The sequence below is a fragment of the Oryctolagus cuniculus genome, chromosome 15 (genome assembly GCF_964237555.1).
Source record: "Oryctolagus cuniculus chromosome 15, mOryCun1.1, whole genome shotgun sequence".
Lineage (NCBI taxonomy): Eukaryota > Metazoa > Chordata > Mammalia > Lagomorpha > Leporidae > Oryctolagus > Oryctolagus cuniculus.
The window spans coordinates 85,850,461-85,918,734 of NC_091446.1; the positions used below are offsets into that span (position 1 = coordinate 85,850,461).

Here is a 68,274-nt window from a genome sequence, read left to right on the forward strand (position 1 = left end):
ACAGTCAGGGCTATGCTGATCAAGTCACCGTTTCTCATAGTGTCCATTTCACTTCAGGAGGTTTCCTTTTTGGTGTTCAGTCAGTTGTCACCGATCAGGGAGAACATATGGTATTTGTCCCTTTGGGACTGGCTTACTTCACTCAGCATGATGTGTTCCAGATTCCTCCATTTTGTTGCAAATGACTGGATTTCGTTGTTTCTTACTGCGATATAGTATTCTAAAGAATACATATCCCATAATTTCTTTATCCAGTCTACCGTTGATGGGCATTTAGGTTGGTTCCAGGTCTTGGCTATTGTGAATTGTGCTGCGATAAACATTAGGGTGCAGACCGCTTTTTTGTTTGCCAATTTAAACTCCTTTGGGTAAATTCCAAGGAGTGGGATGGCTGGGTCGAATGGTAGGGTTATATTCAGGTTTCTGAGGAATCTCCAGACTGACTTCCATAGTGGCTTGACCAGTTTGCATTCCCACCAACAGTGGGTTAGTGTCCCTTTCTCCCCACATCCTCGCCAGCATCTGTTGTTGGTAGATTTCTGAATGTGAGCCATTCTAAACGGGGTGAGGTGAAACCTCATTGTGGTTTTGATTTGCATTTCCCTGATTGCTAGTGTCCTTGAGCATTTTTTCATGTGCCTGTTGGCCATTTGGATTTCCTCTTTTGAAAAATGTCTATTGAGGTCCTTGGCCCATCTCTTAAGTGGGTTGTTGGTTTTGTTTTTGTGGAGTTTCTTGATCTCTTTGTAGATTCTGGTTATTAACCCTTTATCTGTTGCATAGTTTGCAAATATTTTTTCCCATTCTGTCGGTTGTCTCTTCACTCTCCTGACTGTTTCTTTTGCAGTACAGAAACGTCTCAATTTGAGGCAATCCCAATAGTTAATTTTGGCTTTGACTGCCTGTGCCTCCCGGGTCTTTTCCAGAAATTCTTTGCCTGTGCCAATATCTTGAAGGGTTTCTCCAATGTTCTCTAATAACTTAATGGTGTCAGGACGTAGATTTAGGTCTTTAATCCACGTTGAGTGGATTTTTGTGTAAGGTGTAAGGTAGGGGTCTTGCTTCATGCTTCTGCACATGGAAATCCAGTTTTCCCAGCACCATTTATTGAATAGACCGTCCTTGCTCCAGGAATTGGTTTTAGATCCTTGGTCAAATATAAGTTGGCTGTAGATGTTTGGATTGATTTCTGGTGTTTCAATTCTGTTCCATTGGTCTATCCATCTGTTTCTGTACCAGTACCATGCTGTTTTGATTACAACTGCCCTGTAGTATGTCCTGAAATCTGGTATTGTGATGCCTCCGGCTTTGTTTTTGTTGTACAAGATTGCTTTAGCTATTCGAGGTCTCTTGTGCCTCCATATGAATTTCAGCATCATTTTTTCTAGATCTGAGAAGAATGTCTTTGGTATCTTGATTGGTATTGCATTGAATCTATAAATTGCTTTTGGGAGAATGGACATTTTGATGATGTTGATTCTTCCAATCCATGAGCATGGAAGATTTTTCCATTTTTTGGTATCCTCTTCTATTTCTTTCTTTAAGATTTTGTAGTTCTCATCATAGAGATCTTTAACGTCCTTGGTTAGGTTTATTCCAAGGTATTTGATTGTTTTTGTAGCTATTGTGAATGGGATTGATCTTAGCAGTTCTTTCTCAGTCATGGCATTGCTTGTGTATACAAAGGCTGTTGATTTTTGTGCATTGATTTTATATCCTGCCACTTTGCCAAACTGCTCTATGAGTTCCAATAGTCTCTTAGTGGAGTTCTTTGGATCCTCTAATAAAGGATCATATCGTCTGCAAAGAGGGATAGTTTGACTTCTTCCTTCTCAATTTGTATTCCTTTGATTTCTTTTTCTTGTTTGATGGCTCTGGCTAAAACTTCCAGAACTATGTTAAATAACAGTGGTGAGAGTGGGCATCCCTGCCTGGTGCCAGATTTCAGTGGAAATGCTTCCAACTTTTCCCCATTCAATAGGATGCTGGCTGTGGGTTTTTTATAAATTGCTTTGATTATATTGAGGAATGTTCCTTCTATACCCAATTTGCTTAGAGTTTTCATCATGAAAGGGTGTTGAATTTTATCAAATGCTTTCTCTGCATCAATTGAGATAATCATATGGTTTTTCTTTTGCAGTCTGTTAATGTGGTGAATCACATTGATTGATTTGCGAATGTTGAACTATCCCTGCATACCAGGGATGAATCCCACTTGGTCTGGGTGGATGATTTTCCTGATGTGTTGTTGTACTCTATTGGCCAGAATTTTATTGAGGATTTTTGCGTCTATTCATCAGGGATATTGGTCTGTAATTCTCTTTCAGTGCTGCATCTTTCTCTGGCTTAGGGATTAAGGTGATGCTGGCTTCATAGAAAGAATTTGGGAGGATTCCCTCTTTTTCGATTGTTCTGAATAGTTTGAGAAGAAATGGGATTAGTTCTTCTTTAAATGTCTGGTAGAATTCAGCAGTGAATCCATCTGGTCCTGGGCTTTTCTTTGTTGGGAGGGCCCTTATTACTGTTTCAATTTCTGTCTCAGTTATGGGTCTATTTAGGTTTTCTATGTCTTCATGGTTCAATTTTGGTAGATTACATGTGTCCAGGAATCTATCCATTTCTGGTAGATTTCCCTGTTTGCTGGCATACAGGTCCTTGTAGTAATTTCTGATGATTCTTTTTATTTCTGTGGTGTCTGTTGTTACGTTTCCTTTTTCATCTCTGATTTTAATGATTTGGGTCTTTTCTCTTCTTTTTTTAGTTAGTTGGGCCAATGGGGTGTCAATTTTATTTATTTTTTCAAAAAACCAGCTTCTCGCTTGGCTGATTTTTTGTAGTGTTTTTTTTGGATTCAATCCTGTTAATTTCTTCTCTGGTTTTAATTATTTCTCTTCTCCTACTAGATTTGGGTTTGGCTTGCTGCAGTTTTTCTAGGTCCTTGAGATGCGCTGAAAGCTCATTTATTTGGTACCTTTCCAATTTCTTGATATAGGCACCTATTGCTATAAATTTGCCTCTCAATACTGCTTTTGCTGTATCCCATAAGTTTTGATATGTTGTGTTGTTGTCTTCGTTTACTTCCAGAAAGTTTTTGATTTCTCTTTTGATTTCTTGAGTGACCCAGTGTTCATTCAGGAGCATGTTGTTCAGTCTCCATGTGTTTGCATACTTTCTGGGGTTTCCTGAGTTGCTAATTTCCAGCTTCATTCCGCTGTGGTCTGAGAAGCTGCATGGTATGATTCTAATTCTTTTAAATTTGCTGAGACTTGCTTTATGGCCTAGTATGTGGTCAATCCTAGAGAAGGTTCCATGCGCTGCTGAGAAGAATGTGAAGTCTGTAGATGTAGAGTTGAATGTTCTGTAGATATCTGTTAGATCCATTTGGGCAATAGTGTCAATTAAATCTGCTGTTTCCTTGTTGATCTTCTGTCCGGATGATCTGTCTATTTCTGAGAGTGGAGTATTGAAGTCCCCCAGTACTATTGTATTGGAATCTAAATCTCCCTTTAAGTCCCTTAACATATCTTTTAAATAGACCGGTGCCCTGTAATTAGGTGCATATACATTTATAATAGTTACATCTTCCTGTTGAATTGAACCCTTAATCATTATATAGTGTCCCTCTTTGTCTCTCTTAACAGTTTTTGTATTAAAGTTTATTTTGTCTGATATTAATATGGCTACACCTGCTTTTTTTTGGTTTCTGTTGGCATGGAATATCTTTTTCCAACCTTTCACTTTCAGTCTGCATGCCTCTTTGTTAGAGAGATGTGTTTCTTGTAGGCAACAAATAGTTGGGTTGTGTTCTTTGAGCCAGTCAGCCAAACGATGTCTTTTAACTGAAGAATTCAGACCATTAATGTTCAATGTGACTATTGATAGGTAGTGACTTTGCCCTGCCATTTTCCCGGAGATATTTTCTAGTATATGCTTTGAGCTTCCCATGCTCTTTTACTGGTAGGTGTTCTTCCTTTACCTTCTTTCATATTGATGGGCGTGTTTCTGTGTTTCTGAGTGTAGCACATCTTTAAGTATCTTTTGCAGGGCCGGACGAGTGGCCACAAAGTCTTTCAATTTCTGTTTGCTATGAAAGGTCTTTATTTCACCTTCACTCACAAATGAGAGCTTGGTAGGATATAATATTCTGGGCTGGCAATTTTTCTCTCTTAGCACCTGTGCTATGTTTCGCCATTCCCTCCTAGCCTGTAGTGTTTCTGATGAGAAGTCTGCTGTGAGTCTGATTGGAGATCCTCTGAGAGTAATCTGACGTTTCTCTCTTGCACATTTTAGGATCTTTTCTTTATGTTTCACTGTGGTAAGTTTAATTACTACGTGTCGTGGTGAGGATCTCTTTTGGTCATGTTTATTGGGGGTTCTATGAGCTTCCTGTACTAGGATGTCTCTGTCCTTCTCCAAACCTGGAAAGTTCTCTGCTAGTATCTCACTAAAAAGGCCTTCTAATCCTTTCTCTCTCTCCATGCCTTCAGGAACTCCTAGAACTCGAATGTTGGTTTTTTTAATAGTATCCTGTAGATTCCCAACAATATTTTTTAGATTTCTAATTTCCTCTTCTTTTCTTTGGTTTGACTGTATGTTTTCCTGTGCTCTATCTTCTAAGTCCGATATTCTCTCTTCTGCTTCACCCATTCTGTTTTTAAGGCTTTCTAATGTGTTTGTCATTTGATCTATTGAGCTCTTCATTTCATTTTGATTTCTCTTCACTATCACACTTTCCTGTTCTACTAGTTTCTGAGTTTGATTTTGATTCTTCCTTAAAATTTCATTTTCACAAGAGAGATTTTCAATCCTGTCCAATAAGGATTTCTGTAGTTCAAGGATTTGCTTTTGAAAACTTCTAATTGTGCTTATCATAAATTTTTTGAAATCCGTATCTTGCATTTCTTCTATCTCATCATCTTCATAATCTTGGTTTGGGGTGTTTTGTTTATTTGGAGGCATCATAGTGTCATCATTGATCTTGTTCGCTCGATTTCTGTGTTTGTTGCTTGGCATAGTTAATTCATCTTTTGTCACTGTGCGTTTTTTTTATTTTTTTTTTTATTTTATACTATGTCCGTGTTAAGTGGACTGCCTGCTGTTGGAGGAGCCTTGGAGGCTTGAGATGGGTGCGGCCTGAGAGCTCTGCTTGGTTCTTCCTGGCTAAGGGTGTCCAAAGGTGACAGCCTCAGGTTATGCATGGTAAATCTCTCTCTTTTTATTTATTTATTTATTTATTTATTTATTTATTTATTTTATTTATTCACGGGGTAAGTAACACTGCATGGCATGGCTTCTCCCCAGAGTCTGTTTAGGCTCCTCTGGACTCCCACTGGGTTGCCTAGGCTACTGAATTGTAGTGACTCAGTTCCTTAGCTCTCCCCTGTTGTTATGTAAATCCAGAGAGGGGGCCTGCTCTTTGTCTCTTGCGAATTCTTCAAGCCTTGAGAGAGAAACCCCCAAGCTCTTTTTTTTTTTTTCCTTCTTTCCGGTAGTGAGTTTGTTGCACTTTCCGGCCCCCCTCTAGATTCTGACCCCCGTTTCCCCGCCAATGTCTCGGGTTATTGAGCTCACCTCCCCTTCCAGCGCCGATGTGTGGACTCCGAGCCCTGGACGTCGGAACTCTCCCCGCTGTTGTCTGTGTTTTTTCATGCACTCCCCTTCCCGCACTGGCACGCAGACCCTGCGGCTTCCACGGCACCTGCGGCTCGGCTTTCGCGCGGTGGGTGACCTTGTTCTCCCAGTAGGTCTTCCGATTCACAGCCACTCGATCTAGAAGAGTTTACTCTGCAATATTTTCCTGGTTCTTTTTTCTGAGGCTACTGTAACTCCCCTTTTATTAAACTAAATTTACCCGGACTATCGGTGCGCGCCCTTACTATTCCGCCATCTTGGCTCCGCCCTCTCTCATAGGTATAGCTTTTGAAATATAATGGTTCTTCCCCCCATACCCACCCTCTCACCCCACTCCCATCCCACCTCCTACTCCCTCTCCCATACCATTCTTCATTAAGATTATTATTATTTTTTTTTTGGACAGGCAGAGTTAGTGAGAGAAAGAGACAGAGAGAAAGGTGGTCCTTTTTCCGTTGGTTCACCCCCCCAATGGCTGCTGCGGCTGGCGCGCTGTGCCAATCTGAAGCCAGGAGCCAAGTGCTTCTCCTGGTCTCCCGAGTGGGTGCAGGGCCCAAGGATTTGGGCCATCCTCTACTGCACTCCCAGGCCACAGCAGAGAGCTTGACCGGAAGAGGAGCAACCGGGACAGAAGCCGGAGCCCCAACCAGGACTAGAACCCGAGGTGCCGGCACCGCAGGCAGAGGATTAGCCTATTCAGCTGTGGCACTGGCCCAAGATTCATTTTTAGTTCTCTTTATATACAGAAGATCAACTCTATACTAAGTAGATTTCAACAATTTGCACCCACACAAAGTATAAAGTACTGTTTGAAGACTACTTTCACTGTTAATTCTCATAATACAACACATTAAGGACAGAGGTCCTACATGGGGAGTAAGTGCACAGTGACTCCTGTTGTTGATTTAACAATTGACATTCTTATTTATGACATTAGTGATCACCCGAGGCACTTTTTTTTTTTTTTGTACAGGCAGAGTGGACAGTGAGAGAGAGAGACAGAGAGAAAGGTCTTCCTTTGCTGTTGGTTCACCCTCCAATGGCCGCCACACTGCAGCCGGTGCACCGCGCTGATCCGATGGCAGGAGCCAGGTGCTTATCCTGGTCTCCCATGGGTGCAGGGCCCAAGGACTTGGCCCATCCTCCACTGTACTCCATGGCCACAGCAGAGAGCTGGCCTGGAAGAGGGGCAACTGGGACAGAACCCGGTATGCTGGCACCGCAAGGCGGAGGATTAGTCTAGTGAGCCGCGGCGCTGGCCACCCAAGGCTCTTGTCATGAACTGCCAAGGTAATGGAAGCCTTTCAAGTCCACAAACTCTGACATTATTTAGACAGGGCCATAATCAAAGTGGAAGTTATCCCCTCCCTTCAGAAAAAGGTACCTCCTTCTTTGATGGTCCCTTCTTTCCACTGGGATCTCACTCACAGAGATCTTTCATGGAGGCCATTGTTTGCTACAGTGTCTTGGCTTTCCATGCTGAAATGCTTTCATGGGCTTTTTAGCCAGATTCGAATACCTTAAGGGCTGATTCTGAGGCCAGAGTGCTGTTTAGGGCATCTGACATTCTATGAGGCTGCTGTGCAGCCTGCCTAGTGGAAGCCTTATAATTCAGAAGGGAGTGGGATGAGATTTTCACAGTACTGAAGGAAAGCAATTGCCAGACAAAAATACTGTACTCAGCAAAGTTATCCTTCTGAAATAAAGGAGGAATAAAGACATTCCCAGACTCTGCTCCACTGCCTCCATCAAGTTTTGAATTTATTACCAACAGACCATCCTTACACGAAATGATAAAGGGAGTTATTCAAACACTAGTGAGTAAGAAGAAAATATCAGAAGGTATAAAATTCACTGGTAAGAGTAACCATACAGACAGCAGTTGGATGGATTGCTCTACTACTATAAAAATGGTGTGTAATCCACTTATACCTTTTTTTTTCATTTTTTAAGATTTTATTTATTTGAAAGGCAGAGTTACAGAGATAGAGTGAAAGGTCTTCCATCCAGGGGTTTACTTCCCAAGTGGTCACAATAGCCAGAGCTAGGCTTATTCAAAGATAGGAGCCAGGAGCTTCTTCTGGGGTCCCAGGTGAGTGCAGGGGCCCAAGTACATAGGCTGTCCTCTACTGCTTTCCCAGGACATTAGCAGAGAGCTGGATCAGAAAAGGAGCAGCTGAGATATGAACCCACTGCCATATGGGATGCCACCACCACAGGCAGAGGCTTAGCCTACTATGCTGGCCCCAACCACTCATATATGAAATATAAAGACTTTTTAAAAAAGATTTTATTTACTTATATGAGAGGTAGAGTTACAGACAGTGAGAGGGAGAGACAGAGAGAAAGGTCTTAGGTCCATTGGTTCACTCCCCAAATGGCTGCAGTGGCTGGAGATGTGCCAATCTGAAGCCAGGAACCAGGTGCTTCTTCCTGGTCTCCCATGTGGGTGCAGGGATTACAGGACTTGGGCCACCTTCTGCTGCTTTCCCAGGCCACAGCAAAGAGCTGGATAGGAAGAGGAGCAGCCGGAACTAAAACTGGCGCTGGATCAGAAGTGGTGCAGCTGGGACTCAAACTGGTGCCTATATGGGATGCCAGGGTTGCAGGCAGTGACTTTATCTGCCATGACACAACACTGGCCCTAACAGAAGGCTGAGTCTGATTAGGGTCCTTTGAGCTTCCTGTATCTGGATATCCATATCTCTTTCAAGACTTGGGACATTTTTAGCTATAATTGATTCTCAGTGCATTTTTCTTCTCTACTCCCTTCAGATATCCCTTTGTGATCATCCACTTTTTATTACTGTAAAATAACTGAGAGGAGCTTTTCTGAGAAAGAAGTTTATTTCAGTTCACAGTTGGAGATTATAGTTCAGGATTGGGTGGTCCCATCATCCAGCATCTGGTGGAAACCTGTCCTGGCAGGAGAGACCAGGAAGAAGAGCAAGAGAGAGTACCTAGGCCAAACTAGAATTTTAAAAAAATCAACCTTATTGAGAACCACCTCCAAGTATCCCAAACACCTGCCATCAGACCTACTTCCTAGTTGTCACAATTAGATCAAGTCCTCACCCCTAATCCATCAACCATTAAGACATTTGCATGAGTTTTGGAGAGACAAATCCTGCCGTACCCATAGCACCCTATATTCTGAATATTTTCACTGATGTCTGCACACTTTATTTGCAGAGTAGCTTCCACTGGAAAATACTTTTTGTTTAGATGGAATGTTGGGTATCAGTTGGGTCATGGCTTTGACTTTGGTTTTAGTGAACTCAGAAGTGTCAGCTGTAATCAAAGTGTCTATGAGTGCCACAATTGTCTAATCTGCAGAAGTTCATGCAGGTAGCAGTTGACTTTGAAGTCAATGCTGTCTTTAAAAGGTGTCTGTCTTCTGGTCCCAGACTTGGGTGTCAATGACACTAGGGTTTGTGATGCTTATAGCCACATTCTTGGTGCTGTGGGACACATAGGGGGCTGTCCCCTTATCCTTTCAGACACGTTTGAGGGACTCTGTGCCTTGTGACACCAACAGTCATAGCCCTGACACTATGTGATGTGGATGGAACCTTCCCTAGTTCCTGCTGGGTCAGTGTGGGTGATGCTGGTGCTTATAGCATTCTAGAACAGATACAGCATACAGCTTTCTAGAACAGATGTAAGAACAGTGAAGTCCATAGACTTCTGTGGTTAGTGCTGCCAATCTATGGAGATGATGAGGGCTGCTGAGCTTTCCCCAGCACAGTAGAGTTTCCCTGACCAGGAGCCAGGGTAGGAGTTTCAATGTACTTTTTTCCTCTCTTTGTTCTGGTTTTCTGATTCTCTGTGCTGTTTTGAGTTTTATCACATTGTTTACTGAAGTTTTCCCTCAGTCAATCTCTTGGCAACCTGGATCTTTGTTGTTCTGGTTCTTATACTACAGGGCAGTTATAATCAAAACAACCTGGTACTGCCACAAAAATAGGCATGTTAGGTCAATGGAACAGAATAGAAATCCCAGAAATTAATCCATGCACAACAACCATCTAATAATTCACAAACAAGCTAAAATTAATCCTTGGAGAAAGGACAGTATCTCCAACAAATGGTGTAGGGAAAATTGGATCTACATGTGTGGAAGCATAAAACAAGACCCCATACCTTACACTTTACACAAAAATGAACTCACAATGGATCAAGGATCTAAATCTACAACTGGATACCATCAAATTACTAGAGGAAAACATCAGGGGAAAACCTGCATGACATCGGCATAGGCAAAGACTTCTTGGAAAAGACAGTAGAAGCACAGGGAATAAAATAAAAATAGACAAATGAGATTACATCAAGTAAGAAGTTTCTGCACTGGAAAGGAAACAACAACATGAAGTGGCAACCGATGGAATGGAGAAAATATTTTCAAACTATGCAAATGATAAAAGATTAATATCTAGGATATATAAAGAGCTCAATAAACTCAACAAATCAAAACAAACAATCCAGTTATTCTGGGCTAAGGATGTGAACAGGCATTTTTGAAAGGATGAAATTCAAATGGCCAACAGACACATGAAAAAATGCTCAGGATCACTAGAGATCAGGGAAATGTAAATAAAAAACACAATGAGGTTTCACCTCACCCCAATTAGAATGGCCATCATCCAAAAACTAAAAAATAAATTCTAGTGAGGGTGTAGGGAAAAAGGTACCCTATTCCACTGTTGGTGGGAGTGTAACCTGTACAACCATTATGGAAGACATTGTGGAGATTCTTCAGAAATCTGAAAATAATCTACCATATGAATGAATCATTCCACTCCTGGGAATTTACCCAAATGAAATGAAATTAGCATATGAAAGAGTTATCTATAACCTCATGATTATTGCAGCCTAGTTCACCATAGTTTAGATAAGGAATCAACCCAGATGTCCTTCAGCTGATGAGTGGATAAAGAAAATGTGGCATACATACTGTGGAATACTACTCAGCTATAAAAATGAATAAAATGCTGTCTTTTGCAACAAAATGGATGCAACTGGAAATCATTAGTTAAATCAGTCCCCAAAAAACAAATATCATATTTTCCCCTGATCTGTGGTAACTGATAAAAATGTAAAATATTACAACCTGCATAAAATTATTCCTGTGCATGCATAAACTGTTGAGGAGAAATGGCTTAAAGTCTAAATGAACTTTATTATTTTCTAACCACACAGGAAATACTTAGATGTTACATTGTCATTGGTTCTATTCATTGAAAGAAATCACACATGACTAATTGCTAAAAAATTCCCAGTATATTGGTGAAATGGTTACTTTTCCATTCAATTTTTGTTTACAGCCATTATCTATATTCTCACTAAACTAAGGTCTTTTTGTTTTGTACTTGTTAAACTTCTTCAGTCATGTACTAGGCTGTTTTACTGCAGTGAAAATTTAAAATGTTGTCTCGGAAACTAAAAAAAAAAAAAAAGTTAGAAGAGAGGAGGATCAGAGGGAGGGAGGAAGGGAATATCATTATGTTCTTAGACTTGTATCTGCAAACCATTTGGATCTGTTAAAAATTAATTAAAAAATTTAAAAAGATGGCAGGAGTGAAAATTAGAAAATATTACCATGTCAAGGAGAATGAGCCACTTTAGATTGTCCCCTCTCCTGCTGCTCCACAGGTGGTTTTGTCAGGACTGTGTTGTCTATTCTTTAAGTTATTGCTTTATGCTGTCACAAATGTAGAATGCATTGTCTTGCAGATAAGGACAAAAACCCCTTTGGACCACCACCACCAACCTAGCCTCTTCTACAGATGTAATCGCTGGTACAAGTATTTTAGTTTTTCCCTTGCATTTTATCCATTATACATGAACCTACAGAAAATACATAGAACTATTCTCTCAGAGACTACATGAATTTAAATTATGTCACACTTTAAGAAAATTTTACATAAATCATATTATTCTCAGAAATTCAAATAGTGCAATCCCCCCAACTTTTTGAATGACTTAGCAATCACAGATTTCAAAGCCTTGCTAACAGTGGGTTATGACTCATGTTTATATGAAACTATTTGGTGACCTGATAACTCTGTTAACTTTATGTCAAGAGCATTAAAAAAAAAAGTAGAATCGCCTCGTTTTGTTGCTTTGCAATCTTTTTGGATGAGCTATTGAAGCACTGTATTTTTTTTTTGTCTTTCTTTTTTTTTATTTTTTTTTATTTTTTTATCTTTTATTTAATGAATATAAATTTCCAAAGTACGACTCATGGGTTACAATGGCTTCCCCCCCATACCGTCCCTCCCACCCACAACCCTCCCCTTTCCCACTCCCTCTCCCCTTTCATTCACATCAAGATTCATTTTCGATTATCTTAATATACAGAAGATCAGCTTAGTATACCTTAAGTAAGTATTTCAACAGTTTGCTCCCACACAGAAACATAAAGTGAAAAATAATAGATGATTTTTTTTAAATGATGATGAAATCAGATCAGACCTATTGTCATGTTTAATCCCAGTGAGAGTCAAGTTGGGAATTGATAATTTCTTTCTTTCTTTTTTTTTTTTTTTACAGAAGATCAGTTTAGTGTACATTAAGTAAAGATTTCAGTCGTTTGCACCCCCATAGAAACACAAAGTGAAATATACTGTTTGAGTACTCGTTATAGCATTAAGCCTCAGTGTACAGCACGTTAAGGACAGAGATCCTACATGAGGAGTAAGTGCACAGTGACTCCTGTTGTTGACTTTACAAATTGACACTCCTGTTTATGGCATCAGTAATCTCCCTATGCACCAGTTATGAGTTTCCAAGGCTATGGAAGCTCCTTGAGTTCTCCGACTCTTATCTTGTTTAGACACGGTCATAGTCAAAGTGGAGGTTCTCTCCTCCCTTCAGAGAAAGGCACCTCCCTCTTTGAAGACCTGTTCTTTCCACTGGGATCTCACTCACAGAGATCTTTTTGCCAGAGTGTCTTGGCTTTCCATGCCTGAAATACTCTCATGGGCTTTTCAGCCAGATCCGAGTGCCTTTAGGGCTGATTCTGAGGCCAGAGTGCTATTTAGGACATCCGCCATTCTATGAGTCTGCTGAGTGTCTCACTTCCCATGTTGGATCACTCTCCCCTTTATTTATTCTATCGGTTGGTGTTAGCAGATACTAGACTTGTTTATGTGCTCCCTTTGACTCTTAGTCCTTTCATTATGATCAGTTGTGAACTGAAATTGATCACTTGGAATAGTGAGATGGCATTGGCACATGCCACCTTGATGGGATTGAATTGGAATCCCCTGGTATGTTTCCAACTCTACCAATTGGGGCAAGTCAGCCTGAGCATGCCCCAAATTATACATCTCTTCCCTCTCTTATTCCCACTCTTATGTTTAACAGGGATCACATTTCAGTTAAATTTCAACACTTAAGAATAACTGTGTGATAATTACAGAATTAAACCAGTCATATTAAGTAGACCAGACAAAAAAAATACTATGAGGGATAATGTATTAAGTTGTCCATTAGCAGTCAGGGCTAGAAGCACTGTATTTTTAACACGTACTATCACTCTAAACATTCAAACATGACAGTAGACTGGGTGACAGGGTGAGGAGTTTCCTTCTGCTTGCAAGATGCTCATTTTTAAAAATTTTATTTAAGTATGTATATTTCATATATACAGATTTGGAACACAGTGGCACTTTCCCCCACCCTCCCTGCCACCTACACTCCAACCCTTCCTCCTCCTCTCTCTTTCCCACTCTCAATTTTTACAAAGCTCTATTTTCAGTATACTTAATGATCGTATAGTTAACCCTACTCTAAGTAAAAGAGTCCAACACATAGTATGAAGAGAAAAAGAAAACAACAACCAAAACAAAAACAAAAACAAAAACAAAAACAGTGGGCCTCAACAGAAGCTATAAGAGCTGTGAACAATCATCCAATCTCAAAACATTACATTTCAAGTACTCTTATCAGCTACCTCAGATCGAGGAAAACACATGGTATCTGTCTTTTGGGGACTAACTTATTTCACTGAGTATAATGGTTTCCAGTTGTGTCCATGTTGTTGCAAAAGACGGGATTTCACTACATATACTCCATAGTGTACACATATACCATAATTTCTTTATCCATTCAACAGCTGATGGACATCTGGGTTGACCCCATATCTTAGGTATTGCAATTGCGCTGCAATGAAATTGCGGGTACAGATAGCTCTTTCACATGCCGACTTCCTGTGGTTCGGGAAACTCCGAGTGGGATGGCTGGGTCTGTATTCAGACTTCTGCGGCGTCTCCATACTGTCTCCCACAGCGGTCCAGCTTAGGTTCCCACCAACAGTGGACCAGGGTACCTCTTTTTGCAAGGTGCTTGTTTTAATATCACCCCAGCAAGGGCCCTTCACCTTTGCTTTAGACATTTGCGCCTCTTGTGTCTTCATTTTAAAAAGTATTATTAAAACAGATAATTCAGCACCACCACCCAGCTCCAGAGTATTCTAATCACCCTCAATGTTTTCGGCTGCTCCCGCATCCCATTATCCCCGGCTGACCGCCAGCACCCCGGGGCGCCCCAATGGCGCAGCAGCCACCGCACAGCGCCCGCCGAGGTCTGAGCGCAAGCGCCGCAAGGCTCTGTACTCCGCTTCGGTGTCACCGCGAGGACCCCACACCACCGTCCACCAGGCGCTCACTTTAGCTACCCCACGTCCCAGGCACCCTGCGCAGCCGCGTCTCCCAGCCAACCCGACCGGCGGCTCGCGGAGCCTCTCGGGAAACGTAGTTCCGACCGCGACGTCAGCCTGCGCGCGGGCTTCGCGCATGCGTAGTTCCCCAGCTGCGCCCACTGTGGGCTTCCGCCGCGCCTCCTGTTTCCTCCACTGTCGCGGTGGGGGCGTCGTGGAGCCGCCCGGTGGACACGGTCTTCTAGGACCAGTGTAGCACACGGGTGAGGCCTGGAGGGTTGGGCGAGGACCGAGAAGGCCTCGCGCTGCTGGGGACGGGAGGGAGCCGGCGGGTGCCGGGCGGTGCGGGGTGGGCCCCGTGGGATCCCGGAGGGTCCCCCGAGGGCGGGAAGTGAGGCAGAGCCGCCTGGGTCAGACCGGGTCCCAGGCGCCCTCCGTGCTGCCCCGACGTGCGGGCCGCGCGCGGGGGCGGGTGCGCATGCGCGGCGGGGGCGGTGCGGGGAGAGGGCGGGAAGGCGCGGGCCCGGGCCCGGAGGAGGGGTCGCCCGGCCGCGGGTCTCCGGGCGCGGCCCTGTGCCCGCAGGCTGCGCGCCTCGGTTCCTCCTGCAATGCTGTCTGGCCGTGTCCCTCACCGCCTTCTCATATCGACTCTCCCTGCTTTTGAGAAAGGTCTTAGAAAGTTACCTGTTCTTGTCTCATTTCGTAGAAATTTTTTGTTTTGTTCTGAAGATTAGTGACTTTTCAGAAGTGAAGACTGAAAATCAGTTCTCCTGACTCCTAAGTCGGTGCTCTTCACTTTCCACAGAAGCGAGTGACTTATAAAACATCCTTTTAGAAACAGCAATAAAATTAAAGGTGTTAAAACATTCTTTTTCTTTTTTTCCTCTTTTTTTTTTTTTTTTTCCTGAAAGATCTATGTATTTGAAAGGCAGAGTTACAGAGAGAGGGAGGGAGAGAGAGGCGAGGTCTTCCATCCGCTGGTTCACTCCCTAGATGGCTGTGATGGCTGAAGCTGTGTGGGTCTGGAGCCAGGAGCCAGGAGCTTCTTCTGGGTTCCACGTGGGTGCAGGGGTCCAAGCACTTGGGCCATCTTCCACTGCTTTCCCAGGTGCATTATCAGGGAGCTGAATGGGAAGTGGAGCAGCTGGGACTCGAACCTGCACACGTATGGGATATGGTATGCCAGCCCCTAAAACATTCCTTTTCCTTGAAGCACTGTTTTTGATAGCTCTCTATGGAGTCAGTAGCCCAAGGTTAAGTAACAGGAGTAGGAAAATGATAGCCCTGAGCATATTTTACAGCAGTTTAGTGAATTGTTAATACACGATATTGTTGTTTAACCAGTATTGTAATTTTAAATTGTAAATACCAAAGGAAATTTACATTATTAAAAATCCTTAGGAAGCCAATATTTATATTTACTCAGTGAAAAATCTTGTGCTGCCTGCCAGGCAGGCATCCAGTGTCAGAGCTCCCATAGCAGAGCACTGTATCACACATCCTGGCTGTTCTACTTCTGATCCAGGTCCCTGCTAATGTACCTGGGAAGGCAGCCTGTAAGGGCCCAAATACTTGGATCCCTACCACCCATGTGGGAGACTCAGGTGGAATTCCTGGCTCTTGGCTTCACCCTGGCCCCAGCCCTAGCTGTTATAGTCTTCTGGGAAGTGAACCTGAGGATGGAAGATTTTTCTTACTCTTTTTAAAGAATTCTTTATTTATTTGTGAGGCAGAGTTACAGACATAGGGAGAGGTCTTCTGTCCACTGGTTCACTCCTCAAATGGCCACAATGGCCAGGGCTCGGCCAGTCTGGAACCAGGAACCAGGAGCTTCTTCCGAATCTCCCATGTGAGTGCAGCGGCCCAGACACTTGGGCCATTCCTAGACCATTAGCTGAGAGCTGTATCATAAGAGGCATGGTCAGGACTTGAACTGGTGCCAAAGTGGGATGTTGGCGCTGCAGGCAGAGATGTAACCTACTACTACGCCACAGTGCTGGCCCCCTTTCTCACTCTTGTGCCTGATCTTTCTCTCTCTGCTCTGCCTTTTAAATAAATAATTTAAAAAAGATGTCTTTGTGCTTAAGTGCTACGTAATTAGGTTAGTCGTATTATCTATCTTGTACCATTCCCCTGTTATTCTGAAGGGTGAGAGGGGTGTTGACATTTTCTCACGGGGAGCATTTTGTTTGGTGGGTATGTGTAGGATTTTAGGGCAGGAGGATTGAGGACAGCCAGGTCTTTCATGACCCCATTCTTCTTTTAACCCAGCAGTAGCTTCAGAATTGTCTGCATTTGTCCAAGAAACAGCATACAATGAATACGGTAAGCTGTCTGCTTATTCATTTCCCGCTTTGTTTCCCAGTGGGTTTTGTGAATTTATAAGAGTTAGTAAGTTGGGGCCGGCACTGTGACATAGTGGGCTAAGCCTCCACCTGCAGTTCTGGAATCTCATATGGGGGCCAGTTCAAGTCCCGGCTGCTCCAATTCAGCTCTTTGCTATGGCCTGGGAAAGCAGTAGAAGATGGCCCAAGTCCTTGAGCTCCTGTACCCATGTGGTTCTTGGCTTTGGATTGGCACAGCTCTGACTGTTGCGGCCAATTGGGGAGTGTACCAGTGGATAGAAGACCTCTCTCTCTGCCTCTCCTTCTCTCTCTGTGTAACTCTGACTTTCAAATAAAATAAATAAATCTTTTAAAAAAAGTTAACATGTAAAAATGAGAAATTAGCAATAGATAAAAATCAGACATCCCAGAAAATCCACAGTAAGTGAGCAATAGCAGGGCCAAGTTGATGTGTTGATGTATATGTGTTGAGTCGTGAAGTTGAGCTGCAGATGTCTCTGATGTTTCCAATAACCATGGCAGAGAGGAAGACATTAAATTTTGGATTCAGACAGAGTGATTCCTGGGAAGACAAAGATTTCTGGAGGATATCTTTTTTTTTAAAGTTTTTTTGTTTTTTAATGATGGGATAGTAATATTTTCAAATCTTTTGGAAATGGCAATACATACTTTTTTTTTTTTTTAAAGATTTATTTATTTATTTGAAAGGCAGAGTTACAGAGAGGCAGAGGCAGAGAGAGAGAGAAAGGTCTTCCATCTGCTGGTTCACTCCCCAAATGGCCCCAATGACCAGAGCTGAGCTGATCAGAAGTCAGGAGCCAGGAGCTTCTTCTAGTTCTCCCATGCAGATGCAGGGGCCCAAGGACTTGGGGGCCATCTCTCACTGCTTTCTCAGGCCATAGCAGGGAGCTGGATCAGAAGTGGAGCATCTGGGACTCAAACCAGTGCCCATTTGGGATGCTGGCGTTGTGTGCAGTGGTTTTACTTGCTATGCCACAGTGCTGGCCCTGATATATATGTTTTAAAATGTATTGTCATGTTTATGAAAGTATTTGCAGAACCAATAAGGGTTTTTAAAAATGTTACTGTTTTAGGGGCTAGTGCTGTGGTGCAGTGGGTAAAGCTTCAATAATTGTAAACATTGTGTGCTGATTGGATCATGTCACGTAACGTTTCCCTTTCTCATGACCTGTTGATTGGAGCCATTGAGATCCTCTTACGTACTCAGGAAGTATATAATCGATTATTGTGAGCTGTGGTCACCCTGCTGTACTTTGTAATGCAGGGAGCTTACTCCTATCTGATTTCGTACCCATTATCTAACCTCTCTCTAACCTGTCTCTTCCATATTCAGGTCATGTTCAGGTCAACTTCATTTTGGCTTCCTCATGTGAGGGCCCATGTGTGATATTTGTCTTACTGTGTCTGCTTATTTAACTTACCATAATGTCCGTAGTTATGTCCATGTTGTTGCAGGTAACATTTTATTCTTTTTTTATGTGTGTATATACACCTCATTTTCTTTATCCATTCATCATTGGTTGATTGTCTATCTTGACTAGCGCTGGAGTAAACATGGTGGTGCAGGTATCTTTTTAATGGGATGGTTTCATTTCTTTTGGATATATCCACCATAATGGGATTGCTAGATCACATAGCAGTTCTATTTCTAGTTTTTTAAGGCTTCTCCATATTATCTTTTGTAGCGGCTATACTAATTTATATTCCCACCAGCAGTGTGTAAGAATTTCTCTTTCTCTGCATTGTCCTTAGTGTTTGTTACTTTTTTGTAGTAGGCTATCTCATTGTGGTTTACTTTGCTAGTCTTATGGAGTCTTTTTTCTGCTGCCTGTATTTCTTTCTTTCTTTTTTTTTTTTTTTTCGATAGGCAGAGTTAGACAGTGAGAGAGAGAGAGACAGAGAGAAAGGTCTTCCTTCTGTTAGTTCACCCCCACAAATGGCCGCTATGGCCGACGTGCTGCGCCGATCCAAAGCCAGGTGCTTCCTCCTGGTCTTCCATGTGGGTGCAGAGACCCAAGTACTTGGCCCATCCTCCACTGCCTTCCTAGGCCACAGCAGAGAGCTGGACTGGAAGAGGAGCAACTGGGACAGAATCTGGTGCCCCAACCGGGACTAAAACCCGGGGTGCTGGCGCCTCAGGCAGAGGATTAGCCAAGTAAGCCGCGACACCGGCCTCTTTTTATTTATTTATTTATTTATTTGAAGGGTAGAGTTACAGAGAGGCAGAGGCATACTATTTACGTTCTATGTTTTATATAGAATTTGCTCTCTCTCTATATATAATATATATAGTTTCTAAATGTGTGGATGTATTTTATTTGATACACAAATATTTGTGAATGTGTCTCCACTGAATTATATTCCTTACATAATACACCCTGTTGGGGTGAGCACTGTGGCACAATGGTTTATGCCACCACTTGGGACACCTGTATCATATCAGAGTGCCAGTTCAAGTCTCAGCTAGCTACTCTGTTTCCAATCCAGCTTCCTGATAATGGTTAACTCCCCAAATGGCCACAATGGCTGAATCTGGGCTGACCAGAAGTCAGAAGCCAGGAGCTTCTTCTGGGTCTCCCACGCAGGTGCTGGATCTTGCACTGGTGCCCATATGAGATACTAGCACTGCAGGCAGCGGCTTTACCTGCTAAGCCACAGCGCTGGCTCCGGCAGTTTGTATTTCTTGAGAATGACCATTCAGATCCTTTGGCTGTTTCATAACTGGGCTGTTTTTGTTGTTGTTGAGTTTCTTGAGTTCCTTATATAATCTGGATTAATTATTTGTTGGTGAGTAGCTTGCAAATATTTTCTACATTCTGTTGTCTCTGTTGATTCTTTGCTGTGCAGAAGCTTCAAATGATATAAATCCATTTGCCTAGTTTTGCAAAGGTACCAAGAATATTTATGAATGAGTACATACATATTTAACACTTTTTAATATTTTACTGCGTTCACTTATAATAAATACTTTATATACATATTCCTATATGTATATACATGTACATACTATTTTTTGAAGGAAGTGTGGATATACTAGTATGACATAATATGTGGTCCATGCCAGAGTTCATAAAATAAGGAAAGATGTATGTACTACTTTAGTGTATGTTTTCCAAATATCTTTCCCTGCTCTGGGTTACATTTTTATTCTTTCTATTAAGAAAGATGGCTAATTTTAATATAATATGATTAATTTGTGTCCTGTTTAAAAGTCTTTGCTTATCCTGATATCATGAAGAAAAATTTCCTGTGATATTTTCTGTCACTTTATTGCTTTGGCTTCTAAACTTTAGACCCATGCTAATGAGGATTCCTGTTTACACATAAGAGATCCATGAATATTCATTATCATTAAACTAGAACCATTTATTGAAATGATTGTTCTCCTGTCACTCTTGTTGTGAATCAAATGACTATACTTGGGCCTATTTTTGAGGTCACTGTTCCGTGTCATTAAGCCTGTGTCATTTAAGCCTGTGTTATTCTATCTTCATTATGGTATCTGAAATAAGATAGTATTTCTGCTGACTTTGATTTCTTCAAAATTGCTTGTTTTATTCACAGGCCTTTGCATTTCCTCCTATGAATTAGCCTGATATTCCTCAGAGTATCAGCTGGGGTTTTGAGATTGCCATGCTTCTGTATGTATGACATCATGGGGAGAATTGATATTTTTATGATACTGAGCCTTCCCATCTGGCAGTCTGTTAATGTTATTCCATTCTTTTGGTGCTTGTTAAGTTTCCTTCATTGTATTTTATAATTCTCTTTATAGAGATTTTTATATTCTTCCTACTGTTGTTAATTATGTCTTTCAAATATATTACTTTTCTGATTGTACTAATAAAATACCTAACATTTGTTTTCGTGAACTCATAACCAGTTTATAAAATAGTGCTTTTATTTAGATTTTTCCATGTATATAATTGTTTTATTTATTACTCTAAGGACTTTAGAAAATGTTGAATAAAATTGGAAACAGCAAGCATTCTTATATTAGTCCTGGTTTTTAAGTTGAATACATTCCATATTTCAACATTAAATGTGATTTTTAGAAAAGATTTATTTATTTATTTGAAAGAGTTACAGAGTGGCAGAGGCAGATGCAAATAGAGAGAGGGAGGGAGGGAGACAGAGAGAGATTTTTTTATCTGCTGAGAGAGAGAGGGAGAGAGAGAGTGAGAGAGCTACCTTTTATTTGCTTGTTCACTCCCCAAATGGCTGCAATGGCTGGAGAAAGGCCAATTCAAAGCCAGCAAGAACTTCTTCCAGCTTTCCCACATGGGTGCAAGGGCCCAAGGACCTGGGCCATCTTCTGCTGTTTTCCCAGGCCATAGCAGAGAGCTGGATTGGAAGTGGAGCAGCCAGGTCTCAAACCGGTGCCCATTTGGGATGTCGGCACTGCAGGTGGTGGCTTTACCCACCGTGCCACAGTGCCAGCCCCTAAATATGATATTTGATAGAGGTATTTACAGAAATTGTATGTGTTATTGAGGAAATTTCTTTTTATTCCTAGTTTGCCAAGAGATCTATAGATATGATCATCTATTGGGTTATATAGCATTTTTACTCTTATTTCTGTCCTTAAGAAAAATTCATGGTTGTCTTGACTTGTTCATTCTCCATAAGCCAGTTAAAAAGTGATTTTCCCTCAGATTCTACTTTTATTTTCTTTCATCAGTTCTTGTCAGCCTGTGATTCACTCTTGTAAATCAACAAAGTCAAATTAATAATGCCTGTTAAATCCTTATTTTCATTCTAGACTTCCAGTAATATGTTTCAAATTTGGTATTTTTGAGACTTATCTTGATTAAAAACCATGCCTAAACTATTTTGCTGTAGGAATGAGATAAGTTCTTACGAAATAAAGTAGGCTGTCTTTCTAAGTTTTTAAAATCTTAATGAGAATTAAGTTACAATTTATAACCTATGCCTTACAATTTCCTTCTGTAGATCTCTTGTGTTGTTATATTCTTGAACATAGTAAATTATCATATATATATGTGTATATATATATATATCAGATATATTGGAGACGACATTATGAGTGAAGATTTCAGCATCCTAACACTGGCTTTTACTTCAGAGACACTGTGCCAGAGAGCAGGAACAAGAACCATGGTCATCATCTGCAATTCCAGTCATCTTGAACATGCTGTCAAAAATCCATGCCTCTCTGGTCATATTAGAATTTGAATTGCTGAAAAGCTGAAGATGAAAGGACATAAGGACTCTCAAGGAGGTCCCAGAGATGAACTGATCCACACCTCCAGGCAGGCCCTGACTCATGGACTTTGCTTTGGTGAGTCAGCACAAGAGGGGATGTTATCATACTCTATTTATAGAGCAGGTATGAGACAGGGCTAATGAAGGCAGGGCATGCCCGTGTGCCAGCTCTGCCCAGTTGCACAAAAGATAAGGCAAGGAGCAATACACAGGGTCTTCAAAAAGTTCATGGAGAATGAATATTGTGAATAAACTATGCATGCATTTCAATAATTCATTTGCAACAAAATAAGCTTGTTATAATAGGTTTGAACAGAAAATAGTTTGAGGCATATGGAAAGATAAGACATCAGTTTGAAATGAGTCCCTATTAAGGTATCCTTAACTCTGCCAAAATTGAAGCAAGAACAAACTTTAAATTTTATGGTATAGCTTGGATGGAAAAATGCACAATCATTGATACTTCACAAGTAGTTTATGGGGACAATGCTCAAAAGAAATTGGTTTACAAGTGGGTAACTTGTTTTAAAAAGGAGGGAGAGATGATGTTGAAGATGAAGCCACAGTGACTGACTATTCATATCAATTTGCAAGGGAAACATCAATCTTGTTTGTGTCCTAATTGAAGAGGATTGATGATTAACAGCAGAAACAATAGCCAACACCATACACATCTCAATTGGTTCAGCTTACACAGTTCTGATTGAAAAACTAAAGTTAAGCAAACTTGGTGGGTGCTCAGGCTTCTGCACCCAGATCAGCTGAAGACAAGGGCAGAGCTTTCTGTGGAAACTTTATGCAAGTGAAGTCAAGAGTCTGAATTGCATTAGGACGTGAAACATGGCCTTACCAGTATGATCCATAGTCAAAGCACAATCAAAGCAATGGCTACCAAGAGGTGGACGTGGTCCAGTGAAAGCCAGAACAGACTAGTCAAGAACAAAGGTCACAGCAACAGTTTTTGTGATGCTTGGGGCATTTTGCTTGTTGACTTTCTGGAGGACAAAAGAACAATAACATCTGCCACTTAGTGTATTTGGAGAAAGCCAAAGCTTTGACAGAAAAACTAACAGAAAGTTCATCCGAAGAGTACTTCTCCATCACGACAATGCTCTTGTTCCATTTCCCTGTTCAAACAAGGGCAGTTTTGTCAATTTCAGCAGCAGATCATTAGGCATCCACCTTACAGTCTTGATTTGGCTCCCCTGACCTCTGTTTCCAATCTTAAAAAAAGGTCTGTAAAGGATGTCCATTTTTCTTCAGTTAATGTAAAAAGGACTGATTGCCCCAGTGCCTTGTGAATGGACTCAATGACTTGTACTATTGCCTACAAAAGTGTTTTGAATTTAAATGGGATTATGTTCAGAGCTAGTTTATGTATTTCTATTTTTAACTTTCAAAAAAAATAAAGTTACTCAACCATCAATTCCCTGAATAACTTCCATGGTTCTTTCTCTCAGGCATATCCTCATCTCCTGTGCTATTTGCCTTTCTGTGGATTTCTTGAATGTGTTAGAAACACCTTGTCTGCTTGTGCCATGGCCTGTGCTTATGGAGAACATGCTACTGTTCTACCATCAACTGTACTTCCCTAGTGAAACTCAAAACAGTAGTAATTTTGCTCCTTAGCTATAACATTAATCTATTTTGTATGCACTTTCAGTTTAGCACTTGTAACATGTTTCTGCATATATTATATTTTCTTACAGATTATATGGTCCTTAAATGCAAGAAGATATTTATTAATCTTAGCATTTCCTATAATTGTTATAGGTGCATTCTGGGAACTTGCCAATTCTTTTTGCATGAATCTATGATACAATGGTAGAACATTCCTGTTACGATTTCTTTTTCCTCCCCACAGTATAAAGCAAAATATTCTGTAAACCATTTAGGTAATGTGTAAACAATAATCATGGGTTAATCCCATGCAGCTTTTCCATGTCATCTAATTTGGAACTTTTCAGATGGAACAGAAATTCCAGGGAGCAGTATCATTTAAGGACGTGACTGTAGGATTCACCCAGGAAGAGTGGCAGCACCTGGACTCCAGTCAGAGGTCTCTATATAGAGATGTGATGCTGGAGAACTATAGCCACCTCGTCTCAGTAGGTAAGGCCTGTTGGCTATATAATTCCAGGACATTTGATGATCTCTTCAGTTATGAAGCTTAAGGGCACCCTGTACAATTTAATGATATTTAGAGTTGGAATCCAAGAATCTGTTTCTGTTGATTATATATAGGTAGCCAGAAGATATTTGTGTTCCCATGACCTCTTCACTGAGCAGCTCCAGAGTTTTCCTTTCCTTTCAGAGACTGTGAAATCTAGACTCTCTGATCCAAATCCTAAATTATTTCTGGTTAACAGGGTTTTGTGTTACCAAACCAGAGGTGATCTTCAGGCTGGAGCAGGGTGAAGAGCCGTGGATACTGGAGGAAGAATTCTCCAACCAGAGTTTCCCAGGTGAGTTAATGTTTGCTGTACAGATGAACATCTGGGCATTTAGTATTCCTTGTAGTTCATTGAGAGCTTGGCAACTTTGGAACATTTTTCAAAAATGTCTCTTTATAGGTAGTAACCCTTGTGGTGATGGAGAATACTGATTCTTCAGTGAAACTAGATATGCCTCTCACAAAAGATTTTCTATTTTTAATTAATTTTTGACTGTCATTTTTATATCTGATTGGTCCCTTCTTTGCACTCTGAAATTTACTGTTGTTTTTCTTGATTACGTCACATTTCTTCAAGCAGTTTCTGTTGCCCACCTTAGGTCCATTGTGCTACATTGCTGTATTCTTTTTGTTGCCAGACATTCTTTCATATATTCATTTCTTAATCCCAAAAATAATTTTGAGTCCTTACTATATGCAATTATTTTCTTTCTTACTTTTTTTAAAGTTTTATTCATTTGAAAGTCCAAGTTAGAGAGAGGTATCTTTTTTTTTTTTTTTTTAAAGATTTATTTATTTATTTGAAGATCAGAGTTACACAAAGGAGAGGCAGAGAGAGAGAGAGGTCTTTCATCTGATGGTTCACTCCCCAGATGGCCGCAACAGCCAGAGCTGTGCCGAACCGAAGCCAGGAGCCAGGAACTTCTTCCAGGTCTCCCACGTGGGTGCAGGGCCCAAGGACTTGGGACATCTTGTACTGCTTTCCCAGGCCATAGCAGAGAGCTGGATCAGAAGAGGAGCAGCCAGGACTAGAACCGGTGTCCATATGGGATGCCAGTGCCTCAGGCCAGGGCGTTAACCCACTGTGCCACAGTGCTGGCCCTGAGAGAGGTATCTTTCATCTACTGGTTCACTCTCCAGATGGCTGCAATGGCCAGTGATGGGCCAGTCTGAAGCCAGGAGCTTCTTCCACATCTCCTGCATGGGTGGCAGGGGCCCAAACATCTTCCACTGTCTTTCCTAGGGTATTAGCATGGAGCTGAATTAGAAGTGGACCTACTGGGACATGAACTGGTGCTTATGGGATGCTGCATTGCAAGTGATGACTTTACCTGCCAAACCACACACCAGCCCCTGTGCAGTCATTTTCTAAGACCTGAGGGTATAATTTTAAAATAATGTCTCTAAATGAGTTTATACAAATACCACTAAACATAAAAACAGATACTTTGCATATTTAATGTCTTGTGATGTGAAGAGTATCAAAGAAATCACACGTTTATCAAATGTGGTAATTTACAAAGAATCATCTAGGAAAACAGGTAAGAACTTTGAATGAAGTGATTGTGTGAGCTGTTAGGATTCTTTCTCTTGTCAGTATGGGCAACAGCAGCTGCTAAGTCCATGGGCAGAAATGTGCTTGGTGATTTTGAGAAAGAACACAAAAGTCACAGTGGCTGAAGGGAATTCTTTGATTGGAGTTAGTGGCAGGAGATGATGTCAGATAGCCAACTGTATTCCAGAAGATGGGAGGGTCCTAACCATTACTACTTGACTTAATTTTTTTTCTTAAATCAGTAAACGAGTAGCATGTGATTTATATTTGTGTAAGATCTCATGTGGCTCTGTAGAGAAGACGGGATGGGTGTGAGCATAGAGAGCCTATTAAAGGACTGTTGAGGTTCTCCTCCTAAGTGATTGTGGTGGGTTAAAGAAACTGGAAGGCATGAGGTACGAGAAGAGTTGAATGTAGGGCAATGACAAAAATACTGACATTTGTAACGTCAGAGTACTAGAAAAAGAAGACTGAAATATTTAAAGTAATTGAAGAAATAACGTCTGAAAGCTTCTTGTATAGTGACACCAGGTATGGTAAACCAGAAGAAATTGAACTTTTGCAAGTTAAAGGCAGACAGTTCTGAAAGGACTCACTGTGGAGCAACATAGTGCCCAGGGTGAACGCCAGCATCTTTCTCATCTGAAACCATTATGGCCTGGAGGAAGTAGTACGTTTTTTCAAGTGCTGAAAGAAAGGAACTATTAAATTAAAATTTTATATTTTGTGAAAATACATGACTAAAGAAGGTGAACTAAAGGTATTCTCAGACAAAAGAAAACTGAAAGTGTTGCCTTTAAAATATGGCAAGAGGAATTTCTAAGGGAAATAATGCAGGGGGGCATGGAACTTCAGAGAAGAGAGAATGTTGGAAGTTAGAAAAAAATAGGAGTAAATATAACAAGCATCCTTCTGACTTCCTAAAATAATACTAGTATTTGATAGAGCAAAATTTATAATACATGATTTGATTCTGTATATGTAGAGGATATACCTAAGACAATTATATTTTACTTTTTTAAAGATTTAGTTGTTTGACAGGCAGAGTGACAGAGAAAGAGGTTAGACACAGAGATCTTCCATTTCCTGGTTCACTCTCCAAATGGTCACAACGGCTTGGGCAGGGCCAGACTGAAACCAGGAGCCCAGAGCTCCATCTGTGTCTTCCACCTGGGTGGCCAGGGCCCATGCATTTTGGCCATCTTCCGCTGCTTTCCCCAGCACATTATCAGGGAGCGGGATTGGAAGTGGAACTGCTGGGACTTGAACTGGCACTCAGATATAGGATGCTAGCATGTAGGTGTCAGCCTAACCCACTGTACCACAGTATTGGCCTGGCAATTTTATTTATATATATATATATATATATTTGACAGGCAGAGTGGACAGTAAGAGAGAGAGAGACAGAGAAAGGTCTTCCTTTTGCCGTTGGTTCACCCTCCAATGGCCGCCGTGGCTGGTGCGCTGCAGCCAGCACACCGCGCTGATCCGATGGCAGGAGCCAGGTACTCATCCTGGTCTCCCATGGGGTGCAGGGCCCAGGCACTTGGGCCATCCTCCACTGCACTCCCTGGCCACAGCAGAGAGCTGGCCTGGAAGAGGGGTAACCGGGACAAAATTCGGCACCCCGACCGGGACTAGAACCCGGTGTGCCGGCGCTGCAAGGTGGAGGATTAGCCTAGTGAGCCGCGGCGCCGGCAGCAATTATATTTTAATAGTGAGGAGAGTGAAGTCACTTAAATGGAACTAAGATTTCTACATTCCACTTGAAGTGAAAAAATGTCGATGCTAATAGACTATGACAAAGTTGCAAATGTACCTGTTAAAATTTATATAAAGGGAACAAATTTCATGTATTTCATATATACAGGTTTTTTTTTTTTTTTAAGATTTGTTTATTTGAAAGAGTTAGGCAGAGAGAGAAGGAGAGAGACAGACAGACAGACAGACAGACTCTTCTATTCACTGATTCACTCCGCAGTTGGTCACAGTGGCTGGAGCTTTGCCAATCTGAAGCCAAGAGCCAATAGCCAGGAGCATGCTTTGGGTCTCCCATGTGGGTGCAGGGGCCCAAGGACTTGGGCCATCTTCTACTGCTTTCCCAGGCCATAGCAGAGAGCTGGATCAGAAGTGGAGCAGCCGGGACTAGAACTGTCACCCATATGGGATGCCGGCGCTTCAAGACAGGGCTTTAACCCGCTGCACCACAGTGCCGGCCCCCAGCAAATATAATCTTTAATGGTGAAAGTCCAAATGCTTTTCCTGTAAACTGGGGACATTGCAAGTATGTTCACTACCACCACTATTTCCTATAGTACTGTAACTTCTATCTAGCACAGTAAGACAACAAGAGGGAATAGAAGACATACAGATACACAGAGAAGAAACAAAACTGTTCATATTTACAGATAATATTGTGTATATGGAAAATTTTAAGGAATTTTAAATCTTTACAACTAATGAGTGATTTCCACAAAGTTTCAGGATATAAGGTGAACACAGGTATAAATCACATTTCTCTCTACTAACAGTGAAACACATGAAAGTCTAAATTAAAAACAGCACCATTTATAGTCATTCCATAAAAAGTTAGATAGTCATGTGCTACATAATGATGTTTTGGTGAATGATGGATTGTGTATACAACAGTGGTCCCATATGGTTATGATGGGGTGGACATTTGGCCCAGCAGTTAAGACATTGCTTGGTATACCTTTGTTCTGTTTTGAAGTGCCTGTGTTTGAGTCCCAGCTCCAGCTGTACTTTGGTTCTGGCTTCTTGCTAATGCATACAATGGGAGGTAACTGTGATGGCTCAAGTAGTTGGGTCCCTGGCACCCATGTGGGAGACCCTGATTGAGTTCTAGACTCTGGCTATGGACTGACCGATCCCTGGCTATTGCAGGTATTTGGGGAGTAAACCAGTGGTTGGAAAATCTGTTTCTGTTTCTCTGTATCTTTGCCTTTCAAATAAAAAGTATACATTTTAAAAACATTTAATAAAGCATTATAACAGCTAAAAAATTCCTATTGCCTAGAGACATTGTAGTCATTCTAAAATCATAGCAAAAACACATTCCTTACTTGTTTGTAGTGTGCTGATGTAAGCAAACCTGGCTACCAGTTATATAAAAGTATAGCATATATAATTAAGTACAGTATATAACATGTTTTAAAAAAGATTTTTTTAAAAATTTATTTGAAAGAGTCCCAGAAAGAGAGGGAGAAACAGAGAGAGAGAGATATTCCATCCACTGATTCACTCTCCAGATGGTCACATTGGCTGGGGTGGGGCTAGCCCAAAGCCAAGAGCCACGAACCTCTGGGTCTCCCACGTGGCTGACAGGCCATCAAGTACTTCGACCATCGTCCACTGGTTTCCCCAGGCTGTTCCGTTATCAGGGAGCTGGATCAGAAGTAGAGGCAGCATTCATGTGGGATGTCAGCCCCAGTATATGACATTTGATAATGATAATTAACAGATGTTTACTGGTTTGTGTATTTGCTATGTTATACTTTCTATTATTATTTTAGAATGTACTTCTTAGACTTATAGAAAAAAAACTGCTGTTAAACAGCATACTGTATTACACTGGCAGATACCTTAAATGTATCTTTACTAAACATATATATATATATACACACACACACTAAATGTATATTTACTAAAACTCTTGATTTTATAAGAATACTATGGTGTTCCATATAAAATCACCTAGGGATGTACTCCTCATAATGTATTTCTGGTGTTAAGTGAACTGGACTACTGGAGTGAAATTGAACAAAAGATACATAGGACTCCAAGGACCAGCACTGTGATAAAGTTGCTGTGTAGCCGGTAAAGCTGCTGCTCGCAGTACCAGCATCCCATATGGGCGTTGGTTTGAGTCCCAGCTTTTCACTACTGATTCAGCTCTCTGCTATGGCCTGGGAAAGCAGTAGAGGATGGTCCAAGTGCTTGGGCCCCTGCACGTGGCTTCTGATGTCTACATGAATTTGTATTTAATTTTAAGGCCTTGTAGTTTTACTTAGCTGTTGTAGTAGACAAGTCTGTTCTTTCCCAAATTCATGGTGGCTCCTTTGAATATGTGGATCAGGTCCTATTTCATTTGTGGAGAGTTTCCTTAATAGTTTTTAGTATTAGACTTGTTTTATTTATTTTTACAAAGTATAAATGTATGTGTGTGTTAAACATGATAATTTTAATTGGAACTACAAGAACATTTCTTTACATTTAATTTTCTTTTTTCTTCATTTTCTTATGTTGCCTTTTCATCTTGTTTCATGTCCTAATTCAGTACTGTTTATTAAAATTTCAGTTATGTCTAATTTCCCTTTGAGCTTTTTATAAAAAAATTCTGCTTGAGAAGCAAAATAAAATATGAAGACTGGGTTGCTTAAACAATGTAAGTTTCTTTTCTTACAATTCTGTAGGCTTAGACTACAAGATCAAGGTGCCACAGAGTTGGTTTCTGGTGAGGCCTATCTCTGGCTTGCAGATGGCACCTTCTTGCTGTGTCATTACATCCATTACATGACCCTTTCTCTGGACACACACACACACACACACACACACACAGAGAATATGCAAGCATGCACTCTAGAATCTTCATCTATTAAGACACTAGTCCTCTTACAGTTCTGTCCTTATGACCTCTTTAGCCTTAATTATTCTCTAAAAGGCCATATCTCCAAATACATTCACATTGGATGTTAGGACTTCAGCTTGAGTTGTGGGGAGAGGTACAATTTAGTCTATAACAGTTTTCTTGTAATTTAAATCCTATTTCCTAAGATCCCTTTGTTGTTTGTACATTTTCATTAGTGATGTTGATTAACTTGCCATGTCTTACATTTCCCAGTATATGTTATGTGTTTCTGTTAGGCCATCACAAAACACACCAAACACCTGAGTAAGGGAAAGGGTTTATTGGGGGAAAAGCCAGCAGGCTGGAGGGAAGGGGCGAAGAAGGCAAGAGAGAGAGAAGGAGACTGTAAGAGAGAGAGACAGAGAGGAGAGAGCTAGCAAGGAGAGGAGAGATGGGAAGAGAGACGAGAGGAGCCAAGAGAGGGGAGAGAAGAGCCAAAAGAGAGCCACATGTTCAGGAACAGGCCCTTTTAAAACTTTGCTGGAGGGCAGGCAGGAAAGCAGGAGCAGTGAATCCCATTAGGATGGGAGTCGGGCTTGACACAGGTAGTTGGGCCATGTGGCTACCTGGCTTTCAGCTGTGGCGGTGGGAGCCAGGGCATAGGATGTAAATCAGGGTGTAGATCGTGCCACAGATAAAACTGCACCATTTTCCTACCAGTATGCTGAGCAATCATCTTCCTGAACTCACACATCTTAGTACTTTCCCACTCAGTGGAACTTTCCCTTTTATGGGAACAGGCTTCTTTGTGTTCCCTCAATTCCAGGACTGTTTGCTCTTTTCCCTATGATCCCCGCAGTCTCCAGCTGACTTTGATCAAAGACACGGGCTGTCTGTATCTTCTATACTTGAATATTTCCCTACTTAGTTGGGATTTCAAGTTAGAAGTGGTCTATATCCTTGTTATAGTAAAGTCATGAATTGTTTCAGGTAATGTTATTTGTTGTCATCATATTGATCCTTATAGTTTTTTTTCCTTTGGAGGATGCGTGGAGAAGTTTAGATGGAAGCATTTACTATTATGCATAACATTTATAAATTGGAAATCAGATGTGTGTGTTCCAGCAGCCAAATTCTTTTCCCCATTTTGTCTGTGCCATACCTTTATTTCTAATTTTTTGTGTTTTCACCTCAAATACTTTAAATTCTGTGCATACAAACATTTACACATATATGTACACACATATATAGGCATGTGCATATTTACACATAAATATACTTGCAATTATTTTCATCCTTAAAAAATTGATGAAAAACCAGTGTCATTTACAACATATAGCATTTATTAAAGGTCTCATTCTCCTAAGAAATGTGTTGTTATTTGTATGGTAGGATTAATTTCTCTTATTTCTAGGAATTTGGAAAGCTGATCACCTAAATGAAAGGAGCAAAGAAAATCACCTGAAACATTTTTGGGAATGTATATTCATCAATAACAAAACACTGACTAAGGAACAAGGTAATATAACCGAAAAACCATTTAGCTTGGACATAAATTCTTTTCCTTCTAGAAAAGTACTTTGCCAGTTTAACTCAGGTGGATTGAATTTCAATAATATTTCAGAACTGGTTATTAGTAAGAAAAACCATTTAGGAAAAAAGCCTGATGAGTTTAATGCCTGTGGAAAATTTCTGCTCAAATTTAAGCAAGAGAAAACTCACACTAGAGAGAAAAGTGAATTTTTTAAAAATGGGGAAACTATAAGTCATCATGAGGACCCAGCTCAGCATGAGAAGATTCACACTTTAGAGCAAGATTTTGAATACAGCACACCTCAGGAAACCTTCCTTGAAAAGGAAATATTCAGTACACACAAGAGAGGGATTACACAAGAAAATGATTGTGAATTAAATGAATATCAGAGAACTTTCCGTGATAATTCATGCCTCTTGTTCCATCAGATACTGCCCTTAAAGGAAAATCACTATGCGTTTAGTAATTGTCAGAAATCCTTAGGTTTGAAGTCCACCCTATGGAAACATGGAGCACATGTGAGACACTATGAATATAATGAAAGTGGATATAATTTCAGGAGGAAGTTATCTTTCTTACAACTTCAGAAAATTCATAAAGGAGAGAAGCGCTTTGCATGTAGTGAATGTGGGAAGGCTTTCTGGGAGAAGTCCCACCTTACTCGACATCAGAGAATACACACAGGAGAGAAACGTTTTCAATGTAGTGAATGTGGAAAAACTTTCTGGGAGCAGTCAAACCTCACCAAACATCAGAGGTCACACACAGGGGAGAAACCTTTTGAGTGCAATGAATGTAGGAAAGCCTTTAGCCACAAGTCAGCCCTCACATTACACCAAAGAACGCATACAGGTGAGAAGCCCTATCAGTGTAATGCATGTGGGAAAACCTTTTATCAGAAGTCAGACCTCACTAAACATCAGAGAACACACACAGGACTGAAGCCCTATGAATGCTATGAATGTGGGAAATCCTTCTGTATGAATTCACACCTTACAGTACATCAGAGAACTCACACGGGTGAGAAGCCCTTTGAGTGTCCTGAATGTGGGAAATCCTTTTGTCAAAAGTCACATCTTACACAGCACCAAAGGACTCACATAGGGGATAAACCCTATGAATGCAATGCATGTGGGAAAACATTCTACCACAAGTCAGTACTCACTCGACATCAAATAATTCATACAGGGTTGAAACCTTATGAATGTTATGAATGTGGGAAAACCTTCTGTTTGAAGTCAGACTTGACAGTACATCAGAGAACTCACACAGGGGAGAAACCCTTTGCATGTCCTGAATGTGGGAAGTTCTTCAGTCATAAGTCAACACTCTCTCAACATTACAGGACACACACAGGAGAGAAACCCTATGAATGTCATGAATGTGGGAAAATCTTTTACAATAAATCATATCTGACTAAACATAATAGAACCCATACAGGGGAGAAGCCCTATGAATGCAATGAATGTGGGAAAACCTTCTGTCAGAAGTCACAGCTCACTCAACATCAGAGAATTCATATAGGTGAGAAGCCTTATGAATGTAATGAATGTGGAAAAGCTTTCTGCCATAAGTCAGCTCTAATTGTACATCAGAGAACTCATACAGAAGACAAGCCCTATAAATGTAATGACTGCGGAAAATCTTTCTGTGTGAAGTCAGGGCTTATTTTACATCAGAGAAAACACACAGGGGAGAAACCCTTTGAGTGTAGTGAATGTGGGAAATCATTTAGTCACAAATCATCCCTCACCGTACATCACAGAGCTCACACAGGAGAGAAATCCTGTCAGTGCAATGAATGTGGGAAAATTTTTTACCGTAAATCAGACCTTGCTAAACATCAGAGATCACACACAGGGGAGAAGCCCTATGAATGTAACATATGTAGAAAAACCTTCTCTCAAAAGTCAAACCTCATTGTACATCAGAGAACACACACAGGAGAAAAATCTTATGAGTGAAATGAATATTAAATATGTTCAGCCATAGGATAGCCTCCATTACATTTCACAGTATTCTGTTGTGACCTTGAACATTCAGTAACTTTCATCTATAATTTGGCCTTATTCAACATTGCAACTGTTAAGTGATATCCCAATACTGAATCAGGTTTTAGAGATTATTGGCATTTGTAAAGGGTTTCAGCAATAAATGCAAGTTAGATTGTTTCAGGAGGAATATGGAGGTGAAATTTTAAGAAATATAAATTGAAGATTTTCTATAGAAGTAATAAAATACTACAAGTTTGATACTATAATTGTCCTTCTGAAACCATCAGAAATTCTAATTTTTATGTATGTTTTAGAACCATAAAGCTTTAAAAAATTAAGAAATTAATAAAATTGTTTAATCACAGAAGGTGCGATAAGAGTACAGAGTTCCCATGTGCCTGTCATCAAGCTATTTCCAATGATAATATCTTATATAACCATAGTATATTAGGAAGTACAAGAAATTTATGATAACCAGATTCAAACTTTAATATTCAGATTTTACTATATTTTAAATGCTCCCTATATGAGTGTGTGTAATTCTATCAATTTAAGTATCCATCAACACAGTTAGATTATAAAACTGAAAAGTCTGGAATCTGAATCACAACAATGTTACAAAGGAATCAATATTTGATTTTGAGAAGTTCACTGGTGTTAATTGCATTCTTTTTGTAACCCTCACTCTTGTGACTGTTTGATTATGAAGCCTTTTAAAAGCATAGAGAGGTAGAATAACCAGGTTAAAATGATTAGATTTATCCTTAATGTATTCTGTGCATTGGGAGAAGAAATTCCTATTCCTTAATGTTCTTCTCTTCTCACCTGTGCTCCATCCCTTGTCTTGAGGACTATTTGTAAGCAGCTCCCTGCAAGACAGGGCTTAGGGAAAAGGCTCACAAATACAGACTAGATGCTGCTCATGTCTGTTGGGCTGTAAACCAGAGTTTTGACAGTTTGTGAAGGAGTGAGGCTGGAACAGAACCAGAATCAAGCTGGGATGGGGATTCTATTGACAATTTAAAAGTCATAGGCTATTACATGATCAGATCATGTAAATAAGATTACACAATCCAGTATTCTTAGGTTGTGGAATGATTGTGGATCATTTTCATTTTTGGAAACTAGGAAAATAAGAGAAATTATATCAAAAATTAGCAGAAAAATAAATTACGGTAAAAATTGATGAAATTGGAAGAAATTTTAATAAAACTCAAAGCTGGTCATTTGGAAAGTTTAATAATATGGTAAACTCGACTTGGTTAAATAAAAGAAGGAGAAAAATTGCTGATATTGGAAATTAAGGAGGATCCATTGCTATTGATCCCATAGACTTTTTTTTTTTTTGACAGAGTTAGACAGTGAGAGAGAAAGGTCTTCGTTCTGTTGGTTTACCCCCCAAATGGCTGCTCTGGCTGGCGCGCTGTGCCAATCCGAAGCCAGGAGCCAGGTGCTTCCTCCTGGTCTCCCATGCGGGTGCAGGGTCCAAGCACTTGGGCCATCCTCTACTGCCTTCCCAGGCTACAGCAGAGAGCTGGACTGGAAGAGGAGCAACCGAGACTAGAACCCAGAGTACCGCTGCCATAGGTGGAGGATTAGCCTAGTGAGCCGTGGCGCTGGCTGATCCCATAGACATTTAAAGGAACATGGAAGATTATGGACAACTGTGCCCAAAAATTTGATAACCTAGCTGATATGGACCAGTTCCTTTTAAGATTCTATTGGCACTCAAGAATAAATCTTGTTAAAAAACATATTAAGGGGAATTGGATTAATCATAGATAATTTTACAAAACAAAACAAAACATACCAGGACTGATGTGTTCACTGGTGAATTCTGCCAAACATTTAAGATAGAAATGATACCAGTTCTGTGCAGTACAGTGTTTTCCAGAAAATAATGGCAAAGGGAACACTCCTGATTCCATGAAGCCAGCATTTTTAATACCAAACCAGTATTACAGGAAAGGAAATATATAGACCAGTGTCTGCCGTGGGCAGAAGTCTTCAACAGAATATAAACAAATCAAATAACAAAGTATGAAAAAGATTATATACATGACAAAGTATGCAAGGCTTATTTAACATTCAGTAATCTACATATATATAGCATACCATCAGGTCAAAGATGAAATATCATCATACAGTAAATGATGTGAAAGCATCTGTTGATGACAAAGATCTATTCATGATAAAAGCCACTCAACAAACTAGGCACACAGAAACTTTCTCAACTTGATTAAGAACTGCTACAAAGCTTACAAGCTAACATATTTAATGTCTAAAATTTAGGTGCTTTCCCACTAAGATTAGGAGCAAGACAACATGTCCCCTCTCATTGTTACTTTTCAGAATCCTTGTGAAAATACTAGCTAATGCAGTGAGACAGGTAAAGGAAATGAAAGACACATAGATTTGCAAGGAAGAAACAAAACTATATTCACAGATGATGTGATTATCTTTGTAGTAAATTCTAACATAAAATCTACTTGCAGTAATAAGCAATTATAGTAACGTTGCAGGATGATACATGAGCAGACAATAAAGATACTGTTCAGTCACAGAAAGTCATGAAGGAACCTTAAGTGAATATTGTTAGCCAAAAGATGGCCAGTCTGAAAAGGCTTTCATGCTGTAGTTGTGACATTCTGAAAAGGAAAAAAAACTATGGAGACCATGAAAAGATAAGTGGTTGTCGGGTTCCGAGGAAGGGAGAATGGGATGAACAGGTGGAGAGGGGGTTTGGAAGATATCAAGTCTTTCTGTGGGGTACTGTAATGGTGGTTATATGTCATTATACAATTGTCAAAACCCACAGAATGCAAAACAGAATGAACACTAATGCAGATCTTGGGCTTTAGTTAATAGTAATGTATTGGTATTGGATCAACAAATTGTTAGCATATGTACCACACTAATGCAAGATGCTTTTAGAGGAAACTGTGGAGAAGAGATGAAGTGCCATATGGGAATTCTTTGTACTTTTTGCTAAACTTTTGTGTAACCCTATTTTCTGCTTAAAAAAGTGTATTAAATACCCTATACTCTGCTTAAAAATTGTATTGAATAAATAAATGAATAAATAACCAACCAACACACTCTGTATGTTTATAGCAATATTGATGAGTTTATGTAAACTGATATATGATTAAATAATATATATTGTAATATAATATATATATATATACACATATATAAAATCTCATATAATTTACTAAAAGGAAACCTGGCATTTAGTACTTGTTTTTCCATGGAGGAGTTACAGGGCTTTGGGTAACAGGACAATCTCAGCACTGTTAGGCTGATAACTACTAAGTACAGCTTTTCACTTTTCTAAGTCTTTTCAGAATTATCTTAAGTTCCTCATTACCTTTATGACATCTTATTTCTATAGTAAAGTATTTTTGTCAGCCCCATCTCAGCACTGAAACTATCATCACAATTAATAAATATTCAAATTGCTTTTGTATATCTTTTTATATATCTTTAATATATATCAGATTATATTAACTGGCTTGAGATTAAGCTCTCCTGACATCTGCAGCTGAGAATGGCCTAACCAGAAGTTTTCTTCCCTACTCTGCTCTTGCAGATAAGATCCTTAATCAGACAGCCCTCCTGATCAGTAGGACCAGGCACAGTTCTTGCTTATCTATGAGGAGCAAGTTACACTTCCCTGCCAGCCCATGGAATTATTCAAAAAACCTATCATGTCCACTCACTGCAAACAGGCCACTGCACCCAGTTAATACTGCAAAATTGCTTCCCACAGCTCCTGTTTTTTCACTGTGCTCCCATGTGGGATCCCTGTGGGCTCTGAATAGCACTAGGTGTCCTTACATGTTCTGAGAGTATTTGTGAACAATAAATTAATGTTGATCCTACCTGTCTGGTGTCATGTGTTCAACTATTCCATAACTTCATGGGGGGAAGCCCTTTCTCACCAGGAGAATGAATAGGAAGCAATTCAAACAATTAGCATCATAACCAGGGTGGTCCATCTAAGATTAGAGTCACCTACTTAGCTTCCAATTAACTGCTATTTGCGAAGTAACTGGTTTCATGATGCAGAAAGATTACTTGGGCAGAACCACCAAATTGCTGGCAGGATTGCAGTTTAGTGTGCACTGTACTGTGGTTGGGGGAGAGATATCTCATCTTTTCCCATCCTCAAATGTCCCAAGACAGGAATAATCGATTGGCCATATCCTGGCATGACTTGCCATTGGGTTCACCCTGTTTCACAGATGCTCTCTGTCCCACCTTTAAAGTAAGTAACAGCACAATACCCTAACAGGTCAGCAGGGGCTTCACTTACTGGGATTTTGTCAGAGCGCTGAGTACTGCATATAGCCTAGTGACCATTTCTGACTGGGGACATACTTATGTACCATTGTTATTGTACACCTCAGGCATGGACATGTAGATGGTCCTTTGTGAGATTTGTGTAAGGAAGGCAACTGCCCCGTGGGAGAATAAAGCATAGCAGTCTGATGGTTTAAGAAGTCATTCAGGCAGGGATAGCAGCCTCACATCTCCCGTGTTCCTCCTTCCCTTGCTGCAACTACACACACACTCGACCCCCAGGGTATTGTGCATGTCCTTGGAGCTAGCATTTCTGGGAAAAGAAAAGGGAGCCAGTCCCTCCTAGATGACTAGAAGAGGAAATTCAGTTGCTTTCCCAGTGCAAATCTCCTAGTCAGAGTGCCTGGGCTTTGCTCAGCACTGCTGGTTACCAATACGTTGAAGTACCAGTTGTGCAGTCAAGGGCTTCGATAGCCCTCAGCCAGGCCACAGTCAAAATGATCTTACTATGTATGCACAGTGACTATAGACAAGATGCTTGACCAGCACTTACTGAAGGAGGCAAGCAGCCACCTGTGAGACTGACTTCTGGGCTTTTTTACATTTCTTATAACCAAGGAAGTTTACAACACAAGGGATTGGACATAGACAAAAGTCAAAAGCTTCAATTTTATAACAGCACAAAATGGACTAAATCAGAGATCAATATCTGCATAGCAGGTACCATGTGATTTGTTAATTTTCTCAAACAACAAAACCACACTGGCACAGCATCTGTAATTGGAGTTAACATCTCATCAAATTTATAATTCTCTTAAGTTCTATAGGTCTTCCTCACAGGCTAATGATAATCATACTTGTTCTTTGAATTCTGAATGGTGACAGTGATTTCCTCATTCTCTTTGAGGATGAGAGATGGTTTTTAATTCTCTGCTTTCCTAAATAAAGGCAGTTCTAAATGACTTCCTTTTGGTCTTATCCTTAGTAATAGCTCTCATTCTACAGGTCAGGAAACCATTTTGGGGATTCTGGTAGGTGGTATGTCTGTTCCAGTTATCCATTCTGGAGCTCAGGAAATAATCATAAGATGGGTTCTGGGGTATTTTGGATGCACTGTGAGAAAATTCCGTTTATCACGTGACCTTCAGACACCCCTCCTTTGACTGCAGAACACACTTATTCTTTGACTTCTTATAGTGCTAGTTCAGAGCCAGTGTCCAGTCATTTCTGAAATGTCTATTTTCTTTTCCTCAATGTATGGTTATCATAGTAAAAGACCATAGATATCTCTGGGGAAGGTTGGGACAAATATTAGCAGGATAATTTTTTTTTGTAGTGCAAATGGGTCTTTCCTTGAGAGAAACTGCTCTCCTTGTCAAGCATTCTGAGTGTGTTAAGTGGTTAAGATCTAGGAATTTAGTGATGAACTGGGACTATTTTTATGAATCAAATCAGACTTGTTCACTTTACTTAGAACTTTAATATACAAATCAAGTAAGAACTTAGTAGGCTTCTTATCTATGGAGCTACTTTAAAAAATTCATGGAGGTACAGGCATTGTGCAGTGGTTAAGGCACCACTTGGGGTAGCTGTGTTCTGTATCAAAATGCATGGGTTTGAGTCCTGCCTCTGCTTCCAGACCAACTTTATTCTAATACATATCCAAGAGGCAGCAGGTAATGGCTCAGGTATTTGGGTCCCTGGCTCCTATAAGGGACACCCAGATGGATTTCCTGGCTCTTGGCTTTGGCATGGCAGTCTTGACTGTTATAGTCAATTGTGAAGTCTGTTTCAAATAAATAAGGGTAAATAAATAGCTTTAAAAATTTATGGAAGATAGAATTAAAGAGTAAGTTAATTTTGGTGCAGATTTTTGAAATCCATACATGGGAGTGTCTTGCAAAAAGTTCATGGAAAATATATGTTATGCAAAAAATTTACATGGATTTCAAAAACTTTTTGCACTAAAGTAAACTTAGCATTGAATTCCATTTTTTCATGAACTTTTAAAAGTACCCTTGCATTTCACATCTGGCAATACCATGATTAACTGACAAATGCCATTGGTCTCTACAAGTCAGATTGACTCTTCTCCATTTCATGCCCACCTGCTTTGGGTATTGGACGCTACCACTTGGCCCTGGCTACCCTGGGATCCAATTCTTCCATTGTATCTGGTTTTTCAAGTTGTGTTATGGTTCTGGCTATATAGTCTGGCTCACAGAGGAAAGTGATTACCCAGTGCTTCAACAGTGTTGGGTTTTCTTTCAGAAAAACATATCCTTGGGACCCAGTGTTAGTGGGTCATAAGCTATTTTATTTATTTATATGAAACTCGGAGATTTCCCATCTGCCAGTCTACTCCTTAAATGCCCAGAGCAATCAGGAGTGGACCAATTCAAGACCAGGAGTCAGGAACCCAAGGTTTCCCACATTGGTGACAGGGATTCATCATGTACTTGGGCCATCACCAGCTGCCTCCCATGTTGTACATTGGCAGGAAGCTGTAGTGAATGGAATGTGGAGCCAGGATTTAAGCTAACAAATTTTGACATGGATGTTGGTGTCCCAGGTGAAAATTAACTTCTGTGCCCAATGCCTGCCTGAGTGAGAAGTTCTTAATTAACAAATCTACTCTGACACTATTTTCCCTAAGCCTCTGAATGCCTTCTTCTTACCTTAACCAGAGATTGAGCATTTCCAGGTCATTCATAATCAGCCATGTTTCGGTCCATGTTTCAATCCACCAGTCAAACACAGCTCCATTTTAGCTCTCTTACCTGTGCCATTAAAGACAAAATCTCTGCATGGTTGATATCAGTAAATATGACCTGATCCAACTTTATGTTCTTTGTATTATCCCACACTCTTAATATACAGTCTGACTCATGTTCCTTGGATTTATGCTCATGTAATTTATAAAATTCAAGGAATTCTTTTAGAGTGTGATGTACCTCATAGATATGTTACTCTGCTTTTTTTTTTACTACAACAAAATACCTGATGCTCCTGAATTTATAAAGAAAATAGGTTTATTAACCTCACAGTCCTGCAGATTCATGAGTATGGGGCCAACATCTGACTGGCGCTAGTGAGGGCCTCCTGGCATATGAGGCACATGACGACACAGAGCAAGATGGGGATCTGAGATAGCTGAACGTAGATTTTTCTGACTTCTTCTTTTCATGAGAATTAATCCACTCCACAAGACCATCATGAATCCTGTGAGAGAGCATTAAGGTAGGCCCCACCTCTCAAAAGTCTACCATCTCCACACTGCTGTACTTGACCAAGCTCCCAGCACATGAACCTTTAGGGGAGAAACCATATACACCATAGTAATATCACTCTGTATCTTACTTTTATAAGACTGCGGGACTTCATTTTTAAGTCTAGAAGCAGTGGGGGTGATTGACATCTATCCTGAAGAGAATCAACATTTGGATCGGCCCAGCTCTGGCAATTGCGGCCATTTGGGGAGTGAACCAATGGATCAAAGACCTTTCTGTCTTTCCCTCTCTCTGTCTGTAACTCTACCTCTCAAATAAATAAATAAAATCTTAAAAGGTTGTTTTATTCTACTTTTGAAATCAAAAATACTAGTAAAAATAAGCAGATAATACACGCACAGTCATTTCTCTTTCTTTTCTGTTTTTTCACCATAGAGACTATTGAGAGGAACTACTTAGAGGGTTGGAATATGAGGCCTTTCTATGGTAATTTTAAGGAGTGTGAGATTCTGGGACTGAGGGACATTAGGAACCAGACCTTAGAGAAGATAAGGAGTTTCTTGGATCCTAGGAAGGTACTGCTGAGATTTATTGTGCAGTCTAGTTACCTAAGAGCAGTGCAGGTTCAGTGGACATAAAATAAGTTACAGTAGGAGGACCCTCTTTCTCAAAAATTAAACTAAGGGGAGGGAAACTGTGGCACAGCAGGTTAAGCTGCTGTCTGCAGTGCTGGCATCCCATATGGGCTCTGGTTCAAGTCCTGACTGCTCCACTTCTAATCCAGTTTCCCACTTATGTGCCCAGAAGGGCAGCAGAAGATGGCCCAAGTCTTTCCCACCCATGTGGGAGGCCTGGGAGAAGCCAGTGTTATATTTTTCAAATCAACACAAAGCACAATGATTACTGTAAACTCAATATTTTCAAATTCACATATTTAAAGTCATGTGAGCTGCAACTTCCTTGTCAAAATTACTGGCTGCCAAATTTATACCTGTTTCCTCAGCTATACTTTTTGATATTTAGAATTTTAAAATTTCTGTAAAGTAGATTTTGTAGAATGTAGTGTGTTTACTGCCTTTGTGAAGCAGTATATAATTGTATAATTTCTGTGAGTAAACTTGGCTTGGGTTTTCAATACAGTATGCATATAAAACAATAAATATTAATGTTATGAAAAAAAGTTGCTTCCATTCAGGAGTGAACCAGCAGATGGAAGATCTCTCTCTTTAACTCCTCTCTGTCTCTGTAATTCTGAGTTTCAAATAAAAAAATCTTTAAGAAAATCCAAAAAAATTAAACTAGGGAATTGTAGTAGCTTTGCATTACTACCACTAATATACCCAAGAGATGCTAATGTATAAAGGGAAAAATTTATTTTTTCTAATGTTGTGGGTTCACTGTCCAAGGTCATACAGGCCCACTGGTTCAGGACACATGTGGCCAGAGGCTGGTGGAGTGTATGCAAAGGAAGGATCACGTGGTAAAACAGGAACCAGAGGGAACAAGAATGCCTGTCCAGTGTATATGGTCTTTCCTTATAAAGATACAGTGATCAATTTTTGGAGCTCCTCCTTAATCCAACCATTTTCCAGAGACTCCACCTTCAGACACCATAATTGGGTCAAGACTTCAGTCCTGTAAGTACTATCCATCTGTGTCTTTGGGACTTAATGAATTCTGGAGGTAAATCCTGTTCAAACTATTATCTTTTCACTACTGGCTCCATGAAATACATGCCTTACACAAAACATACAATTATTCCATGCTTAAAGTCACTAAATCTTTTTTTTAATTGAAATAATTTTTAAAGATTTTATTTATTTATTTGAGAGGTAGAGTTACAGACAGAGGAAGAAACAGAGAGAAAGGTCTTCCATCTGCTGGTTCACTCCCTAAATGGCTGCAGTGGCCAGTGCTGAGCTGATTGAAAGCCAGGAGTGAGGAGCTTCTTCAGATCTCTCACATGAGTGCAGGGGCCCAAGCACTTGGGCCATCTTCTACTGCTTTCCCAGGCCACAGCAGAGATCTGAATTGGAAGAGGAGCAGCAGGGACTTGAATCGGCACCCATATGGGATGCTGGAACCACAGGCAGAGTCTTAGCCTACTATGCCGAAGGGGCATTGCCAAGATATTTTTATTTTAACCCTATAGTATGTCTTGAACTCTGGTATTGTGGTGCCTCTGGCTTTGTTTTTGTAGTTTAAAATTGCTTTACTTTTTGAGGGTCTCTTCTGTTTCCATATGAATTTTAGCATCTTTTTTTTTCTAGATAAGAGAAGAATGTCATTGGTATTTTGATTGGGATTCCATTAAATCTGTAAATTGATTTTGATAGTATTTGGACATTTTGATGATGTTAGTTCTTCCAATCCACGAACATGGAAGAGTTTTCCATTTTTTGTGTGTGTGTCTTTGTTTCTTTCTTTAATGTTTTGTGATTTTCATCATAGAGATCTTTCATCTCCCTGGTTAAATTTATTCCAAGGTATTTAACTTTTTGTAGCTGTTGTGAATAAGACGGAACTTAGAAATTCTTTCTCAGCTGTGGCATTGCCTGTGTATACAAAGTCTATTGATCTTTTTTATGTGTGTTAATTTTATATCCTGCCACTTTACTAAACTCTTTTGGTTTCCAGTAGTCTTGGTGGAGTCCTTTGCTTCTTCTCTATATAGAATGATGCCATCTGCAAATAGGGATAGTTTGAATTCCTCCTTCCCAATTTGGATTCAGTTGATTTCTTTGTCTTGCCTAACACCTCTGGCTAAAACCTCCAGGACTATATTGAGTACCAGTGTTGAGAGTAGGCATCTTTTTCTGATTCCAAATCTTTGTGGAAATGCTTCCAGCATTTCTCCATCCAATAAGATGTTGGCTGAGGGTTTGGCTGGATGAGAGGTGATAAATTCTTTCAATTTCTAATTGTTATGGAAGGTCTTTATTTCATATTCATTCATAAGAGCTTTGCAGGATACAATATTCTGTGTTGACAGTTTATTTTTTCTTTTAATACATGAACTATTTCTCTGCATTCTCTCCTAGCCTGCATGTAGTGTTTATGATTAAAAATCAGCTGTGAAGCCGGTGCCGTGGCTCAATAGGCTAATCCTCCACCTAGCGGCGCTGGCACACCAGGTTCTAGTCCCAGTCGGGGCGCCGGATTCTGTCCCGGTTGCCCCTCTTCCAGGCCAGCTCTCTGCTATGGCCAGGGAGTGCAGTGGAGGATGGCCCAAGTGCTTGGGCCCTGCACCCCATGGGAGACCAGGATAAGCACCTGGCTCCTGCCTCTGGATCAGCGCGGTGCGCCGGCCGCAGCGTACTGCCCACGGCGGCCATTGGAGGGTGAACCAACGGCAAAGGAAGACCTTTCTCTCTGTCTCTCTCTCACTGTCCACTCTGCCTGTCAAAAAAAAAAAAATCAGCTGTGAGTCTAATTGGAGATCACCTGAAAGTAATCTAGCATTTTTTTTGCACATTTTGGAATCTTTTCTTTATATTTTACTGTTGAAAGTTTGATTACAGTGTGTCATGGTGAGGATCTTCTCTGATCATGTCTTTTAGGAGTTCTGTATACCTCCTGTACCTGGATGTCACATTCTTTCTCCAAATTAGGGAAGTTTTATGTAATTATTTCACTGAAAAATTCTTCCAATCCATTCTTTCTTTCCACACATTCAGGAACTCCTAAGACCTGTATGTTGAGTCATTTGATAATATCCTATACATCACCAACATTGTTTTTAAATTTTCTAATTTCTTCTTATTGTTTTAGTCTGACAGATATTTCTAAAGATTTGTGTTCTAGCTTGAATATTCCTTCTTCTGCCTCACCAAGTCTATTGTTAAGTCTTCCCACTGTATTTTTATTTGACATATTAAATCTTTCATTTTTAATATTTCAGTTTGATTTTTCTTCAAAGTCTCAATCTCATGGGAAAATTTTTCTTCCATGTTTATGTATGGATTTCTTTAACTCATTAATTTGTTTTTCATTGCTTCTGAGTAATATTATGATCATTCTTTTGAATTCTTTTTGAGGTAATTCATCAATCTCTTCATATTCACATTGAAGTGTTGTGTTCCTCTGGAGGAATCATGTCTTCCTTATTTTTTTTTTAATTTCTACATTTATTTTTAGACATGTGTGAAAACACTTACTGGTTTTCTCATCTTATGTATTTCATCTTTGAACGAAACTTCTGTGGCTCAGTGGAGTGTCTGTTCTTTCAGTGAATACCCAGAGGCTGGGTGTGGCAAGGAGATCTGATCAGTGCTACAGGGTGGGGCAGGTATCCAGGGTGACACCCAAGTTGGGCATGGTAGATCCCCTCTATTGTCAGCAAGGGACAGGATATGATCACCTCTGTTGGTGTAATCACATCCTCACCTCCTCTTCCAAGGTGATTAACACACTGGGTTAGCCCATACTGGGCACTACAAAAGATCTGTGTAGTACTCAGTGTGAGCACAGATCTCTTGCAGTGAGGTAAACAGGGAGTTCTGAAGCTCTGGCATGAGACACACTGATTGCCCAGAGACCCAGCTATACCCTGCACCCTATAGTGCAGTCACAGAGTTTCTGTAGTCTCAGCACACAAAGATCTCTCCACTCCACCTATCTGTCCTATTTACAGAAAGAGCAGAGACATTTCCAGAGCTAGCTGCCTGTGGTGCTCTGTCTCGGAAGTTTGAGGCCTAGAGCCTGTGATATGTTGAGGCTGGGAGCCACTTCACAGTCTTATGTGGGTACCCAGCCTCCTGCTGATCCTCTGACACACTCAAAGTCAGTGGGTAACATAGATTCTTTTCCATCTAGTGAAATCACCTGATCACGTATATGCACAAGAGCTGCCACAGTTGCTACTGATGTCAAAATGGCGCATTCTCCTCACTGGTTGACAGGCACCCTTTGTGAGGGGATGGGGAGAAAGAAACATGCTTTTCTTTCACTGGGTTAGGCAGATACCCTGCCCCTCATTAGGGCTGCATGATGGACTTAAAGATGGTGTGGTCCAGGGCCGACATTGTGGCATAGCAGGTAAAGCTGCTGCCTGCAGTGCCAGCATCCCATATGGGTGCCGGTTTGAGTCCCGACTGCTCCACTTTCTATCCAGCTTTCTGCTACGGCCTGGGATAGCAGTAGAAGATGGCCCAAGTCCTTGGGCCCCTGCACTCATATGGGAGACCTGGAAGAATCTCCTGACTCCTGGCTTTGGATTGGTGCAGCTTCAGCTGTTGTAGCCATCTGAGGAGTGAACTAGTGCATGGAATACTTCTCTCTCTCTCTACCTCTTTGTAACTCTACCTTTCAAATCAATTTATCAATCAAGCTTAAGAAAAATAGATGGTGTGGTTCACAAGGCTCTTCCTCTATCAATATCAGCAGTGGCATGGATTGCTGCAGTATGCTCTCACCTTACTTTCTTTTTTTATAAGTTAATTTTTAGATTTTTAGAATTTATTTGAAAGAGTTACACAGAGAGAGAAGGTGAGGCAGGGTGATAGAGATGAGGGAGAGGGGGAGGGAGAGGGAGAGGGAGAGGGAGAGGGAGGGGGAGAGGGAGGTCTTTCATCTGTTGGTTCACTCTCCAGTTGGCAGCTCTCACCTCACTTTCTCAAGCTGGCATATCCTCCAGCTCTTAGCTGCAGGGATCATGTGTGATGTCTGCTAGTTGTGGCACATCTGCACCTTCCACACTGATTGACAGCATCCATTTTCCTTCTTTAGAATTTCCACTGCAAATTTCTCTAACTCTCCCATGGGAATGTACTTCCTTCCTGCTTTTTCCACTTGTCTAAAGAAGTACATCTTTTCCCTATTTAGCCATCCTGGAATCTGCCAAGAATAAATCTCTTCTAAAAAAATTAGAGAACTAGGGCTAGAGCTAGGGTTAGCATAGGTTAGGGTCAGGGCTAGGGCTAGTTCTTGGTCTAGACCTAGACCAGAGAGATGGCAAGGGATATGGTTAGTGCTAGGGTTAGGGCTAGGACTAAGGTTGGGGATAGGGTTAGAGTTATGCTCCGGGATAGGGATTTGGTTCCTATAAGGGCTCAGATTCTGTTAGGGCTAGTGCTAGGGTTCAGGCTAAGGCTAGGATTAGGGCTACAGCTAGAGTTAATGACAGGACTAGGATTTGGTTTTGGGTATGTTAGTGCTAGGGCTAGGTCTACAGTTAGGGTTAGGGTTTAGTTTAGTGTTCAGGTCAAGATTAGGTCTTGGTCCAAGGTTAGGTTTAGGCTTACAGTTAAATCTAAGGTTTATCTAGTTGTAGTTCCAAGATTAGGTTTTGGGTAGGGTTATCACTAGTCTAGGTTTAGGGTTAAGGTTAATGCTCTTGCTAGGGTTAAGGCAAGGGCTAGAGTTAGGCTTAGTGCTTGTTAGGGTAAATGTTAGGGCTAGGGTAAACACTCATGCTAAGATTAGGACTAGTTTTAGGACCAGGATTCTGAGTAATACTATGATCATTCTTTTGAATTATTTTTGAGGTAGTTCATCAATCTCTTCATATTCACATCAAAGTGTGTTGTGTTTTAGGGTCAGCAGTAAACTAGGGCTATAGTTAAGTCTAGATCTAGGGCTTCTTTGGGGTTATCATTTGTGTTTGTACTACGGTTATGTTTAGGAAAAATTATAGGGTGAAGAATAGGACTAGGGCTCAGACCAAGGCTATGGATTGGGATAGTTTTAGGGTTAAGATTAGGACTTTTGCTAGGTTTAGGATTAGGGCTAGGCTAGGTCTATTGTTAGGAATGCAACTAAGGTTAGGTGAGGGTGAGGGTGAGAGCTAGGGTAGGTCTAGGGCTACTTTAGGTTTAGGGTGTTAGTCCTAGGGTTAGATTAAGGTTTTGTTTATGTTTAGGATTAGGGATTGGTTGAGAGGGTTAGGCCTAGAGCTAGAGGTAGGGATGAGATTTGGTCCAGTGCTAGTGTTAGGTCTGGGGTATGGTTATTGTCAAGAAATATGTTATGGTTAGGGATAGTATTAGTGCTAGGATCAGAATAGTGCTAAGACTAGTGCTGGGGTTAGGGTTGGTTTGGTCTAGGGCTAAGGTTAGGATTTGTGTTACTGTTAAAACTCTGTCTAGGGTTAAGGTAAGGGCTAGGATTAGGGGAGTGCTATGTCTTGAACTAGAGCTAGAGCTAGGTTTAGGTTGAGCTTTCAGTTTTGGTTAATGCTAGGACAAGAATATGGCTAGAACTAGGTTTAGGGCTAAGGCTTGGCTTGGGCTAGGAATAGATTGAGGACTCATGCTAGTGTTGGGGTTAGATATAGGGTCAGGATTCATGTTAGTGTTAGGACTAAGGTTAGGGTTAGTGTTACAGATAGGTCTCAGGGTAGTGCTAGTTAGGGCTAAGATTAGATATAGGGTTGGGGAAAATTCTAGGGTTAGGCCTAGGTTTAGGGCTATAGCTTGGTTTAGAGCTGGGGATAGGGCTAGGACAGTTCAAGGGTTCAGCTTAGGGTTAGTGTTAGGGTTAGGGCAAGACTTGGGCTAGGACACATACTAGGATTAGGATTTGGTTTTATGTTAGGGTTAAGGCTAAGGCTAGGGTTTGTTTTAAGACTAGCACTAGAGTTTGACTAGACATATAGTTAAATTTAAGGCATGGCCTAGAGCTAGTTTTTTGCTAGGTCCATGGTTATATTTAGTATTATGACTAGAGTTAAGATTAGTGGTGTCTTTAGGGTTAGTGTTAGCACTCAGAGTAGTGAGGATTATAAGGGTTTTAGGATTTGGAGTTTTCCTACGATTAGAGTTAGGATTAAGATTATGGTTAGGGATGGTGTTAGGAGTTTTATTAAAGTTATAGCTAAAGTTATAGTTAATATTGCGCTTACATAGACAGGAGTGTCAATTTGTAAAGTCAACAACAGGAGTCACTGTGCACTTACTCCTCATGTAGGATCTCTGTCCTTAATGTGCTGTACATTGAGATTTAATGCTATAACGAGTACTCAAACAATATATTTCACTTTGTGTTTCTATGGGGGTGCAAACTGTTGAAATCTTTACTTAATGCATACTAAACTGATCCTCTGTAAAAAAAAAAAAAAAGAAATTATCAATTCCCAACTGGAATCTCACTGGGATTAAACATGACAATAGGTCTGATCTGATTTCATCATCATTTAAAAAAATCATCTATTATTTTTCACTTTATGTTTCTGTGTGGGAGCAAACTGTTGAAATCCTTACTTAATGTATACTAAGCTGATCTTCTGTATATTAAGATAATCGAAAATGAATCTTGATGTGAATGGAAGGGGAGAGGGAGTGGGAAAGGGGAGGGTTGCGGGTGGGAGGGACGGTATGGGGGGGAAGCCATTGTAATCCATAAGTCGTACTTTGGAAATTTATATTCATTAAATAAAAGTTAAAAAAAATATTGCGCTTATCTTGAAGGTGAAGGCTAGGTTAATTTTTAAGATTAGTATTAGGGCCAAAAATAATTTTTCAGTTGATTCCTTTTGCATATTTTTTTGCAGTGGTAAAATTATTGCATTTTAAGATCTATGTACATAAAGCAATCAGTAAACACAGGAAACAATGCAGAAAGTTTAGTCTCTTAGAAACTAATTTAATTCCAGTAAATGACTTCTGACACAATGGTTTTATGAGTACAAAACATGGACATGCATTGTTTACTAAGCTCAGTAGTGTTAATAAAGATGATATGTTCATGTACTCTCCTAAATCCCTTTTTTCAGTAACATTCACATCCCTCATCTTGTCAAGTTTGTTTACATCACTGGTTGTAGACTCAAAGAAAAACAGTAAACATATAAAGAAACAGATAAGCAAACATATAAAGCAGTAAACAAGGCCCATTTCAGGAGGCATTTCTTGAAATTTCTTGAAATCACTTCAGGCAAAAGTCAACTTCATATAAGTAGCATTATTTAAAGTGATATTTTAGGGGCCAGCACTGTGGCTCACTTGGTTAATCCTCCGTCTGCGGCACCAGCATCCCATATGGGTGCTGGGTTCTGGTCCCGGTTGCTCCTCTTCCAGTCCAGCTTTCTGCTGTGGCCCAGGAGGGCAGTGGGCCCCTGTACCCACATGGGAGACCAGGAGGAAGCACCTGGCTCCTGGCCTCGGATTGGCATAGCTCCGGCTGTAGCGGCTATTTGGGGAGTGAACCAACAGAAGGAAGACCTTTCTCTCTGTTTCTCCCTCTCACTGTCTGTGACTCTACCTGTCAAATAAACAAATAAAAATCTTTAATAAAAATAAAGTGATATTTTAAACATTGGAACTACATTGCATATTAAAATATGTTAATAAAAAATTAACAGTGTTAAAAGATTTACAATTAAGTTCTCAAGGAAACCTAATGTAATTAGTACTGTGCTGGTATCAACTCCACTCCTTGGGAGACAATCAAGAAAATTACTCTGTTTGAGTTACATCAAATTCCTTTTAATCATGTTTGTAAATTTACATGGGACTGAAGGTAACATCCACACTCCAAATGAAAAATTTATTCCTTAAAGTAACTCAAAACACACCAAGTCTCTACTATGATTCATCTGTAGTATAATTCATCTTCACAATACTTGAGACTTTAGATGTGTTTACCATTCTGATCACATGAAGTTTGTGTTTCAAATCAGCATAAAAAGTGAGTATATTTAATCAAATTCAGTTTATAATACAGCAAAAGTGTGTAGAGAATAATAATTCCTCCTATAGCATGTTTAATGAATTGGCAACACATAAAGTTGGTGGAAGGAAGGCCAGGAAACTTTGTCTTGGAAGAATTAGAACCAAGGGGTTCCATAATCATCTGGCATCCACTTGATGTTGTATCTGTGGGTAGAATTGTACATGATAGGAACTCCAGGGTTCTTCCAGATTCTTCCTTTAAGGTCCCGATCAACTGTGGCCACAGTGTAACACTTGTGCTGAGTCACTCTCTGGATTAGGCAGGAATCTGCATCAATTCCTTTGTGTGCACATGGTAATCACTCTAATCTTGGATCTTTGCAGTCCTTAGCACCACTTGATACTTCTGCCCCAATTTCTCAGTTTCTGCCATTACACAATCAGTTCTACAAGGAACACACTTGCTTTATAGACAGTCCATTATTGTTGTATTAAGTCCAGTTTGGCTTTAATGGAAAAGTTGATAAAGTTGATATCAATCAGGATGTGGTAAGGTGGACCCAGTTGAGTACTGTATTGGAAGAATAAGCAGGAAGGATGCTGGGAGACTGCTCTTTCCTTCAGTGCAGTGAGATCTGTCTTTTCCTTCTTTTTAGGTCTTAATCCATCCTTTTGTTTAAGCCTCTGATCACTTAGACTAAGAATTCACTTCATGATCTCATACTTCCTGCTTTCTGTGGCTTCCCCATGCTCTTGCCACACTCTTGTTTCTTCCACATAAGTTTTTTTTAAAGATTTTATTTATTTATTTGAGGTAGAGTTACAGACAGTGAGAGGGAGAGACAGAGAGAAAGGACTTCCATCTGCTGGTTCACTCCCCAAATGGCTGCAATGGCTGGAGCTGCATCAGTCTGAATCCAGGAGCCAGGAACTTCTTCCATGTCTCCCACATGGGTGCAGGGGCCCAAGCACTTGGGCTATCTTCTGCTTTCCCAGGCCATAGCAAAGAGCTGTATTGGAAGAGGAGCAGCTGGGACTAGAACTGGTGCCCACATGGGATGCAGGCACTGTAGGCAGAGGATTAACCTGCTGTGCGACAGCACTGACCCCCAATAAAGTTTTAATACAAGAGTTTCCCTAGTATACCAAGAAAGTATATCTAAATACATCAGTGAATATATGTAAGAAAGTCTGAACACTGTTCTGCAGTGGTACTTCCTGAAATATCTTAGAAGTACATTTCCTTCTAATATGATTCTACCAAGTGATATTTAATACATTGGAAATAAAGTATTCACTATGTAGTTCAAGGGAATGTGTGCATACCATCCTGTCTATAAAATCCATTCACTGAGACTACTTCTGGGAATACTCCTCTCAATGAACAATCACTTCCCTAAGTATTTATTTAATGCATACTGTGACCTAAGAGTCTCAATTTATTACCTAGCACACAGAAAAAATGCAGCAGTTTTCTACTAGAGACATGACATTTGTTAATTGAAATAAAGAGACAAAACAGTTTTCTTTTGTGATTCTCTTACGCAGGATTAATAGCTATGGAAAAGACATTATGAAGCCTGGTTTCTACACTATTGCAGAGACACACTGCTTTTGGGAAACACTTGAATCCCAGCCTACTCCTTTCTGTGGGCTTCCCACAGGGGACCCAGTAGGCCCAAGGTTTCTCCCCAGGAAACACAATGTAGCAATCCTGTTCTACTTGAGAGGTGGCACCCATTCACCAGGATAATTCATGGGTAGCAAAGCAGCTCCCATGGGATTCTTTATCATGGTTTTCAGGCCATGGACACATATTAACCCCAAAGCATACAGTCTGTGACTGCAGGATATGCCGTATGTTCCAACCAAAATCTGATATTGGCTGATGCCAAACTTGGAAGCAACTGCACTCATTGACCGAGCTATTGGAAATCATGTGTTTCCCAGTAACCCTCTTTGCTCATGTTTCGAGCTTATGGCATGTGCAGGAGCTGCCATGTACTGATATTGTGTGGGGAACACTCAGAGGGAACTGAGTGGCAGGGCTACGTTCAGAATGGCAGATTCACTGCCTTCCTCATATTTACTTCATGCGTAGTTTATCCTCCCACCACGGTTCAGGTGAAGCACATTTGCTGCCTCTGAAACGCACTGCTTCTGAAATGCTAGGGGAATCTGGCCCAGAATCACCTTCCTTCTGGGCAATTGTGTCTTGACTGTAACTGCTCAATAATTTGCCATGCTGACATTAGTTGTTGGGGCTGAAGTCAGTTCCTGGAATGGAGTCCAGTGCTCCAACGTGTATAGCCATTTTCAATAACCATGAAATCCTTCATATGACACAAAGGCTTAAGATTTACTTCTCCCAAATACATACATCAGAAATGTATGCAGCCTCTGTATTTTTCTGAGTCTAAATCACAGGTATGAAGTGATTTTTTTCTATCGTATGGTATAATATGTCAAATGTGTTGTTGATGACAGAAAAAATAAATAAGTAAATTTAATAAATGGGAATCCAGAAGGTGGCAGGTGCATAGCCAAAAGAATAACTAACCCAGAATGTATAAAAAATGATAATGGAAATGAAGAATCCAAAAGATGACATGAGCATATCATGATTTAAAGAAAAAGATCAGGATTCCAATTACATGAATTCCACAATGCAGCACAAGGTCAAGAAAATAACAAAAACAATTTTTTTAGTCCAAAATAAATAGTACCACACTAGAAAGAAAGAAATATAAAGGAAACATGGCCTGTTATGGGAAAAAAAACTGCCAGAAGGCCAAATTGAAATCTACCTTGTATGAGATGAAATGTCGTAAGGCCCACCAGGCCTGGGACTAGAATCCCAGGAGGCCAAAATGAAAGTAACCTGATATGAGATTAAATTCCAGAAGGCCTGCCATGCCTGGAATACTGAATCCCAGGAGGCCAAAGGTAAAACACATGGTCCACGATGAAATCTCATGATGCCTACCATGCCTATGATACTGAAGGCCAGGATGTAACTGCCAAGCAAGGGGGATGGAAACTTAGGATGCAAAGAGAATCCTGTAAAGATGAAGCAAAAATTCATCAAAATCACTCCCCTAATCAAGCATGCAGCATGAAACTGGCCATGGGAGCCACCATTTTGGGAGTGGGGTCTGTTGCCCATCTCCCAGTAAGGTCGGAAGTCCTCATGGTATCCACAAGTTGACAATATTTTGCTTTTATGAAGCTGTCATTTCAGTGTGAAAATCAAACCCCTTGCCATAGGAAGTGGACCTTCTGCCATGTTTTTACTCTAATTTCGTGAGTCTTTGTGGTTAGTAGCAGCAGAATTTTTTTTTTCCAGTTTGAACCAGCTAAAACTGGACAAAGAAAAGTTGCTCTAGAATTCCTGATTTGTTTAAAATGAAAACCTAAGGCAAACCCATTTTCAATAATCATGAAATCCTTTTGTATGACATGAAAGCTTTAGATTTATATTTTCTGAATACATATATCAGAGTGTGGGTGTTCTCTATATTTTTGAGAAAAAAATCTCTGATGTGGGTTTTTTTTCTATCATCATATAACATGTCAAATGTGTTGTTGCTAATGACAAAAAAAGTAAATAAATTAAAAAAACAGGAATGCATGAGGTGACTGGGGAATAGCCACAAAAATACCACACAAAAAATAAAAAACGAGAAGGAAACATGGCCTCTTTTGGGAAACAGCATCCAGAGAGCAAAAGATAAATCCACCTTTTATGAGATGAAATCTCAGAAGGTCCACTATGCCTGGGAGTAGAACTCCAGGGGCTGAAGATAAAACCAACTGAAATGATATGAAATTCTGGAAGGCCCACCATGCCTGGGATATTGAACCTCAGGGGTGGGTGTTTTTTTCTCTCTTAGGGTATAACCTTTCAAATGTGTTGTTGAGATGACAGAAAAAAATAAATGTATAAAATGGGAATCCATGAAGCAACTGGCATATAGCCAAAATGATAAGGGAGCCAGGCTGAAGCCAAAATGGTAATGAAAACTAGGAGTCCAAAGGGTGACATGAGCAGAGTTATGATTTAAAGAAAAAGACTGGGAATCTGATTACATGAATTCCACAATCTGGCACAAAACCAAGAAAATAACAGAAAAGCATTTTGAAAAGTCCAAAATAAATAGTACCTCACAAAAAAGAAAAAAAATATATAAAGTAAACATGGCCTCTTTTGGGTAACACCTTTCAGAAGGCCAAAGAGAAATCTATCTGGTATGAGATGAAACATTGGAAGGCCCACCATGCCTGGGAAAAGAACCCCAGGAGGCCAAAGAGAAAATTACCTGGTATGAGACGAGATTCTGGGGGCCTGCCATGCCAGGGAAAACAGCCTGGACCAGGATGAAATCTCAGAATGCCCACTATGCCTGGGATCCCAAATGCCAGGATGCCATTGCCAAGCAAGTGGGTTGGAATCACAGGAGGCAAGGAAAAACCCTATAAAGATACAAAAAGAATAATTAAAATCACTCCAGTAATCAGACATGCAGCATGCAGTTAACCATGGGGGACCACCATCTTGGGGGTGGAGTCTTTTGCCCATTTTTCTATAATGTGGGAGGTCCTCATGGTATCCACAACTTGACAATATTTTGTTTTTATGAAACTGCCATTTTGGTATGGATTCAAACCCCTCACCACAGACCCTCTGCCATATTTATACTCTCACTTTCTGAGTCTATGTGGTTAGCAGCAACAAAATTGACTTTTCCAATTTGAACCAGTCAGAACTGGCTAATGAAAAGTTACTCTAGAATTTATGATTTCTTTAAAACAAAATTTAAGGCAAACCCATTTTCAATAACTGTGAAATGCTTCTGTATGACATAAAGGCTTGAGATTTATTTCTCCCAAATACATATATCAGAAGTGTATTCTCTGTATTTTTTGAGAATATATCACAGATGTGGGTGCTTTTTTCTATCATAAGGTGTAACATTTCAAATGTATTGTTATGACAGAAAAATAATAAGTAAATTTTTAAAATGGGAATCTACGAGGCAACTGGCAAATACCCAAAAGGATAAGGAAGCCAGAGAAGCCAAAATGATAACAAAAATGAGCAATTGAAAAGAGTAGAGTCATGATTTAAAATGAAAGACCAGGAATCCAGTTACATGAATTATGAATTCCACAAACTGGTGCCAAGCCAAGAAAATAAGAGAAAAAAAATTTCTTAAATCCCAAATAAGTAGTATCAAACGATAAACAAAAATATTTAAAGAAAACATGGCCTCTTTTGAGGAATGCCATCCAGAAGACCAAAGAGAAAACTGCCTGGTCTGATATGAAATTCTGGAAGGCCCACCATGCCCAGGAGGGCAAAGAGAAAACTGGTTGGACCAAAAGGAAATTGGAATGTCCACTGTGGCTGGGATTCTGAATGCCAGGATTCCACTGACAAGTCTGGAAAATGGAATCCCAGAAGGCAAAGAGAACCCTTGTAAAGGTTAAAAAATTAATCAAAGCCACTCTCCTGTACAGGCATGCATCATGTGACTGTCCCCAGGGGCCACCATCCTTGGGTTGGGGTCTGTTGCCAATCTCCAGTAAGGTTGGAAGACCTCATTGTATCCGCAACTTGACAATATTTTGTTTTTATGAAACTGCCATTTCAGTGTGGAAGTCAAACACCTTGCCACAGGAAGTGGACCCTCTGCCATGTTTGTACTCTCACTTGATGAATCTATGTGGTTAGTAGCAACAGATCTGTTTTTTTTTCCAGTTTGAACCAGCCAAAACCAGCTAATGAAAAGTTGCTCTAGAATTCCTATTTTTTTTAAATAGGAAAACCTGAGGCAAACCCATTTTTAATAACCATGAAATCCTTCTGTATGACATTAAGGCTTTAGATGTATTTTTCCCAAAATGCGTACATCATAACTGTAGGTGTTCTCTGTAATTTTCTGAGAATGAAACCTCAGATGTAGGTTTTTTTTTTTTTCATCTTATGGTATAACATGTCAAATGTGTTGTTGATGATGAAAGAAAAATTAAATAAATAAATTTAAAATTGGGAATCCACGAAGGGACCTGTGAATGGCCAAAAGAATAAGGAAGTCAGCATGAAGCTCAAGTGAAAAGAAAATGAGGAATCCACAAGGTTACATGTGAAGTGTCATGATTTAAAGGAAAGACCAGGAATCCAATTACATGAATTCTACAATCTGGTGTGAAGCCACAAAAATAACAGAACAAATATTTTAAAAATCCAAAATAAATAGTACTACATACAAAAAATATATGTAAAGAAAAAAAGGGCCTGTTATGGGAAACACCACCTAGAAGGTGAACGGGAAAATCACAAGTCCGAGATGAAATCTTGGAGGGGCTGCCGTGACTGAGAATAGAACCTCAGGAGGCCAAAGAGAAAAGCACTTGGCATGAGATGAAATTCTGGGAGGCCACCATGCCTGGGCTACTTAATCCCAAGAGGCCAAAGGGAAAACTGCTTGGTTTGGGATGAAATCTCAGAATGCTCACCATGCCTGGGATACTGAATGCCAGGATGCCACTGCCAAGCAAGACAGATGGAATCTATCTTAAGGTATAACGTATCAAATGTGTTGTTGATGAAAGAAAAAAGATTTTTTTAAAATGGGAATCAGTGAGGAGGAACAGCACCTTGCAAAAAGGATTAAGAAGCATGAGTGAAGCCAAAACAATAAAGAAGACAGGAAATCCAAGAGGTGACATGTTCAGTGTCATGATTTAAAGAAAAAGACTAGGAATCCAATTATGAGAATTCCATAATCAGGCACTAAGCCACCAAAATGACAGAAAAAATGTTTTAAAAATCCAAAATAAATAGTACCACACAAAAAAGAAAAAAAAATGACCTGTTTGGGGAAACACTTTTCAGAAGGCCAAATGAAAACAACCCAGTCTGAGGTGAAATCTTGGGAGGCCCACCATGCCTCAAAATAGAAATCCAGGATGCCAAAGAGAAAACAGCCTGGAATGAGATAAAATTCTGGCAGGCCCCCCCATGCCTAGGATACTGAACACCAGGATGGCACTGCAAAGCAAGGAGGATTGAAACCCAGGAGGCAAAGTGAACACATGTAAAGATAAAACAAAAACAATAAAAATCACTCCCCCCATCAGACAGGTAGCATGCTACATTCATTTCGGCCACCATCTTGGGAGTTGCTTCTTACGCCCATCTTCCAATGATAAAGTGACATGGGTGGAGGCATGAATTAAAGAAAAACACGGGGGGCTGGCACTGTGGTGTAGCAGGTTAAACTACCACCTACAGTTCCATCATCCCATGCAGGCACCGGTTTGAGTCCTGGCTGCTCCACTTCTGATCTAGCTCTCTGTGGTGGCCTGGGAAATCAGCAGAAGATGACCCAAGTCCTTGGACCTCTGCACCCACATGGGAGACCAGCTCCTGGCTCCTGGCTTCAGATTGGCGCAGCTCTAACTGTTGTGTCCAATTGGCGAGTGATCCAGCAGATGGAGACCTCTCTCTATGCCTCTCCTTCACTCTGTGTAACTCTGCCTTTCAGATAAATAAATTAATTAAAAAAAAACCCCAAGATTCTGATCACGTGAATTCCACAAACAGGCAGGAAGCTTAGAAAATCAGAGAAAAAAATTTCAAATATCAAATAGTACCACACAAAAACTAAAATGTATATAAAGAAGACATGGCCTGTTTTGGGAGATGTCTTCCAGAAGGCCAAAGACAAAACCACGTAATCTGAGATAAAACTGGAGAAGTCCCACCATGCCTGGGAATAGAACCCCAGGAGGCCAAAGAGAAAACAACCAGATCTGAGAAGAAATTCTGGAAGGCCCGCCATGCCTTGGATACTGAACCACAGAATTCCAAAGGGAAAACTGCCTGGTCTGAGATGAAATCTTGGAAGGCCTTCCCTGCCTGGGAGTAGAGACCAAGAAGGCCGCGTGGTCTGAGATGACATGCTGGAAGGCCTGCCATGGCTGGGATACTGAAATCCAGGAGGTCAAAGGGAAAACTGCTTGGTTTAACATGAATTCTCAGAATGCCCACCAATTGCCAGCATACCACCACCAAGCAAGGTGGTTGGAAACCCATGACATAAAGGCTTGAGAGTCTCTTTTTCCAAATACATATATTAGAAGTGTAGGAGTATCTGTATTTTTCTGAGAATAAAATCTGTGATGTGCAATATTTTTTTCTGTCTTAAGCTATAACATGTTAAATGTGTTGTTTTTAATGACAGAAAAAATAAATAAACAAATATAAAATTGGGAATCCAAGAGGGCACCAGTCAATAACCAAAAGGATAAGGAAGCCCCAGTAAAGCTAAAATGATAAAGAAAACGAGGGCCGGCGCCGCGGCTCACTAGGCTAATCCTCTGCCTTGCGGCGCCGGCACACCGGGTTCTAGTCCCAATTGGGGCGCCGGATTCTGTCCCGGTTGCCTCTCTTCCAGGCCAGCTCTCTGCTGTGGCCAGGGAGTGCAGTGGAGGATGGCCCAATTACTTGGGCCCTGCACCCCATGGGAGACCAGGAGAAGTACCTGGCTCCTGCCATCGGATCAGCACGGTGTGCCGGCTGCAGCATGCCGGCCGCAGCGGCCATTGGAGGGTGAACCAATGGCAAAGGAAGACCTTTCTCTCTGTCTCTCTCTCACTGTCCACTCTGCCTGTCAAAAAAATAAAAATAAAATAAAATAAAAAAATAAAAAAATAAGAAAATGAGGAATCCAAAAAAGTGCCATGTGCAGTGTCATGATTTAAAGGAAAAGGCCAGGAATCCAATTACATGAAATCCACAATCCATTTCGAAGCCAAGAAAATAACAGAACAGGTTTTCTAAAATCCAAAACAAATAGTACCAAATAAAAAAGAAAAATAAATATAAGGAAAACATGGCCTGTTTTGGAAAACACCATCCAGAAGGTGAAAGAGAAAACCACCTGGGAGCCGGCGCCACGGCTCACTAGGCTAATCCTCCACCTTGTGGTGCCGGCACACCAGGTTCTAGTCCCGGTCAGGGCGCCGGATTCTGTCCCGGTTGCCCCTCTTCCAGGCCAGCTCTCTGCTGTGGCCAGGGAGTGCAGTGGAGGATGGCCCAAGTGCTTGGGCCCTGCACCCCATGGGAGACCAGGAGAAGCATCTGGCTCCTACCTTTGGATCAGCGCGGAGCGCCGGCCACAGCGCGCTGGCCGTGGCGGCCATTGGAGGGTGAACCAATGGCAAAGGAAGACCTTTCTCTCTGTCTCTCTCTCCCTGTCCACTCTGCCTGTCAAAACAAACAAACAAACAAACAAACAAAACACACAAAAAAAACACCTGGTATGAGATGAAATTCCAAAAGGCACACCATGCCTGGGATAACGAAGCCTAGGAGGTCAAAGAGAAAACCAGCTGGACCAAAATGAAATCTCAGAATGCCAACTATGGCTGGGAACAACAGGATGCCACTGACAACCCTGGAACATAGAATCCTAGAAGGCAAAGAGAACCCCCATAAAGATAAAAAAAAATCAAAACCATTCCCCTCTTCAGGCACGCAGCATGAGACCATCTAAGGGGCTGAAATCTTTGGGGTGGAATCTGTTACCCATATTCCTGCAAGGTCAGAAGCCCTCATGGTATAAGCCTACTTGGCAACCTATTGTTTTTTAGCAAAACTACCATTTCAGTGTGGAAGTCAAACCCAGATGAAGGGGACCCTTCACGATGTTTGCACTCTCACTTGCTGAGTCTATGTTGTTAGTAGCAACAGAATTGTTTTTTCCAATTTATACCAGCCAAAACTGAGGAATGAAAAGTTTCTCTAGGATTCCTGATTTTTTAAAAAAGGAACACTTGACAGAAACCCATTTCAAGAACCATGAAATCTTTCTGTACGACATAAAGTCTTAAGATTTATACATATATCAGAAGTGTAGATGTTCCCTGTATTCTTCTGAGAACGAATTATTAGGATATTTTTTCTATCTTAAGGTATAAGATGTCAAATGTATTGTTGATGACAGAAAAAAAAATAAATTTTAAAGATGGGAATTCATGAGGGGACCAGTGCATAGACAAAAGATAAGGAAGCCACAGTGAAGACAAAACAATAAAGAAAATGAAGAAACCAAAGGTGACATGCATGGAATCATGATTTAAAGAAAAAGACCAGGAATTGAGTTACATGAATTCCAATATCTGGCAAGAAGCCAAGAAAATAACAGAAGAAAATTTTTAAATTTCAAAAATAAATAGTATCACATGAAAAGAAAACATATATAAAGGAAACATGGCCTGTTTTGGGTAACAGCTAGAAGGCCAAAGAAAAATCCCCATGGTATGATATAAAACCTCAGAAGGTCCACAATGCCTGGGATACTGAACACCAGGATGCCACTGCCAAGCAAGCAGGATGGAAACCGAAGAAGCAAAGAGAACCTCCGTAATATCAAATATAAAAATAATCAGAATCACTCCCCTAATCAGGCATGCAGCATGGGACTGGCCATTGGGGCCACCATCTTGAGGGTGGAGTCTCTTGCCCATCTTCCAGTAAGGTCGGAGTCCTCATGGTATCTGCAACTTGACAATATTTTGTTTTTATGAAACTTCCATGTCAGGGTGGAAGTCAAACCACTCGCCACAGAAGTGGACACTCTGCCACATTTGTACTCTCACTTCCTGAATCTATGGTTAGTAGCAACAGACTCAGTTTTTACAGTTTGCACTAGCAAAACTGGTCAATGAAAAGTTGCTCTAGAATTCCTAATTTTTTAAAAATGAAAATCTGAGGCAAATCCATTTTAAAGAATTGTGAGCCGGCGCCATGGCTCTAGGCTAATCCTCCGCTTTGCGGCGTCAGCACACCGGGATCTAGTCCCAGTCGGGGCACCGGATTCTGTCCCGGTTGCCCCTCTTCCAGGCCAGCTCTCTGCTGTGGCCCGGGAGTGCAGTGGAGGATGGCCCAAGTGCTTGGACCCTGCACCTCATGGGAGACCAGGATAAGTACCTGGCTCCTGCCTTTGGATCAGCACGGTGCGCCAGCTGCAGTGTGCTGGCTGTGGCAGCCATTGGAGGGTGTACCAACGGCAAAGGAAGACCTTTCTCTCTCTCTCTCCCCCCCCTGTCCACTCTGCCTGTCAAAAAAAAAAAAAAAAAAAGAATTGTGAAAAACTTGCGTATGACATAAAGGCTTTAGATTTAGTTTTCCCAAATGTATCTATATATATCTGAAGTTTAGATATTCTCTGTTATTTTTCTGAGAATAAAATCTCAAATGTGGGGTATTTTTTTCTATCCTAATGTACAACATGTCAAATGTGTTGTTTTTGTTGAGAGAAAAAAAAAATAAATTTAAAGAATGGGAATCTATGAAATGACTAGTGCATAGCCAAAAGGGTGAAGAAGCCAGAGTGAAACTAAAATGATAAAGAAAATATGAAATCCAAATGCTGACATGCATGGAGTCATGATTTAAATAAAAAGACTGGGAATCCAATTCCACAATACAGCAGAAGGGTAAGAAATTAACAGAAAAAAAATTTAAAATGTCCAAAATAAATAGTACCACACAAAAAAGAAAAAAAAATATATAGTAACAAGGCCTGTTTTGGGAAATACCTTCCAGAAGGCCAAAGGGAAATCTACCTGGTACAAGATGAAATGGAAGTGAGCTATAGCCTGACCTGAGTCACTCTATTTTGTCTCTGGATGACCTCTAGTCACACTCATTGTCCTCTTTCTTCTAACCAGTCATACAACTACTATAACTTAAACTACTCAAAAACTAGCCTTGTAAGAATGTTAGCTATAAGGATTACTTACATTACATGCTTGGAAAGTATGTTCAATGCTCTCTTAGATAAGCACAACCTTGTTTGTTTTGGCTTCTGTAAGAAATGGTCGGCTTTGTAATTAACTCCCAATAGGATGTGGCTTTTGCCTTTATAAGCTTGTCCCTGAGCTCAACCAGGGCTGCATGATTTGGAGAGCACATGTCCCTTTGAAACCACTGGCTTTCAGATATAAAGACTACACAATTTGGCTCTGACACAGTCTGAACTCCCCCTCCATGGACACCCTAAGATATTAGCAGCAGTCTTCTGTTTCAGTTCTGGTTAACAGCGCTTTTGGTTTGTCCTGTCATTTTGTCTCTTCCTTCACTGTCTTCTCGAGGACATCACCTGGTTGTTTCCAGCCACATTATCCTTTGACCACCACCGTTCCTGAATCACCAACCTTTGTTACCTAGGAACACTCCAGGACTTTTCCCTTGTAGGCTTCCTTTTACCTTTTTCTTGGCTTTTCTTGTCTGTGCCTGCTGTTCCTGTTTCATGATCACTTTTGGACATCCAAAATCCTAGGAGGTAAATGCTTTTCCTTGTCCTACCTGTCTGTCTCCCTCATTCCTTTGTCTCTGGAGTCTGTTGGTCCCTTCCATTAAATGTGTACTCTGCTCAGTCTAAGACTCTTCAGTGTGTGTTCAAGGATTTCTCTCTTTGTTTTGTGGTATGTTAACTCCACTCCTTTGCTGAGACAGGGGAGGAAGAAGGTCTCCTGTTTCTCATCCTGGGACAGTGATACTTGTAAGTCTCCTAAATGTAAATTGGAAATCTCCAGTGGGATTCTGGACCATGACACACTGGCCTCTGGCTCACATACATCCTTGAAACTACCTTGCATCTTTCTTGTGGGGAGCAACTCGGACTAGACTAAGTTACTGGAATTAAGACTTATTCTATGCATCTGCTCTCCCACAATATGGCGCTGGGAGAGGAGAAAACAGCTTCTACGCAGCTGCCTCTTGCCAACTTGAGTGATGACCTCCAGGAGCTGATCCTGCTCCTGATTGGAGGAGAGCAGCGTACTCGGCGTGTGGGCAGCTGAGTTGGGATTGGCGGAGGAAGACTTTAAAGGAGGAGAGAGACAACATGCACCAGGAACATCTAAGGGGAACATCTAAGAGGAACACCTGTGCAGCCCCCGAGAGAGCCGGCCGGCGGTGTGCCGCTCCCCCGCGGAAGTGGGGAAAGTGGCAGGGGGAACCGCCCTTCCACGGAGGTGGAAGGGACGGCAGCCAACCCGGGAAGAACCAGCAGCAAACCCGGGGAGGGCCGAGCAGACAAAAGAACAGCGCAGGGTCCTGTGTCATTCCTCCACGAAGAGGGGGAGCGACACTTTCTGAACACATGTTTGTTTCAGAGATGGTCCTGGTGCCTGGCTGTTCACTACATATTAGCCTAAGGTACTTGTTATGTAAAAGATTAGACTCAAATTCAATCAAAAATCTAGAGAGAAGTATTTGATAAATAAGAATCTTATCCATGGGAATTTATTTCCACTTAACTTGACATTGGGTTGAAAGAAATTTCTCCACACTTGATCTTAGTCAAAAGGCCAAGAAGCAAGAAGAAATTTCTCTCTTTTAAATCTAGAAAGATCACTGCCTTTAAAATATTGCTTTATAACTTGCTGAACTTGTTTTTCAACTTGGTTTAACAGGTTCTTAATGAAATAACAATGAGTAATCAGTACTTATTATAGACCCCCCCCCCTAAGGTGGATTTTGCAATCTCTGGCTTAATGTCATTGATTTATAACTAGAGTTTTATAAAAGGAGTACAATTCCATATAAATGTAATTTTGACCTTAATTCAGATAAAGGTATAATAAGTCACCTAGGTGTAATTACTAAATGTAAATTGGGTAAAGGTAAATGAGATAAACATGTCTAAAATGTAAACTATGGTACTCCTAACACTTTATATTCTGTAGAAAAACTATTTGGGTCTGTTAACAAATATGTTTTCATAAACTATTAAAATAATTCAGCACTGCTTAAAAGTAACTTAGGCTGAAATTTGATGTGTTATCTTATTTTAAAAATGTTTAATTTGGAGACTTTAAAAAGGTTATTTCAAAATATAAACCTATGGAGGCCAGTGCTGTGGCACAGCAGGTTAAAACCCTGGCCTGAAGCACTGGCATCCCATATGGGCGCCAGTTCTAGTCCTGGCTGCTCCTCTTCCAATCCAGCTCTCTGCTATAGCCTGGGAAAGCAGTAGAAGATGGTCCAAGTCCTTGGGCCCCTTCATGTGCATGGGAGACCTGGAAGAAGCTCCTGGCTCTTGGCTTTGTATTGGTGCAGATCTGGCCATTGTGGCCATCTGGGGAGTGAACCAGTGGATGGAAGACTCTCTGTCTCTACCTCTGTCTGTAACTCTCTCTTTAAAATAATTAAAATAAATATTTAAAAAATATAAATCTATGGAAGCAGATGGAAAAAGGTCACAGATATAGACATATGTTCTTGGTAAGGAAGGTTAAAAAGGAAAGAGTTTTTTTTTTTTTTTTTTACTTTTTAAGTTATGTGGTAGGTATTGGTTTAGAAGCTATACATGGTTATACACACACACATACATATATATACAAAAATATAATATAACCAAAATGAAACAAATGATCTTAATTGTGCAGAGTTAAGAGTCAGGTCATACACAGAAAAAACATGGGAAAATGACTCTATGACTATATGTAGAAAACATACCTCTTAGTATTTTAGCACTAATATTATTTTTGTATTGTGATAATGAATTATGTTAGTGCTGTTAGGAACTAGCTTTTGAAAAAGAAAAGGAATATATGGAAAAATTTAATGAGATTAAGCGAATAGTATATAGTGTAAATTGAACTGAAAATATCAGTAGGAACTCATGAAACATTTTATTTAAAAAAGTGTGTTGTATATGAGGGAAATAGACATCCTCTCATTTGATTATTGTTTATAGTCCTTGCCCATATTCCTGCTGAAATGTGGTCTTTTACTACTTATTTGTTTTTTTAAAGCTTTTATTTAATAATATAAATTTCAAAAGTACAACTTTTGGATTATAGCAGTTTTTCCCCCCATAATCAGCATCCCATCCACAAAACATCCCATCTCCTACTTCCTCTCCCATCCCATTCTTTATTAAGGTTCATTTTTAAGTATCTTTATATACAGAAGATCAACTTAGTATACACTAAGTAAAGATTTCAACAGTTTGAACCCAAACAGACACACAAAGTATAAAGTACTCTTTGAAGACTAGTTGTACCATTAATTCGCATAGTACAACACATTAAAGACAGAGATCGTACATGGGGAGTAAGTGTACAGTGACTCCTGTTGTTGATTTAACAATTTACACTTTTTATGATATCAGTAATCATCTGAGGCTCTTGCATGAACTGCCAAGACTTTGGAAGCCACTGGAGTTCACAAACTCTGACCTTATTTAGACAAGGCCAAAATCAAAGTGGAAGATCTCTTCTCCCTTCAGAGAAAGGTACCTCCTTCTTTGATGGCCCATTCTTTCTGCTGGAGTCTCACTCACAGAGATCTTTCATTTAGGTCATTTTTTGTCACAGTGTCTTGGTCTTGGCTTTCCACGCCTGAGAAACTCTCATGGGCTTTTTAGCCAGATCTGAGTGCCTTAAAGGCTGATTGTGAGGCCAGAGTGCTGTTTAGGGCATCTGCCATTCTATGAGTCTGCTGTGTATCCTGCTTCCCATGTTGGATCATTCTAGAAAAGAGGTTTTTTAAATAAAGGAAGGACATGATTTGTAAGAATTATTTTATCCTGATGACTAGGTTATTCTAGGCTGGAATGAAAAAGATAGAACGCTGTAAGTCACAAAAGGTGTGTGGAAGTCACAGAAGAAAGCTTAAGGTTATTTTAGGGTTAGGGTTAGGTTTAAGGCCTGGTCTAAGGCTAGGGCTATGGTTAGATTTAGGGTTAAATTTATGGTAAGTTTGAGGTTTAGGGGTAAGACTAGATCTATTTCTAGGGCTAAGGCTCTGCCTAGGGCAACAGTTCAGGCTAGGCCTAGGCCCAGGGGAGGACTATGGTTAGGGTTACTGCTAGGATTATGGCCAGGGTTACTCTTAGGGTTAGGTTTAAGGTTACAGTTCTGGTAGGACTAGGGCTGAGCTTGAGCTAGGGCTAGGGCTAGGGCCAGAGCTAGGGTTAGGGCTAAGCCTAGTGTTATGGTTATGGTTAGACTTGTGTTAGGATTATTGTTAGGGTTATGATTAGGGCTTGGGTTAGGGTTAGGTTAGGGATATTGCTAGGCCTATTCCTAGATCTATGGCTAGGGCTAGAGCTAGGGCTAGAGTTAGGCCTAGGGCCAGGGCTAGGGCTAGGGTTATGCCTAGTGCCAGGGCTAGGTTTAAGGTTAGGGTTAGGGCTAGATCTAGATCTAGGGCTAGGCCTCAGTAGGGATAGGGTTATGGTTAGGGCTAAGGTTAGGGATAGAATTACCATTAGGGTTAGGGTTAGGGTTAGGGTTAGGGTTAGGGTTAGGGTTAGGGTTAGGGTTAGAGTTACAGTTAGGGATTGGGCTAGGCTAGAGCCAGGTCAAGGGTTAGGGCTAAGGTTATGGCTAGGGCTAAGGCAAGGGATAGAGCTAGGGTTATGGTTAGTGTTAGGGTTATGCCTAGGACTAGGCCTGGACTGTGGTTAGTACTAGGGCTAGGGTTAGGGTTAGGGCTAGGTTTAAGTCTAGGGCCTGGTGTATGGATTGGGCTAGGGTTAGAGACAAGGTTGTGGCTAGGTGTTGGGCTAAGGCTAGGGTTAAGTTTAGAGTTAGTCTTTGGGTTACATCTAGGGCCAGGTCTATGCCTATGGCTATGATTAGGCCTAGGGTCAGGTCTCAGGCTAGGCCCAGGTCTATGGCTAGGGATATGGTTAGGATTAGTGCTAGAACTAGGACTAAGGTTAGGGTTATGTTTAGGGTTAAGAATGGGGCTGAGCTAGGGCAAGGACTTAGGCTAGTCCTAGGGTTATGGTTAGTGTTACTGTTTGGATTAAGGTTATGGTTATGGATAGGTTAGGGTTAGTTTAGGGATAGGGCTATGCCTATGCCTAGATCTAGTGCTATGGCTATGGCTAGGTCTAGTGTTAGGATTAAGGTTATTTCTAAAGCTAGGTTTAGGAATAGGGATAGGGCTAGGACTTTGGCTAGGGTTAGGGCTAAGGCTAGGGCTAGGTTCAGATTATGCTTAGGGCTAGGGCTAGGGTTAGGGTTAGGGTTAGGGTTACATTTTAGGTTAGGGCCTGGTTTAGGGCTAGTGCTAGGGCTAGGGCTATTAAGTTTAGGGTTAATTTTTGTGTTATGGCTAGAGCTAGGTCTATACCTAGGGCTAGGGGTAGGGTTAAGGTTAGGGATAGGGTTAAGGTTAGGGTTAGGGTTAGGGCTAGGTTTAGTGTTAGGGCCTGGTTTAGGGCTATGGCTAGGGCTATGGCTAGAGCTAGGATTAAGTTTAGGGTTAAGTTTTTGGTTACAGCTAGGGTGAGGTCTATGCCTAGGTCTAGGGCTAAGGTTATGATTAGGCTTAGGGCTAGGGCTTGAGCTAAGTCTAGGGCTAGGAC

General features: G+C 40.7%; 1 protein-coding gene and 1 pseudogene across 8 annotated transcripts; one reads left to right on the forward strand and one right to left on the reverse strand.

Annotated features, from left to right (window-relative positions):
• The first annotated feature begins 14,409 nt into the window (after positions 1-14,409).
• LOC100353202 (zinc finger protein 33B) lies at positions 14,410-36,823 on the forward strand. 8 transcript variants are annotated; one of them, XM_070058188.1, is made up of 7 exons: positions 14,428-14,556; positions 15,402-15,470; positions 16,565-16,618; positions 21,746-21,961; positions 23,853-23,997; positions 24,255-24,350; positions 31,616-36,823. In XM_070058188.1, exons 4-7 carry the CDS (start codon positions 21,947-21,949, stop codon positions 33,697-33,699), a joined length of 2,340 nt encoding a protein of 779 aa, XP_069914289.1. In that variant the 5' UTR covers positions 14,428-14,556; positions 15,402-15,470; positions 16,565-16,618; positions 21,746-21,946; the 3' UTR covers positions 33,700-36,823. The 8 variants fall into 8 exon arrangements, with proteins under 8 accessions (XP_069914293.1, XP_069914287.1, XP_069914289.1 ...); XM_070058187.1 differs by having other exon boundaries at positions 16,568-16,618; XM_070058189.1 differs by having other exon boundaries at positions 14,442-14,556; positions 15,287-15,470; positions 16,568-16,618.
• A 13,705-nt stretch (positions 36,824-50,528) lies between these two features.
• On the reverse strand, positions 50,529-51,601 carry LOC127484107 (rRNA-processing protein FCF1 homolog pseudogene; annotated as a pseudogene).
• Positions 51,602-68,274: the final 16,673 nt, after the last annotated feature.

Coding starts and splice junctions, on each gene's coding strand:
- LOC100353202 (XM_070058186.1), top strand. Junction 23,998..24,254: donor TAGCCACCTCGTCTCAGTAG/GTAAGGCCTGTT, acceptor TCTGGTTAACAG/GGTTTTGTGTTACCAAACCA. Junction 24,351..31,615: donor CTCCAACCAGAGTTTCCCAG/GTGAGTTAATGT, acceptor TCTTATTTCTAG/GAATTTGGAAAGCTGATCAC.